This window comes from Ixodes scapularis, unplaced genomic scaffold (genome assembly GCF_016920785.2).
Source record: "Ixodes scapularis isolate PalLabHiFi unplaced genomic scaffold, ASM1692078v2 PGA_scaffold3__209_contigs__length_174095766, whole genome shotgun sequence".
Classification (NCBI taxonomy): Eukaryota; Metazoa; Arthropoda; class Arachnida; order Ixodida; family Ixodidae; genus Ixodes; species Ixodes scapularis.
This window is the reverse complement of record NW_024609868.1, coordinates 30611850-30683548: the sequence shown is the minus strand read 5'-3', so window position 1 is coordinate 30683548 and position 71699 is coordinate 30611850. Positions and strand designations below refer to the sequence as shown.

At 46.6% G+C, this 71699-nt stretch overlaps 3 protein-coding genes across 3 annotated transcripts; 2 read left to right on the top strand and 1 right to left on the bottom strand.

Moving 5' to 3' along the window:
• Nucleotides 1-20222: 20222 nt before the first annotated feature.
• On the top strand, nt 20223-41153 carry LOC115322090. The gene is made up of 5 exons (XM_042292367.1): nt 20223-20479; nt 29917-29985; nt 30570-30648; nt 30726-30802; nt 40996-41153. The coding sequence occupies exons 1-5, from the start codon at nt 20334-20336 to the stop codon at nt 41030-41032; spliced, it is 408 nt and encodes a 135-aa protein (XP_042148301.1). The 5' UTR covers nt 20223-20333; the 3' UTR covers nt 41033-41153.
• A 5356-nt stretch (nt 41154-46509) lies between these two features.
• On the bottom strand, nt 46510-47454 carry LOC8040259 (apical junction component 1 homolog). The gene has a single exon (XM_042292684.1). The coding sequence runs from the start codon at nt 47452-47454 to the stop codon at nt 46510-46512; it is 945 nt and encodes a 314-aa protein (XP_042148618.1).
• Nucleotides 47455-67221: 19767 nt separating this feature from the next.
• LOC8040255 (putative peptidyl-tRNA hydrolase PTRHD1) lies at nt 67222-67782 on the top strand. Its single transcript, XM_002414061.4, has one exon. The coding sequence runs from the start codon at nt 67258-67260 to the stop codon at nt 67633-67635; it is 378 nt and encodes a 125-aa protein (XP_002414106.3). The 5' UTR covers nt 67222-67257; the 3' UTR covers nt 67636-67782.
• Nucleotides 67783-71699: the final 3917 nt, after the last annotated feature.

Sequence of the window (71699 nt, the reverse complement as noted above, 5' to 3'; positions counted from 1 at the left end):
TTGCCGTTGAGGAACACGTGGACATTTTTACGAAAGCACAGTGCCGCAGGAAAAAGTTTCACTAAGTTAGTACGTTCAGTGCGCTCAGGCTCGGTGCAAATTAAAAATTAGTAAAAAAAAATCATTGCAGGGCCCCTTTAAAGGGGTACGGAAACCAAATTCTGGAGCTCATTTCTTTGTTTCAACACGACGCAGGTAGCAGCACAACCACAGAAACATAAATATTGCGCTAGGAAACGCAAGAAAACATATTTTAAAGTGAATTAAACGATAATCAAAAACCACCTGGTAGTTGGTTATGAAGCTTCAATGGAATGTCGTGACGACAACATGCCTCTGAAAGCAGCGCCGCAGCGGTATGTCCGCTCACTGGTATAGATTGCCTAGGCCTGAACGCAATACCGAGGCGTCTTGGTGGAAAGAGCCAAAACGAAGTGAGCCACCTTGGTTTCAGCTCTCGCGCGACGTGCAAACGCGTGCTTCGGTTGTTCTCAGGTTTGGTGCGCGTGCTGGCCCCGCGATATCTACAGCCCTTGGGTACTTCGAAAAAGCGAGATTGTAACGCGTTGACGCCTCCAAGTGGCAAAACTCGTCACTACGGTACGCTTGGTCGTCCGAGGCATGATGACGTCAAGACGTCTGCCGGATCTCCCGAAATGCATCGCGCTCCTCCATGGCTGATTTTGAAGCGCTCGCCAAAATCGCGGCATTTAGAGCATAAAATATAGCCATCTGCTCAAAATACGACCGTGCGATTATTCATTACAGGCTTAGCTGATCATATTGAACTCATTTCTTGATGTTTTCTCTATATTTCAAGTTTCGATTCCGTATCCCTTTAAATATGATTGCAGGGCCCCTTTAAGATTGCTTCGGAATTTTTTGAAATTTGTGATTGTTTTCCCGGTTGCTTGATTGTTGTCTCCCTGATTGCTTGTTTTCTGTTTTTATTGTTTGTTTCCTGGGGGGTCGGCCTGCAGACGCTCTCGCGTACGGGCTATCGCCTATCTGCTTCGCCTCGCACGCCCCCAGGACACAGTTCGCTCTTTGTGCTAATAAAGATTATTATTATTATTGACCCCGTAAGTGATGACGTCACAACATGGCGTCTGGGTCCAAACAAACCGTTGCTAGGGACGTTGCTATGGACAAATGCATGGAGACTCCACATGAGGCTAGATTTTTGCTTACAAGTAAGTAAATAATTTTTTGTAAGCAACCTAACTTCATGATATTTAATTATGAAGATGTTTTTGTCGTCTCGGTGTCGTATTGCAACAATGAAAGCCATTTCTGAAGTATTACACCCCGCTTTTGCTTTGGTAGCAGACGACACGATAGATTTGCTGGCCTTTGTTGCAGCCGGCGTCTTCATTGAATTGCATGGGTAAACAAGCGACAAAAGCAAGTGCATTTCCGTAACCGTAAAGGCCTCCGCAATGTGCGTTTCTTTTTTTTTTTTTTTTTTTGTGAAGAATTCAGCTTAGTTCAGAGGGGATGAAAATGCCGTAAAATCAAACCACGTCATGCAGATCATTTTCGACGACGACCTGAAGTGCGTTACCGGCGCTGTGCAGGCCAGTATGAGAAACAAATCGTACGCCGTCAAGATAATTCGTTTATTATTGTTATTATTATTGAGGGTTATTCAAGAATTCAATGTCCATCGCGATTTTTCAGTAACCATTGCAGCGATGGTTACAATCAGGTGCGACGCATCCTCATATACCGCGAGTCCATAAACAAAATTTGGGGTCTCGACCGATCGCCTAAAGTGCTTTTCTCACGGGTGCACTGAGATCTTTTAGCAGACGATCATCTCTATCGACGCCCGGAATTTCGATAAACCATATTTCGCCTCGCACCCCACTATAAATTCTTATAAGTGTCTGAAACTCGTTATATTTCAAACAAATGCAATATCAGAATACCGCCTTTATTCACGTGATTCAAACGACGGCGACGGCTTGTGACAGACGGCATACTTCTTGCATTCGTCGTCTGCTGCAGGTATCGTGACGACCGGAAGTTGCAATTGTGAATATTTCAGAAACAAGCGATTACCGGCACACTTCTGTCGAAACAGATACGACATTCAAGCTTTCTATATCTGTGATTTTTAGAAGTTTAAATCGTACTCCCGATTTTCGACCGGTCGGGTCGAACAACGGCCCTAGCAACGGTTTGTTTGGATTCATGACGTCACACTTACGGAGTCAATTATTAATATTATTATTATTATTATTATTATTATTATTATTATTAATCCGGCGGCGTTTCAGAGAATGATGACCACGATCCTGGATGGCTGTAAGGGGGTGCTATGTTACATAGACGACGTGATAGTATTCGGCAAGTCCGAAGCAGAGCACAGGCGAAATTTGCAGGAAGTTCTACATCGCATTTCTGCTGCTGGACTTCAGCTTAACCAGAAATGCGAGTTCAACGTGCAAGCGCTCGACTTTCTGGGATACACCGTGAGTGGAGAAGGACTAACCCTTTTCCATTCCAAAGTAGAAGCGGTGGCTAAAGCTCCAGTACCAAAAGATGCAGCTGCTTTGCGGCCGTTCTTGGGACTTGTCGGATACTACGCAAGATTTTTGCCAAATTATGCAGAAGTAGTAGAGCCTCTAAGGAAGCTGTTGCGTCAAGAGGTCCCATTTATATGGGACAAAGAAGCAGAACAGAGTTTCGAGCAAGTCAAGACATCGCTCTCTACATGCGGTAGTTGTCACTGCAGATGCATCCATGCATAGGCTCGGTGCTGTGCTTCAGCAGGGTGTTGGCGATCACTTGAGAACAGTGGCATTTGCTTCCCGAACACTCTTGCCGGCTGAACGGAAGTACTCCGTAGGAGAGAAGGAGGCCCCTGCCTGGGCGTGTGGGCGTGCGAGCACTGGCACGTGTTTCTCTAAGGACGGCGGTTCAAGCTACGCACGGATCATCAAGCGCTAGTAACTCTCCTATCCTGTCAAGGGAATGGCCGAAGGCCACTGAGGATCTCAAGGTGGTCATCTCGCCTTCTTTATTACAACTTCGAAGTTGCATATCACCGAGGAAGCGACAACAAAGTAGCAGACACTCTGTCAAGGTTGCCATTACCTACCGGTCATGAAGAAGAGGAAGAAATTGTATCATTCGTGTCATCTTGCATCACAAAGCATGAACTACAAGAGGCTGTACAGAAGGATGAGACATTACAACTTGTCATGAAGTACATTTCAACCAGGTGTCCAGACAAGAAACGCCTGGCTTCCAAGTTACTTCCATTCTTCCGAGTGAGAGACAAGTTGTCAGTGGTGGACAACTTTCTGCTGCGAGGAAAACGACTGGTCATCCCAGCGTCGCTGATGGCCACCATGATTGAGCTGGCACACGAGACCCATCCTGGCATTGTCAGGACCAAGCAAAGGTTGCGCGAGCGATATTGGTGGCCGGGTCTCGACCAACAGGTGGAGCAAGTCACCAGGAACTGCTGTGAATGCCAGTCTGCAGACATGTCTGCCGAACCCGTCACAGCACCACTTCAGCCAATTCCGCTTCCAGAATGGGCCTGGCAGAAACTGGCTGAGGATATTGTTGGGCCATTCAGCAGAACTGGGAGTGGACACGAGTATGCCATTACCTTGGTAGACATTTTACTCAAAGTGGCCAGAGGTATGCTTCGCATCAGTTGTGGCAACATAGACGGTGATTAAATTTTGATCTGCTACGTTTAGCAGAGAAGGCTACCCAGATGAAATTCTGACAGACCATGGTTCGCAGTTCAAGTCGGCAGCCTTTGAAGACTTCCTGAAAAAACGAGGAATTTGTCACTGCTGCTCGTCGGTTTATTACCCACAGTGCAACGGACAGGTGAAGCGGTTTAACAAGGTCTTCAAGGGGTTCATCCAGGTGGCAGCACTGGTGCACCGGCCTCTTGAAGTGGCCGTCCTGGAGTACCTGGGCGTTTACAGGTGCACACGATCATGCCACAACGGGGGTGCCGCCTGCTCTGCTCCTACATGGTCGAGTTCCTCGGTCGAGGCTGGACATTGTGGGGTTCCCGTCATCAAAGTTGTTTGTGAACCCTAGCTCTGAATTAGCTGACCTCAGAGCGCGAGTACAGCAGCGGCAGGCTTACAGCAAGCGCTACACGGACTCCAAGAGGGGAGCAAGGGCGCCTACATTCAAGCCGGGCAATTTCGTCAGGGTTCGCAAGCCAAACATACCGAAGAAAGGGACATCACACTATACGCGCCCAATGCTTATTACTGGTACACATGGATCAAGTTCTTACATCCTCAGCGACAACCGGACTTGGAATGCGTCGAAGCTTTCCGGTTGTGGAGAAGCGGGGAAGCGCCTGTCGACAGCATTACAGCAAGCGGCGTCAACGCTAGAGCTGGCTGATGCGGCTGTAGCCGAGATCCCAGAGACTGGTCCCGTGGCTTCTTGGGCGACAACCGAGACCGCGGAGATGGAGTCCGTTTTGGCTTCAACGCTACCGACGGTATCCGATCGGACCTCAGTGGCTTGTTCGGGGTCAGAGGTAGCTTCGGCCCAGGTCAATACAAGGACAACGAGAGCACCTCTGCTGAGGAGAAAGCCTGCCTGGCAGAGAGACTTTGTAATGAACTATGTTACTGTTTTTTACTATCAGTTGCACTGTTCCTTTTTTTTTATTAGAGCGCAGCTCTTAGGGGCCCGTTCCCGGCTTGAGCGGCGTCGGCGTCGCCGTCGGCGTCGGCGTAACCAAGGTCACCCCAAGGTCACGCGACCCCCAAGGTCACGTGGCCCCCAAGGTCACGTGACCCCAGAGGTCACGTGACCCCCGAGGTCACGTGACCACCCCCCAGGGTCACGTGCCCCCCCGCCGAGGTCACGTGACCTCCTCGATGACGCCATCGTCACTGATGACGTCACCGGCATCCGCATCGTCATCGTCATCATCACTGATGACGTCATCAGTGACGTCACTGATGACCTCACCGGCATCGTCATCATCACTGATGACGTCATCAGCTACGTCACTGATGACGTCACCGGCATCCGCATCGTCATCGTCATCATCACGGATTACGTCATCAGTGACGTCACTGATGACGTCACCGACATCCGCATCGTCATCGTCATCATCACTGATGACGTCATCGGAGTCCACATCGTCATCGTCACTTATGACGTCATCAGTGACGTCACTGATTACCTCACCGGCATCCGCATCGTCATCGTCATCATCACTGATGACGTAATCAGTAACGTCACTGACGACGTCACCGGCATCCGCATCGTCATCGTCATCACCACGGATGACGTCATCAGTGACGTCACTGATGACATCATCGGCATCGTCACGTGACCCCCCCCAGGTCACTTCACCCCCCCCCCCCCCCCCAGTACCCTTCCCTCCTCCTCCTCAAGAGCTGCGCTCTAATGGACTGTTTCCAAAACCGACGCGCCCCAATGCGGCGAAATACCACGCAGTGCACTCTGGGAACTAGTTGGCCACTCAGTTTCGGTTTCGACTGAGCAGCTTTCATCTCATGCTATCACGCCGCGACCGAACGCGCTGCTTGCGTTTTCGATTATCTGACTTTTTTTCCGAATGTACAATACATTGAATACACTCATTCTCGAGCGATACAAAACGAAGGCTGGGGCACTTTCCTTGGTTCCCGAAACACCGGATATTATGAGTGCGTATGCAAACGTACGTAGTAAGACGTGGCTTAGTCACCTCATCTTTGAGTCCAATTTCAATAATCCTGTCTAGTACCAGTGAACTACAAGTGAAATTCGGTCACCTGGAGCATTACACGTATTTTGTTTGCCAAACGTCCGCTTCTTGTTACTTCATTGGGCGAAAAGCAAGCCGCGTCCTCACAGGAGTATCAAAGTTGAGCCCAGCGTTGACGCATGAACTTTTAAGGAAACGCAATAAATTCGACCTCACTATTGCACCAAAGTTACTATGATGTCGTCCTCGTGTCATCATATATCCCCCAGTCATATTTTATGCTGATAGAAGATTAAGTTTTCGCAAACGCTGAGCCTCGGCTAGCTACGACGGAGGCCTTAACAAGCGTCCCCTACTCCTCGCTAAGCCTTTTTGGACGAGCTTTTACTGACGCCGAAGATCTGTGCCTGAACGGTGTGTCCGACATTATCTCGGCATACTCAGGCAGGAAGAAAGCAAACACATAACACATATTATGGACATTAGCAACCGTCAAATGCACTTTGAATAATTTCGTTTGTTTGGCGCACCGCATAGGGGTTCATGCCCGTCCGGCGTACTTCTGGCGAATAATGCGACATTTTTCACACAAGTGCTCGACTTTTGCTTTCTTAAAACGGTTTGTATGCGCGAATGTGCCTATACGATTGCAGGATAACTTTACGCGCATACGCGATGTTGAATATTAGTAAAATGCAAATGGGTGGGCAAAGCTTCGCTTCGTGCAGTGCTGCGGGTCAGTACAGATAAGAGATAAGAAGTGTGTTATAATTCAATGGCACCTCCGAGTTTTACCACGCGTACACAGGCGTATTAAGAAAATCGATAATTGCAAAAAGTTATATTTCGTCTATGGACGCACGAAACAAACTTCCTGATCAACATCACTAATGTAAAGGCGCGAGCTCTATGTATGCATACTTATTGGTGTCTACAGCTTGTTGATTCGTACACAAGCAAGATTCCCGAGCTCCCACTCCCAGCACTCCCAGCACTGGCTCGTCCACATACCTCGAAATGCTAACAGAATGGCTAAGTACAAAAATACAACAAGCATGTCTTAAGACAAGCTATACGTCTCGGGCTTGTGCTAAAGCTTCGAGGTCTGACCATCTAGGTTAGTTTAGAGACCACCAATGACGCTCTCGGGGCCAGAAAACATGAGACAACGGCCGTTAATAGTCCATGCTCGGTGTGTAATCTCTTGTCGTCGTGTCGATCGAAACCGAAACCATGGCACTCTCCTCCCTGGCCAACTAGTTCCCAGAGTGCAATGCGCGCCGTGTTGCATGCAGGGCTTTATGGAAGTAGTCTATTCGGTGTTACAGGGAGTTGTAAACGGCTTTCACTTTTTTTTGCATTGGGGCACATTCGCATAGGGTCCCTTTCGCACGGAGACCGCTCTGCATAGTTGCAGTACACTGCTCAGCTCTGCCCTGGCTCTGACAGCTCGCAACGTGGGATGCAGTCCACTTTAAGAAAACAAGATAGTTTGGATGGCAGGATATCCACTCCAAGCGCATCCTCCCGGAGGCTCGAGGAAAGGAGGACCTGTGAAACGGCACTTTGACACAAAAAGCTGTTAGGTGTTTTTTATTTCTTTGTGTTTAGTTTCTTGGGTTGTTGTTTTTAGGGAGGGAATATGTTGTGTCGGCAACATTGTCATTTTGATAAAGATCAGATTTTGGATACTGACAGCCATTTGTGAACTATTTTTGAACTGCTAAACCGACATCAATGTGCCCGCCCGGGCGCGTATAAGCAAACCATATCCCGTACAGCACCTGGCCACGCCCCCTTGTCACGTGACATGACGTCACTTCCGCCAAGGCAATTTGTTATGTCACGTGACCTGACGTCACTTCCGCTCCAAACCGAAACCAGTTGTTTTATTGGTTAGCGAATTGTCACGTGACATGACGTCACTCGCGCCGCTGTGGCAAGGTAAACATGGCGCCCGCCGCCGCCTGAAGCACGAATCGTACGCGGTCGATCATCGGTGCAGTCGCGGCTGAAGCCAGAAACGCTTGAGACGGGAAGCCTACGTGATCGACGCAGTCGCGGCTGAGACGCTGTGAACGCGGTGACGCGAGGGACTCAACACTTGGTGACGCAACTACGCGACGCCCGCAGTATGCGACGTCTCGCATCGTGCTTCTGCACAGGAGTGCGTAAAAGGCGCAAGTACTTCTCTTAGCGTTCTCAACTCGTCGCTTGATAAGAGCGAAGCAAGGTTATTACCAACGCCTACCGCTGGTTTCCGAAGTCGAGCCTTCGGTTTCCAACGTTGGGTCTCGATGTCGCCGCTATTCTTGCCGCGCAGGTTCGTCGCCGACGCGGCGGATGTGAACCATGTCATGCATGAACGCTTGCCTTTTTCGATACGAAAATATGCTCTGTCGTCACGAACGCTTACGCCGACCCACAAGCTGAATTTGAAGTATTGTCAGCATTTTTATTTCGCCTGTACGTTGTCATCGCATCACCGTTACTCGCGGCGACGCAGATCTTCGTGCTTGCCTTCTAGCGGTGCCGCGGCTCTCCCGACCCAAAATAAAAAAAGCTGCTCTACGCTCGAACCGCAAATTGGGGAAGTGGTAAAGAAATTAGCTTAGTACCGTCAGAAACACTCGTATGACAATAGGCATGCCCAGTGGAACTATGAAGAGAAAAAACAAGAGTGCATACTTTGAACTCGAAAAGTTTTTATTTCACCACATTAAATATATTGTTGCAATGCAGTGCTGGTTTCAAAGAATGCTATTTCCTCAGTCCCTGGCAAAATGGCAAGTTCACACTGAAAAGCAACAGTTTACGTGTACAAGAAGAAGTTCACAAATGGTAATAATAGTTTCTCTCGAGACCTAAGGTAAAGCAAACGGGCATGTCGCCTCAAACGTATAAGGCACATGAAAGCTGTAACTTTGAAAGCTACTACAGCTTTTTCATGTAAAAGCAGCTTCACACACTTGCAACAGCTTGTGACCTGTGGCTGACCAGTCAGTCACAAGAGGCTAAAATCGGTTTGAAGTCATTCCCTTCGTAAGCAGTTTGCAGGTGAGTGAAACAGCCTTAAAGTGTGACACCTTTCGCTGTAAACACCAATTGTAAACAATGAATAAACCTCTTCTGTTCTTACTTAAGTTGTACCATGTCGGAATTTTACATCACACTTGTGTGCCTGTGAAATTGTGTGTGCATGTGACAAAATGTGAAATTGAGCCCGAAACTGACACGGCTGCAAAATAATCAGTTTTAAGAACTCGTGTCAGATTCAAAATTGCACCCAAAAATCCTGGACACGGAGCAGACGTTTGATTGTATCTGTTCGGATGAGCAGCTGTGTTTTTCCTTTCATTAATCCAGACAGTTCGAATGGATGTAACCTCTGCTTTTGTACATAACATGTGGATATGAGCATAAACAACAGGGGAGGCACCCAGCATTAGCATCAGAAGAATGAAAACAGGTTAGAGAGCAGCTGGACTTAATTCTACTTGTTGGCTGATGAGTTCGTGGACGACATGAAGCGTGGAGTCTTCTGCCGCGCATGTCAACCCTCTGTGTACGCCCCTCTTTCAACGTCTTTTTTTTTTGACTCCGCTTTTGAGGAGACTTGGGGCTAAGGACGTTGGCAACAGGTCACCGGTTCACACTCGACAAGTGCTTCTGGCGAGTCTGTGCCCAACTACATTGCTGTGCTGCGTCGTGTCGCTCAGCACTGCGAGTAGACATAGTTTTCGTACAAGTTTTGTGACCGGTTAGTTTGTTGGGTGTGTGAAGAAGCGATTTAGCGACACCTTCTCGCCACACCAGATCTCGCTTTCGCTAGGGAAATGTGGGGTTTTCCGTTTGTCGCACACTCCGCAGCAATCGCAAGTTGTTGAGCTCAACAACTTGCGATTGCTGCGGAGTGTGCGACAAACGGAAAACCCCACATTTCCGGGCTCCAGAGACGGCAGAGGTTCGCCACATGGACAAACACCACCTACACAAGGCATGAAACGGTTCATCAATGCCAAGCCACAGCCCTGGCGCAGGGAAGACATCTTTGAGTACAGCTAGAAAATGTTGCGCACAATGCAAGTAGCTATAATTTTAAACACGCCATTTCTGTGGTGGAAAGGGACTCATCATACATGCGTGCCGTCAGTAGTTGGCCAAATCCAAGCACCACGCTCCGGTAGTGGAATCCAATCATCATCTGGGATCTTTGAACCAAGGTAGAAATCGTCGAAGTTCAAGTAAATGAAATTTTTATCTGCATAGATGGTGAGGCTTGGTCAACAATTGTTCTAAAGAGATAGTGTCGGCTTGGAACGGCAGCAGAGACTTAAACCTAAACTGCTCTCCGAACGTATCCACAATGTAAGTTGGTGGTTCTGGGAAGTGTCAATTTTTCCACGCGGTTCAAGGGAAAGGAGCGTGAGCCACCATTGCTGACCGTGAAAAGACGTGGAGCAAGCCTGCTTGAAGGAAACCGGTTTGAAGTATTCGATAAGCTACGTGATGCGTGGGCAACAGACCTTTCTGGAAATATGTGATGCCCCCAGCGTCTACTTTATGCACTGCGACGTCCAGATGTATGGTACGAGGAATTGTCCAAGAAGCGAAGACGTGGCAGAGGGAGAGCAAAACAGAGGGTGTGATGACCACTTTTTTTACCACTCACTCAATTTTTAGCATGTTCTGAGCTCCTAATGATAAGAAAGAGAGAATCGTGCTACTACTACGATATACAAAGCATTCGAGCCGGCACGAGCATACATCCGAAGAGCCCCACAATTCCCCCCTTTGCAAGGTCTTTTGCGGAAAGGTCTATTGCGCATTCAGAAGGGGAGAGAGAGAGAGAGAGGGGGGGTCCAAGGAGATGACAAATTGAAACACTCTTTGTCGAGGCTTGAGAAAGGACGGTCTTGCTCTTGTCTACCGCCTAACACAACACAAAGCACTACTATTTAAGGTGTCCTTCAATTAGCCGAGCCACTCCCACAGACTCAAGGACTGCCAAAAGAATTTCCAAGGGTCTTCGAGTAAGGACTTGGCGGACCCACATACTTTCACACTAAATCTAAACTTAAACCCAAGTACCACAAGCATCGACTTGTTCCTTTGGCCCATGAGCCAAAGGTGTAGTACACCATCACGCAACTTGTGCAACAAGGAATTTTGCCCCCGGTGCGGAAATCTACATGGACTACTCCGGTTGTACCCGTGGGGAAGTCACACGGCGTGATATGGCTATGTGCATGTCATAAACGCATCATTAATCCAGTCTTGAAACAGAAGTCGTACCCACTGCCAACAGCACAGCAAATGTTAACTTGTAGCATAGTCCTTTATTACGCTTCTGGTCACAAAACTTCTCCGTAACGCTATAGGAGGGCTTGGTGTGCGACTACGTGTGGCACTGGAATTGACAAGGAGCCTGAAAGCTGTCAATCTAGCCAGCACCACTGGGAACTGGGCATCCAGGACGTGCTGTTGTAGTTCCGAACCCACTCTGAATGAGCCACCTTTAGATCACAGTGATGCATCAATGCTCTGATAGTACCGTCCTTTTAACCAAAATTCATCAATGAAACGCATTTAACCCCAGTTTGCGTTCAATTAACGACGAGGAAGTTTCTGGACCCCTGAGGATGGACGGCTCCGCTCATCACGGATGAATTATAAAGCTTTCTCCTGGTGAAAACTGAAGTTTGTAGTTGGAATGCCTCGAATCCTACTTCAAGGCTAAGAACATCACAAGCTCCGCAAAGATGCAAGCCGTCTTCCTGGCGTTCTGCATGAATAATCCTACGACACCGTACGAGCCCTGCCCGCGCACAAAAAGCTTCGGAGGTCGAGCTTGAGATCATCAAGCGCCTCAATGAGCACCACGACCCCAAGCCAGCGAAAGTGCTCAGTCGGTTCAAATTCCATCAACGGTACGAATCAAACTACGATGGGCTCCGTCTCCGAGGATGTGGTCGCACTGCAAAAAATCACTGCCGACTGCAACTTCGGTACAGTGACGGCCACAACGACCACACCCTCTCTGGCAACGGCCACCACAGCCATGCTTGTGTCAAATGCCAGTTCACCACAAAAGACTCGACAGGTCCCGCAAGCCCCAGCAAGAGAATTCTCCGCTGTGCTACCGCTCGAAGTGATGATGAGGGACCGATTAATTTGTGGCATCAAGGATTCCCACCTTCAACGTTTGCTAGTGGAACGGAACATCACTTTAGACTGCGCCAACACTCTCGCATTGAAAACAGAGTCGGCCGCCAGCCAGCAATTCCAGATGCGGAAACAAGGTAATGTGCCCAGTTCCACTGCAACCACAAGTAAGGGGGCGAGATCATTAAAGAAATCCTGTATCCTTTGCGCAGGTATGCGTTCACCTGATAAATGCAAGCTCGCTAAAGATGCATGCAAATTTTTCCACAAGGGACACTTGGAAGAGCGTGTTTCAAGCAAAGAGTTCAACGAAAAGTCAAAGGAATGCTCGTCAAGTCGTACCCGTCGGTTGACAGTAAAGGCGAGACGCATGGAGACCTCTGCAATGAGCAGCGTCGGTGAAGGGGACCCGTCGTGGATTATTGTCACGCTCCTGGTGGATGGATGACCTTTGGAAATAGATCAGACTTTCTCAACGAACGTCGCAGATCCCAGTTCGCTTCACCGTTCTTTCAAGCGAAACTCATTAATAAAACTCATTTAACCTTAGTATGCGTAAGTGGACAACCCTCTTTCACATGTCTCTGATTTGTCAAAGCTGTATGTTGCGCTAGTTGGTATTGGTCTTGGGTTGCCAAAGGCATGGTAGCGCTTTTTTGGATGAGGACAAAAGAAAGAAAGACAAGACAGACACGAGCGCTGACTGCAACTATTTAATCAACATGGAAATGAGGCATATATACATGCTTCGATCCTATCGATCAACCAACCCCAGGCCTAGCCGCCACTTGCATGAACTGCAGCTCCTTATCGAAAAGGTCGATAGATGCAACGCTGACACACCCCAGCCCTGCCCTTTTTATTTCGTCTGCTTCGATAATCTCCCTAACAGTTCTATTTTTATGTTTAGCGAGTACGGAGCATGAGTCAAACAAAGGTTTGCACTCGCAGTCATGGCAATGCATTGAAAGATGGCCATCCCGATAGTTTTTGATGTTTAGACTATGTTCTCAGAGCCTATCGTTCAGGCATCTCCCAGTCTGACCTACATATTTCTTACCGCATGTTAAGGAAATCTGATATACCACACCCTCAACACAAACGACAAATGGATTTGTCGTTTGTCGTTTGTGTTGAGGGTGTGGTATATCAGATTCCCTTAACATGCGGTAAGAAATATGTAGGTCAGACTGGGAGATGCCTGAACGATAGGCTCCGAGAACATAGTCTAAACATCAAAAACTATCGGGATGGCCACCTTTCAATGCATTGCCATGACTGCGGGTGCAAACCTTTGTTTGACTCATGCTCCATACTCGCTAAACATAAAAATAGAACTGTTAGGGAGATTATCGAAGCAGACAAAATAAAAAGGGCAGGGCTGGGGTGTGTCAGCGTTGCATCTATCGACCTTTTCGATAAGGAGGTGCAGTTCATGCAAGTGGCGGCTAGGCCTGGGGTTGGTTGATCGATAGGATCGAAGCATGTATATATGCCTCATTTCCATGTTGATTAAATAGTTGCAGTCAGCGTTCGTGTCTGTCTCGTCTTTCTTTCTTTTGTCCTCGTCCAAAAAAGCGCTACCATGCCTTTGGCAACCCAAGTCTCTGATTTGAAATGTGTTGGAAGAAGCAGTCAGGTCTTAAGTGAATGCGACTTTATAATAAGTGCATAATGCATGGGAGGCTAGCAGACTCCCGCGTCAGCTAAGAAATCTTAGGGTACAAGTAACATACACCAAAAAGGTTCAACCGGAAAGGCAACCTGAGCCAAGTCGCGACACAAAGAGGGCTTTTCACAGTGGCACACTAGGAAAACCTTACCGTGGAAACCCACACTCTTCTCACAGGTGGCACGTTTCAACGTTTTAGACTAACCAGAGTGAAGCTGTTCATCTCCTTAACAAGGACTGCTTTACGAAGAACGGTTGCCAACACTGATGCAGCTACACTAAGGTCGCTGACATTGGTCGAGCGGTCAGCTCGTGGGACTGGACCGAGGCGCATAACCCTTCGATGGCACTGCTGAGGGGATCGGTGGCCGAGCGTGTTAGTGCACCACAGCTCGGAGCACATGAAGCAGGAAGCTTGGACTGCAGAATCCAGGAATTCGAGGTTCAATCGCCATCCCTCCTTGCTTCAATGTGGATGAACATCATAGTGGCACGCAGTCATGTATCACTACTGCGTGATGCACGTCAAAGGGGTGGTGCAACGATTTTAGTGTTGAAAGAATTGGCAGTTTGTATTTTTTATATTTTTTACCCAAGCTCAAGTGACCAAAAACGTGTCACTTTGCCTCGAAAAACCGCTATTCCGGTGCGTAGTCGCAAAGAAAAGAAAATATCTGCCAATCTGCAGTTGCCGTGGTGGCTAACGGAACTGATGTGTGATATGCGGAAGTGAACAAAACCTGTCCCCCTCCACTGCTACACTCGCCGTCAGCACCGTGGCAAACCGTCTTTTGTGTCGACAGCTCGCCGCGACCTTTGATGATGCTAATCCTTGAAAAGTTGATAATCGCGGAGGAAGTGCGGCCACGTACTCGATAACGGAGCCCGTCGTAGTTTGATTTGTTCCGTTGATGGAATTTGAACCAACTCTGCACTTTCGCTGGCTTGGGGTCGTGGTGTTCATTGAGGCGCTTGATGATCTCAAACTCAACCTCGATCTGAAAGCTTTTTCGGTGCAAGCAGGGCTTGTACGGTGTCATAGGTTTATTCATGCAGAACGCCAGGAAGACGGCTTGCTACTTTGCGGAGCTTGTGATGTTCTTAGCCTCGAAGTAGGATTCGAGGCATTCCAACTACTAACTTCAGTTTTTACCAGGAGAAAGCTTTATAATTCATCCGTGATGAGCCGAGTCGTCCATCCTCGGGGGTCCAGAAACTTCCCCGTCGTTAATTGAACGCATACTGCGATCAAATGCGTTTCATTGATGAATTTTTGTTAAAAGGACGGTGCAATGAACAGGATGCTGTGACATTTGTTGAGAGAGTCTGATCTATGTTCGTGGCTTCCTGGCGCTGACAATACTTGATCCGAGCGAGGGGGACCGTGAGAGCGACGTTACTTGGACTCTGCACGGTGTTCTTATAAGTGTTGCCGCCGAATATAACATTCATAGCCTCGTCCCACTAGAGCGACAAACACCGGTTTTTGTTTGACGACACCACAAAGTTCTGTGTCGCCGACAATCGCCGACAAACGATTGACGACGGACGAGTTCTTGTCTGTCGTTGGACTTGAAGTGCAGCAAGCAGTCCCACTGAGGAACATCTCTCGGAGACAAACCTATCCTCCTCGCCCGTTTATGCCTTTTGTTTTCTCCCTTCCCACCCTTCTACCCTTCCTCCCGGAACGAGAAGCCCTTGGTGGCCACTGCCACTCCTCATTCCCGGCCCCGCAGTTCCGGTCCCTCGGTTGCATGTAGTAGTCACGGGCGAGGCTTGCTGGCTGGTGCCGGGCGGTCGTGTTGCAAAAGCGAATTTGCTCTGGCTGGTTTTGCTCGTGAAAACTTGGTGTGCAAGGTGGTGCTTCAAGACGCCGAAGTCTACGCCCTTGCATCAGGATGGATACACCCATGTGCGAGGACCAACCAAAGTAAGACCGCTTATCACGAAGTAGGACACGACGTTCCGCGGCAAGCCACTCCGGCAGACGAGAGACTTGTCATCACGTTCTGTGATAATCGGGATGCCGTATTGTCCACAAAGGAGCGCTTTCCCTCGATCATTCGAATATAAAGTTATAAACATCCTCAAAATCAGCGTGAAACTCCGTGGCGCTCACCTAGAATGCCTCGAACGGCCCACAAAAGGAACGATTCAGGTATTTCTAGTTTGGAAAAAGTTTGGTGTCGATTGTCAGCACTGTTTACGGAAAGTCGCCAACAGCAAACGATGAGAAGCTGAAGATTTAATCAAGAAATAAAGTAATCGTCGCGCCTTTCACCGTGTTTGTCGGCGCGTTTTATGCCCAAAGAGCAAAACACGAAAACCGCGTCACCAGACTTTGTTTGTCTGTGTATTTTGAAGTGTTTTGTTGACAACTCCAGTCCCACTAGGAAACAAGTTTCCTTGCCCCCGTGTTCTGCGTCGTGTCCGCCCAGGTGGGACGGCGGACTCCGACAAACAGGCTGTCTGTCGGTGTAGTCTGTCGTTCGTTGTCGTGTGTCGCTGTCGTTCGTTGCTGTTTGTCGCTCTAGTGGGACGCGGCTATCACACTGTTTACAAATAGCACCTGCAATCAAGGTTTTAAAGTTTGATCAGTTGACTCAGCGTACAGAGCCAAAGACACTTAGACTTGTCAGAAATGCTCTCAGTGCATTGATGCATCACCGTCATCTAAAGGTGGCTCATTCAGAGTGGGTTCGGAACTACAATAGCCCAGTTCCCAGTGGTGCTGGCTAGATTTGCATCTTTCAGGCTCCTTGTCAACCCCAGTGTCACACGTAGTCGCATACCAAGCCCTTCTATAGCGTTGCAGAGAAGTTTTGTGACCAAAAGCGTAATAAAGGACTATGCTACTAGTTGAGTCAACATTTGCTGTGCTGTTGGCAGTGGTTACGACTTCTGTTTCAAGACTGGATTAATGATGCGTTTATAACATTCACATAGCCATATCACGCCGTTTGACTTCCCCACAGGTACAACTGGCGTAGCCCATGCAGATTTCCGCACCAAGGCAAAATTCCTTGTTGCACGAGTTGCGTGATGGTGTACTACTCCTTTGACTCATGGGCCAAAGGAACAAGTCGAGGCTTGTGGTACTTGGGTTTGAAGTTTAGATTTAGTGTGAATGTATGTGGGTCCGCCAAGTCCTTACTCGAAGACCCTTGGAAATTCTTTTGGCAGTCCTCGAGTCTGTGGGAGTGGCTCGGCTAATTGAAGGACACCTTAAATAGTAGTGCTTTGTGTTGTGTCGACAAAGAGTGTTTTAATTTGTCATCTTCTTGGACCCCTCCCCTCTCTCCCTTTCTGAATGCGCAATAGACCTTTCCGGAAAATCCCAGGAGACCTTGCAACCGGGGGAATTGTGGGGCTCTTCGGATGTACGCTCGTGCCGGCTCTAACACTTTGTATATCGTAGAACTAGCACGATTCAGTCTTTCTTATCATTAGGAGCTCAGAAAATGCTAAAAATTGAGTGAGTGGTAAAAAAAAAGTTATCACACCCTCTGTTTTGCTCTCCCTCTGCCCCCTCCGTGTTCTGAAATCACAAACTGTTAAACAAACATCAACTCCGTCTTCGCTTCTGGGACAATTCCTCGTGCCATACATCTGGACGTCGCAGTGCATAAAGTAGACGCTGGGGGTACCACATGTTTCTGGAAAGGTCTGTTGCTCACGCATCACGTAGCTTATCGAATACTTCAAACCGGTTTCTTTCAAGCAGGCTTGCTCCACGTCTTTTCACGGTCAGCAACAATGGCTCACGCTCCTTTCCCTTGAACCGCATGGAAAAATTGATATTTCCCAGAACCACCAACTTACATTGTGAATACGTCCGGAGAGCTGTTTAGGTTTAAGTCTATGCTGCCGTTCCAAGCCGACACTATCTCTTTAGAACAATTGTTGACCAAGCCTCACCATCTATGCAGATGAAGATTTCATTTACTTGAACTTCGAAGATTTCTGCCTTGGTTCAATGATCCAGATGATGACTGGATTCCACTTCCGGAGCTTGGTGCTGGGATTCGGCCAACTACTGACGGCATGCATGTATGATGTGTCCCTTTCCACCACAGAAATGGCGTGTTCAGAATTATAGCTACTTGCACCGTGCGCAACATTTTCTAGCTGTACTAGGAGATGTCTTCCGTGCGCCAGTCCTGTGGCTTGGCATTGATGAACCGTTTCATGCCTTGTGTAGGTGGTGTTTGTCCATGTGGCGAACCTCTCCCGTCTCTGGAGCCCGGAAATGTGGGGTTTTCCGTTTGTGGCACACTCCACAGCAATCACAAGTTGTTGAGCCCTAGCAAAAGCGAGATCTGGTGTGGCTAGAAGGTGTCGCTAAATGGCTTCCTCACACACCCTACAAACTAACCGGTCACAAAACTTGTACGAAAACTATGTCTACTCGCAGTGCTGAGCGACACGACGCAGCACAGCAATGTAGTTGGGCACAGACTCGCCAGAAGCACTTGTCGAGTGTGAACCGGTGACCTGTTGCCAACGTCCTTAGCCCCAAGTCTCCTCAAAAGCGGAGTCAAAAAAAAAAGACGTTGAAAGAGGGGCGTACACAGAGGGTTGACATGCGCGGCAGAAGACTCCACGCTTCATGTCGTCCACGAACTCATCAGCCAACAAGTAGAATTAAGTCCAGCTTCTCTCTAACCTGTTTTCATTCTTCTGATGCTAATGCTGGGTGCCTCCCCTGTTGTTTATGCTCATATCCACATGTTATGTACAAAAGCAGAGGTTACATCCATTCGAACTGTCTGGATTAATGAAAGGAAAAACACAGCTGCTCATCCGAACAGATACAATCAAACGTCTGCTCCGTGTCCAGGATTTTTGGGTGCAATTTTGAATCTGACACGAGTTCTTAAAACTGATTATTTTGCAGCCGTGTCAGTTTCGGGCTCAATTTCACATTTTGTCACATGCACACACAATTTCACAGGCACACAAGTGTGATGTAAAATTCCGACATGGTACAACTTAAGTAAGAACAGAAGAGGTTTATTCATTGTTTACAATTGGTGTTTACAGCGAAAGGTGTCACACTTTAAGGCTGTTTCACTCACCTGCAAACTGCTTACGAAGGGAATGACTTCAAACCGATTTTAGCCTCTTGTGACTGACTGGTCAGCCACAGGTCACAAGCTGTTGCAAGTGTGTGAAGCTGCTTTTACATGAAAAAGCTGTAGTAGCTTTCAAAGTTACAGCTTTCATGTGCCTTATACGTTTGAGGCGACATGCCCGTTTGCTTTACCTTAGGTCTCGAGAGAAACTATTATTACCATTTGTGAACTTCTTCTTGTACACGTAAACTGTTGCTTTTCAGTGTGAACTTGCCATTTTGCCAGGGACTGAGGAAATAGCATTCTTTGAAACCAGCACTGCATTGCAACAATATATTTAATGTGGTGAAATAAAAACTTTTCGAGTTCAAAGTATGCACTCTTGTTTTTTCTCTTCATAGTTCCACTGGGCATGCCTATTGTCATACGAGTGTTTCTGACGGTACTAAGCTAATTTCTTTACCACTTCCCCAATTTGCGGTTCGAGCGTAGAGCAGCTTTTTTTATTTTGGGTCGGGAGAGCCGCGGCACCGCTAGAAGGCAAGCACGAAGATCTGCGTCGCCGCGAGTAACGGTGATGCGATGACAACGTACAGGCGAAATAAAAATGCTGACAATACTTCAAATTCAGCTTGTGGGTCGGCGTAAGCGTTCGTGATGACAGAGCATATTTTCGTATCGAAAAAGGCAAGCGTTCATGCATGACATGGTTCACATCCGCCGCGTCGGCGACGAACCTGCGCGGCAAGAATAGCGGCGACATCGAGACCCGACGTTGGAAACCGAAGGCTCGACTTCGGAAACCAGCGGTAGGCGTTGGTAGTAACCTTGCTTCGCTCTTTTTAAGCGACGAGTTGAGAACGCTAAGAGAAGTACTTGCGCCTTTTACGCACTCCTGTGCAGAAGCACGATGCGAGACGTCGCATACTGCGGGCGTCGCGTAGTTGCGTCACCAAGTGTTGAGTCCCTCGCGTCACCGCGTTCACAGCGTCTCAGCCGCGACTGCGTCGATCACGTAGGCTTCCCGTCTCAAGCGTTTCTGGCTTCAGCCGCGACTGCACCGATGATCGACCGCGTACGATTCGTGCTTCAGGCGGCGGCGGGCGCCATGTTTACCTTGCCACAGCGGCGCGAGTGACGTCATGTCACGTGACAATTCGCTAACCAATAAAACAACTGGTTTCGGTTTAGAGCGGAAGTGACGTCAGGTCACGTGACATGACAAATTGCCTTGGCGGAAGTGACGTCATGTCACGTGACAAGGGGGCGTGGCCAGGTGCTGTACGGGATATGGTTTGCTTATACGCCGCCCGGGCGCCCGTCTACCACTCACATTGGCTAACATCATTGCTGGGTCGTGTGTCACACAAGCCAACCCTGGCTTCGACAGACCAGTCTGACATAAAAAAAAATAAAATGCTGGAATAAAATTATTATTATTATTTAATTATTATTATTAAGCATTTAAATTATTTTAACGCTTTCAGGTTAAAAGGAACGCGGTCTACTAAAGTGGATAACATTTTCTGCAAAAGCAACCCTGGGGAACTAGTTTCGGATTTTTAAAAGATCGCCGCATCGATCCGAATCCAAATCCGTATTTCGTATTGGTTCGTGCGCCGTGGTTTCGGCGGCGGTGCGTGGTCTCAGCGTTTTGTTTACATCATTTCATAATTTATATCTGATCTAAGCCCAGCAAAGCATGGCAAGAAGGAAGGCGGTGAAAAAGAACGCGAAACATGTTCTGGCCGGGTCGCTGAAATCACCGGTACGCACCTCGAATAAGCCTAAACACCCTCTGGCTGAATCCACCAGTATTGTGCTCAAGGACCTCATCGATAATCATTGGCAAGTGTATAATTTTTTCATCGTTTTATTAATCAGCCCAATAAGATTTCGGGAAATAGGGGAGAAGGCGCCCCCCTCCCCCACTTTTTCTGGATACGTGCCTGCACACACCAATGGTGTAGCTAGGCTGCAGACCGTCTGCTGCTTTGCGCAGAGTGCGTCACGGTTTGCCGCGTCTTCGCACAGCAAGAGTCCTTGCCACTGATCTCTTTTGTAGTCGGTCATGTTGTTAATCATAGCCTGACATCATGCGGCACAGGAGTACGGAAGAAACTCTGAAGGCTTTCCAATTAGAAGGCTTTCCTTGCGAAATAAGTGACCGCTCGGTCAAACCAACGGCACGCTTACGTTCGTCACTGGGGTTTTGACTTTAGCTCAAAAGAAAACTTCCCGTCCACAGCACCCAGTGCAGTCATTTAAAGTGACGGAAATGTGCCCGTCTGTACTTTTCTCGTGGTGGCAACAAGATAATGATCGTGGCCGTGGAAGTACGCATGGTCGAACCTGCCCAGGTTCGAGTTCGACCAAGGTCGAGTCTTCGAACCTCCAGCGTCATGTTCAACTAAAGTTCGATTTAAGTTCGACTTTATTGTGCACTCGCGAAAATTTGCAAACAAGCTGCCGCCACCTGGCAGAGGGGAAGTGCAATATTCGTTGTGGGTATTGCACACTGATCTCTATGACAATTGCTGGATCGCGCTTCCCCGCTTGTTCGCTGCAGCGCAAGTGAAGCCACCGGACTTCACTCGCTTGGGATACGATTTGCCGTTTTTGCTAGCCTTTGCTGCGGTTTTCCAGCGTGCTGTAGACACGTTTTCTACTCGTTCGTCGTCATTCGCCGAAGAAGTTTTTTGAAGACTCTGTGTATTGTTGAGACTTGCCGTTGTGAACACGTGGAAAATTTTACGAAAGTGCAGTGTCGCAGGAAAAAGGCACAACGCGTCGAAAGGAAGGGCTGGCGGCGTGTTCAAAGCTTCCTTGGCACGCCGAAGTGCTGTGTCTCTGTGCCTTCGCACGCTTGGATACCGACCAAGAACCGACGCCGTGTGTATGTGTTTAGCGAGTGCAATGTGCGTGAAGCTGTTCGTGCCTCTGGATCAGCGTCTTTTCCCCTCGCGGTTTAGGAACGAGCTTAATCCAGCGTCCACTAGCGACGGAAGATGGGGGGGAAGGTACGTCTTTCTTTCGTCCTTAGACGATTTACACAATACCGTGCACAACAGCTCCTCATCACTGATCAGTGCTGGCTTATTATCAACCTACTTAATTGCACTTGACGTTTGAGCGCGGCTCGCCTAATTGTAATTGGTCAACAGATTGCACACGACCATATCGGCCACGCTTCAAAGATTTTCATTCTCGCCGTCTTGTACTTTTGCTTTCGAAAACCCCCCTGGCTCCACAACGTTGCCCTATTCGTGCTCCCACGGAATCTATTAGAGTAGATTTGGGACATAGCGATGGTTAATATAGTACATAAGAACACTTACAGATCTCCCCCTTTTATTGATAGCAACTCACCGGAACAGCTGGACGATCCAGAACTCCGTGGCCGATATATATAAATGATCTAAAGGCATCTACGCGCGACACACGTTCAGAACTTTGGCGCGGCGTCAGTTCTTGACCGGTATCCAAACGTGCGAAGGCACAAAGATGCATCACTCGGCGTGCCAAGGAAGCTTTGATCACGCCGCGACACCGGCGACACGTTTTCGACGAGTTGTACCTTTTGATACGGCTTCACGCACATTGCACTCGCTAAACACATTCACACGGCGTCGGTTCTTGGTCGGTATCCAAGCGCGCGAAGGCACAGAGACACGGCACTTCGGCGTGCCAAGGAAGCTTTGAACATGCCGCCAGCCCTTCTTTTCGACGTGTTGTGCCTTTTTCCTGCGACACTGCACCACTGCACTTTCGTAAAATTTTCCACGTGTTCACAATGGCAAGTCTCAACAATACACAGTGTCTTCAAAAAACTTCCTCGGCGAATGACGACGAACGAGTAGAAAACGTGTCTGCAGCCCGCTGGAAAACCGCAGCAAAAGGCTAGCAAAACGGGAAATCGTATCCCAGTGGGGTTGCGTCCGGTGGCTTCACTTGCGGGAGCGGCAAGCGCGATCCAGCAATTGTCATTGAGATCAGTGGTATTGCATCAATGGTTCACATGAATAACCACTGACCTCTGTGACAATTGCTGGATTACGCTTCCCGCTCCCGCGAGTGAAGCCATCGGGCGGCCATCTTGCTTTTAGACAAATTGCGGTTTTGCTAGCGTTGCAGAGGGTGTCAGCAGCATGTTGACACATTTTCTACTTGTTTGTCGTCATTCGCTTAAGAAGTTTTTTAATACCCTGTGTAAGCGTTGAAACTTGCCGTTGAGAACATGTGGAAATTTTTATGAAAACGTAGTGCTGCAGGAAAAAGGCACAACTCGGAACCAGTTTCGCCAGTCTCACGGCATGATTAAAGCTTCCTTGGCACACCAAAGTGCTGTGTCTTTGTACCTTCGCATGCTTTGGTACTGATCAAGAAACGGCACCGCGGCAAAGCTTTGACGGTGTGTCGTGCATAGATATGTCTTTGCATCATATATCGGCCATGGAGTTCTGGATTGTCCAGCTGTTCCGGCGATTTGCTATCAATAAAGGGGGAAAAATTTCTGTACGGTTGCTCTTATGCACTATTACCCATGGCTATGTTCCAATTCTGTTCTAGTGGTTTGCATGGCAGCACATACAGAGCAATGCTGTGGAGCAAGGCTGGTGTTCAGAGGCAAAAACACAAGATGGCACAATTGAAAATCTTTGAAGCGCAGCCCATAGGGTCGTGTGCACTCTGTTGACCAATCACAACTGGGCGAGCTGCTCTCAAGCTTGATGTCACCTTTGATATGAGCCGGGCCCCTGATCAGTGATAAGGAGCTGTTGCTTGGTATTCTGTAGACCGTCTAACGACAAAAAAAAAAGACTTACCTTCCCCCCCGTCCCCCTTCCGTCGCCACTGGACACTGGATCAGGCTCATTTCTGGACTGTGAGTGCCTGCCGCCAGTTACAAATACAGTTGTCAGAGTAAAGTAAAACGCTGCTTCAGAAGCACATAGGGCTTCATACACATTGCACTCGCAGAATACATTCACACGGCATCGAACCTTAATTGTTGATTGATATCCAAGCGCGCGAAGGTGCAGAGACGGAGCATTTTGGCGTGCCAAGGAGGCTTTATCATGCCGTGAGTCCGACGAAACTTGCTTTTGACGAGTTGTGCCTTTTTCCTGTGGCAATGCGCTTTCATAAAAATTTCCACGTTGTCTCAAGGGCAAGTCTCATTGTTTACACAGGGTCCTAAAAAGCTTATTCGGCGAATGACGACGAACGAGTAGAAAACATGTCTTCAGCACGCTGCCACCAGTCTCTGCAATACTAGCAAAACTGCAATTTGTCTACAAGCAAGATGGCCGTGAGGTGGCTTTACTTGCGCTGCAGCAACCAAGCAGGGAAGCACGGTCCAGCAATTGTCATAGAGATCAGTGTTACTAACAAAAGAAATAAAAAGTATCTATTTTTGCTTTGATATTGTGTAAACATCGGTGGCCGATTTATAAGGTATAATATAAACGGCACATTGATACTTTAGACCCATGTTGCTGTAAAAAAAACTATCTTTAAACCCGGGTCTAAAAACATGTTTTTCGTGGAAGGCTTGTTCAATAATTTAAGCGCTGGAGAAAACCAGCCTTCTGCGTTAAGGTCTCATTTCAAACCCTTTTTATTCGCGTTCCGCCCATTGAAAAATATGCAGAAAGGGCCCCAGCACGCACCTCGTATCACTGCGCCGCAGTGTTCTTCCGCAGTATAAAGGCCGTATGCTTTCGTTGCCGCCACCGTGGCAACAAACGCTGATTTTCGGGACGCAGTCTGCTAGCTAAAGTTTAATAGTTTTGCAATGGGCAGCCGCAGAGTGCCGTCGCGAAGCGGCAGGAACGCGGGCGGGGGGGAGTGGGTTAACACGCTCCCCAGTGATGCAAGCGCTGTCCGAAAAGGTCATTTGGTGTTTGTTGCCATGGTGACGGCGATGAAAGCAGATAGCCCTTTTACTGCGGGAAGAACACTGCGGTGCAGCGATACTAGGTGCGTGCTGAGGCACTTCCCGCATGTTTTTCAGTGGACAAAAAGAAAGCAAAGAAATGTGTTTGAAAAAAAACAAAAACCTAAAAAGAAAAAATATATATTTTTAACCGCCTAGTTGGGACATGCATGTCAAAAAATAAATTTTATGCGTAAAAAAAATTTTTAGAGGAATATCGACGGCGAGAGATTTATTTGAAATTCTGCCCGCAAAGTCCATGTCGTAACGGGTCATTCGGTCGTCAGGGCGAAGCCGATTCACCTCTCCTCCATGTGCCCGAAATTCCGAGAGAGAATGCAAGTGGAAAGGAGGTGACTGCCGACTAAATGGCGTCTCACACAGTCAATATTGCTCTACAAATTTTTTTGTGTGTAAAATTAATCTTTTTACATGTGCTTCCCACCCAGACTGTTAAAATGTTTTTTTTTTCTTTTCAAGGGCTTTTTAGCACAGAGGCTGGTTTTCTCCAGCGCCTCATAATTTGACGAGCCTTACACGAAAAGTGTGGGTTTTTTTGGCCATCCTGCGCCCTGTTTTTTTATCCGTAACGTGGGTCTAAGGCAGTGGTTCTCTAACGGGGGTCCGCGGACGGACCCTTTGGGTCCGCAAAGGCATTCTAGGGGTCCGCGAAGCCCTGCCTCATCAGTCAAGCCCGGAAGTAAAAGTTACCTTTTTTCCAGGTCGAGAAGAAATCTTTCAGTTTTCAGGCGAGTTTTCTCGTGTGAATGTCAGTAAGGGAGGTCTACCTCACTCTAGCCCTTAATTATATCTATTTATCAAATCAATATTACATTTAAAGGGACACTGACAGGGTATTTATGCTGGCCGAAGCTTTTAGTTTTACATGACATATGAGAGCCCAACTACCCAGAACACAATTTGCGACTCAAAATTCGGTTTCTTTCTGCTTGAAAACCGCAGTTCAAGAACTGGCCGGTTCGCGTCTCGCTCACTCTCTCTTCTGTGGTCACGGGCCGTTTTCTAAGGTATCGAAGCGACCACCAAGTTTATTCAAAGTCGTTGGTCACTGAAGGCACACACTCAGTATTAAAAATAGAAAAAAATATGAAACATTTTTTGTGGTTTATAAAAAGCTGCAAATATGCTGATTGCAAAAAAAAAGTTCCACAAAGAACTGGAAGCATTCTGTGCGTGCGTCGTTTCGCGTATTGTGGGACTCGCGGGCTGGACGGCGATGGCATCGGACGACGGGCGTGGGACCTCTACTTCAAAACTGTCGTTCGCGGTACCGGCGAATTCTGTCTGCCTTTGAAAGAGGAATGTGGGACTGATCAAAAGAATTGGTAGTCATCCCGTACGACACGCCCGACCACCAAGCCGATTTGCACGAAGACGTCGCCGAGCCGTCTTCTCCTGGCTGAAGACATCGCTCGCGCAAACGTCAAGCACCACACGAAGTGTTTACTTCGAGTTGAATATGCACGCGTACAATTTTCTTACTAGGTGCGAATGTCGCCAATGCGTCGTGCTTCCTGAATTTGCCCCAGAGTGCTTTTGCTGGAAAGAAATCGGCAGCAAGCTTTGCAACTTACAGTTTACTGGCTGAATTATTACTAAGGAAGGAGATCTCCCAACAAAGAGGTGCTCCAGTAGCTCAGTGGGAAAGACGTCCCCTTCACACGCGGTAGGATCGGGTTCAATCCCTAGTGAAGCTTTTTTTTTTTATTTTTTCAAACATTTTCCGATGTCTACATTTCTAAATAAACAACGAAAAAATAACAAAGAAATGTTGTGGGCGACACGTCACTGAATTAAATGGTACGGGATTTCCTTTTTGACACCTGCGAATTCAATGTAATCACTTTTCACAAAATGCAAGGAGCATATAAATCAGGTAGCGTCCGCTTTCCGAGGTGCCCGTAAATGTTATACAGGAATTGCAGCCAGCCACTGGTCCCGATCCCGTTGATCTTTCGGAAACTCTGTCGCACAATGCCACTTTTTTTCGGACGCAGGACATGTGAGCAAGCTCTTCACGCAACATCTTGGGTGTATTCTTTTCGGAGCCGATCATGGAAATTCACCACGGGCACTCACTACTCATCTCCCAACTCCTCAGTGTACAAAACAACTCATCTTGAAGTACAGAAGAGCGAGCTTAACTAACATAACTGCAAAAGAATCGCACGGCAAACAACAGTTCCCTCTTCACCGCATGTCGTCTGCTATGCAGAAAAGAAAACAAAAAAACGCACGGTTGGGTGTAGCCACGTGACTTCCGCCACTCACACTCTTCTCTCCACTTCTCCGACCTCCGTGCGCGGGTTTCAGTTTTGTTTTGAGCAGTTGCGTCTTTTGGCTTTATTAAAAGAATATGCTACTCTGTTGCAAAATATTAATTGGGTAGTCCTCCGACCAACCATAATGAAGCGCCTGGCAAAAAATTAAAGAATTTTTTTGCGGGGTGTCAGTGTTCCTTTAACCTATAGATTTCACCTCCCCTCATCACGAACGGGATTCTCCACCATCTCCGCCGATCCACGAGGGGTCCGCGAAACATTGATAGTTGAGAACCACTGGTCTAAGATATCAAACTGCCAAGTAAACTACTTTCTAAGTCATTTGTTTCCCAAAATTCGAAATCTTTGTTTAGAAGCCGGGCATCACCATCCATAAGTTGAACTTCGTCGAACTTGCAAAAAGTATAAAGGGGTTCGACGGTGAAATTTGGGTTCGACAAAAGTTTGCGATGCCCATACTCATGGTCAAAAGAAGTACAAACAACGAAGCGGTGACCGAACGACACCTGGAGTGCCATATAGCGGCGGATGAGGGCAGTGTATAAAGAGAATGTGCGAAACTACTCCAAAATACATGATGAGGAAAATAATTGCACCAACCTGACATAACCGGTTATCTTTCTTCATTAATCGCAACAAATTTTATCTTTGTGATTGATGCCAACAACGTGCTGCCTTAAAGGGACACTGACAGGGTATTTGTGCTCACCAAGGTTTTTATTTGTACATGCCATATGAGAACCCAACTACCCAGAACACAATTTGCGGCTCGAAATTTGTTTTCTTTCCACCTGAAAACCGCTGACCTAGAACTGGTCTGTTTGAGCCATGCTCACTCTCTTCTCCATGGTCACGTGCCGTTTTCTATGGTTTAGACGCCACCTTCAAAGATGTTCAATGTCGTGGGTCATCGAAGGCACACACTGAATACTAGAAATGGGCAAAAAATATGATACCCATTTTTTGTGGCTTCTAAAAACCTGCAAATACGTTTATTGAAGAAAAAAAAAAGTTGTACAGCCACGTGATTTTTGGTATCTTTCTCCTCCTCTATATTTCTTCTTCCTCCCAGTCCAGTTTCGGTTTCGAGCAGTTGCATTTTTTTACTTTATTAAAAATATATGTGTCACTCTGGCAAAATAACAAAAAATTAATCTTTTTATTTTGGGGGGGTGTCAGTGTTTCTTTAAACTTGCACAGTGCTTTTCAGTGGTCGTCTTGGTGAAAGGTGCCGCTCCTTCATAGGAATTTGTGGCACCGTAGCAACTGATTGTACAGTTGCAGGAGCTGCATATTTTCTTGACAGATTCCGCTTAGTCATTCGACTGAAGCTCATCCAATTTTGTTTAGAAGGAGTGTCATTCTCCAATAATTCACTGGCACCGTGGGCTTGTGCACCATCAATACAGTCATTACGTTGCAATAAAAGACGACTTTCGTTGCCTGAAACAGAAAACAACCAGTGAGATCATTCTGCACTGGAGATGACAATGCTCAATTTTGTGTGCTCCCGTTTCCGCACGACCACTGACGGGCTCTTCGATTATGATGAGTAGCAATTCAAGATATTGCCTACCATCAAAACAATGAGTGCCAACCCACGGCCATCAGTGAAGATAATGCCATGGCAGGAAACGGTGATAAAAATCTCGCCAGAGAAGTACCAGCAAGTCCTGCTAGAAGGTTCTGCATGCTCAGAAAGGCACATGCTCTGTTGTTTGTATTTCTTTTGGCCATCACTGTACAATCAATCCTTTGCCACAGAACACAGCAAATGTTACTTTTGTACATGGCACAGATCACTGGCACACATACAACTTTCTGGTGCAAGATCTCTAGTCAGTAATCTATAAAAACAAAGATTGTCATTTAGTGCATGTTCAAATAAACTCGGCTGTCATTTAGTGTTTAATGGTAGCAACAGTTTCCCAGGAGTGGACGTAGGCCACATAACAAAGATAGCGCAGCCGACTCGACAACCCTTATCTCATTAAACTGCACTCCAGTTTGTTTGTTTTTTTCCAACAGGGGTCACAGCTGTCTACCATTGACCACGAAAAATATTTTGATTTATAAAAGTTCAAAAACATACTTGTTGAAACTCAAAATGTTTGGCACAATCCCGACAGAAAAGCCATAAGGGTTTCATTGTCGAGAAACACCCAACAAATCAGGAAAGTTGTATTTTCTCATGGTTTGTCATATAGTGAGTGTCAAGCAATGGCTGTTGGTAGTGACGCACGACCACAGCAATACACGCCTTAGTCCGCGATTCGGCCTACTATAGTGTGTTTTCACTGACCTAATTTCATCCACCATTTTGTCTTTGTGAGCTTTCTGGAGTGTGCCAAAGGCGAGCATTCCAGGGGTTTATGTGAACTATCAAAAACATAGTGCACAGAAGCTTATGAGTCTTACTGCACTGACATCTCAACAAGTTGCGATGTAATCCTTCAAATCAATAAATTTGTTTGAGAAAAACAAACTGACAACAAAATGGCAGATTGACGTCATGTGAAAACACCTTATACTGGCGATCGGTGACACTTGTGAGGCCGTCCCTTGTCACTTAGTTCACAATCTTAGCTTTGAAGTAAAGTCATCATCATACTTCTTTTCGCTCGTGCCATGCCCCTGTTTGTCTGGGTGAGCACGTGCAGTTGCCAGCTTGCCAGAGTCATTTTCATGTGCACACTTCACAAGCTTGCACACAAGTACCACCATCTAGGTTGCCATGCTTGCAGTCGTACACTGCGTGACAAAGCACGAGTATGAGATCGCCACTCTATCGGATTTTTACCAAACATTTCATGACAAGCACTAAAGTTTACATTTGAGGTTGGCATGCTGGATAGTCACATTCCACTGCTTTGTCAAATTTAATCAAGATAATTCCACTGTGCAAAAAAAGAAAAAAAAAAAAAAACCTGGCAATTGCATTTTTTTTTTTTGTGCTAACTGTTTCGTGCTTTGTACATGTAGGCAACTTTCTATATAAGCTCGCCTGGGCTATTATCTTATTGTTATTATTATTTATCTGCTAGGGCAACCATCTCATCATCCCCTGACTTGGACGAAGCATCCAGAGAGGCTCTGGACGAAGGCCGAGATGCGTAAGAGTTTTGTGCATGCTTTTTAAGATGATACTTTTGTTGTTCTCTTTCTTCACCTACATAGCCATCTTGGTCATAGCTCGTCCGCAGCCAAACTTCTGGCACCAATTCAATCGCAAGACAAAATCATGTTCCTGCCATTGTCCCAGTTAACTGTGTGCATGTTAGCTGCAAATGTTTACTGAAATTCATTCGATGATGCACAACACTGCTGAGGCTCCGTTTATAGACATATTGGGACTCTTATATTGTATACTGGTTGTTGATTTTTGTTTTCCTCAAAAAAGGGTACTTCCAGTATTTAGGCTGCATTTCAAGGTCTGAAGAGCAAACATCAAAAACACCCTCAAGCTTGTGTTTCTTTAATTATTTGTGCACTCCTCGACAGATTTTCAGTACATGGTGAATGACCCCTTCGTTGACACTGAACCACATGATTGTGCCAGACGAGTGACCGAGTAACTCCTTCATGATTTCTGTGGTGTTTGATGGAGTAGAGTGGAAATGTTTTAGCCTAAATATTATATTTAGACGGAACAGGAAGCAGGTTATGCTGAGGCACCTTTTTTGTTTCTGTTCAATAGTTTTGTTGCAGGTATTGATCGTGCCTTTGCATATCTCGCACCCAGTGGCCTTGACATCAGTACCTACACGCAGAAAGAGGTGAGCAACTTGCATGGATCGGAAAGTGCTGCCTTTCAGTCACAGTTGCTGATTATGTGGTTCACCCTTGTGTCCAGGCATCTGCAAGGAGCACCCTTGCACACTTAAGGAAAATGGCCAAGGAAAGGGAAGAAAGCAACTGGCAAATGATGCAGTTGAGTATTGATTGTTTGTTGCTCTGTCTTAGCCTCACATTGTGTAGACTTAGGGCATTTACCAGCTGGGGTAGCAACATATTTCTTGGTGACCAGTGAGGCCGGCAGTCATGGCCTACCATGGTTGTGGATGCTTTGGTTTGTTAGCTGCATAAGTCAGTTGTTTCTGAAAATGTAATAGATCATTCTGCAAAACAGTGCACTCCCTCTCATAGCATGTGTGAGGCAGCCTGGGAATTGAAAGCTAGCTGCACAGCTCCGTTGTACGAAGAACAAACAAAAAAACATTGACGGGAGGTTGAAGAAACTGTCAGCAAAGCTGACCAAAATGTAAGGGCGCAAACGAGCTGGTGTACATTGCACATGGTTGAAAAAACCCCGAGACTGCGGGTAAACGACACGACACTAAGAAGCCTCTATAACCTAAATGTGACTTTTAGTGTTGTGTCGTTCCACTCTACTCCATCAAACACCATAGAGACTTTTTAGTGTGGTGTCATTTACCCGCAGCCTCGTGGTTTTCCCAACCATAAGCTGACCTTATGCTTTCATTACCATCTTTACCCCAAGTTAATGGAACAGTAGCAGTTCAAAAAAAGTATACGGGGGAAACTAGGCACCTGTAGAAGACAAGACATGCTTAGTGAGAAAGAAGCGCGCTGTATCAGTTGGTGCTGGTCATGGGAATGACCATCTCTTGCTTTGAGGGACCATGAGCTTGTCAAAGCGTGGCGACAGTCACTGCTTGCCATGTTGTCGGGTCGGCTGATGCTGCTCGGTTGATTTTTAATAAAATAGTAGACTTCTTAGCTTGTTTGTATATAAAAAATTTGGCAGTGGTCTTTATCTCGAAAGCCTATTGTCGGGACGAGGCTGGCGAAAATAAGGCGTTTAATTTGGGTTAAGGTAAGATACATGGCTGCGAGCCCGCACGTCAGTCGGCGTGCATCCCTTGCGTTGGTGTGTTTCGAGCACGAGACCCTCACATTCAGTCCTCTTGCTGGCTTCTTTGTCATCTGCCTTGTGGTGCCCTCTTCGTACTGTGGCTCTGACGACACCCCCCTTTCTTTGAAGACTCCCAGCACCTACAGGTTGAGGCGGCTTGGAGGTCGTAATTTTCGTCCGCCTCTCGTGACGGGTATCCCGTTTAGCAAGCAGTGCCTTGTGGATGTCCGGCGATCTCTTAAGCAGCTGCTTCGCTGTCTGTACGGTCTTTTCCACTGCCCCATTGCTCTGTGCATAATATGGGCTACTTGTTACATGGCGTGATCCCCACTCCTTCGCAAACTTTTTGAATTTGGCGGAAGCGAATTGGGGCCCATTGTCGGACCGTATGATGGCGGGTGCTCTGAAACGGACAAACATCTGGCTGAGTTTTTGTGTGATGTCTTGGGTTGTCCTTTTTAATTTCTTAGGTTCAGAGAACCTACAGAAATAGTCTACCACCACGAGGTAGTACTCGCCATTTTCGTAAGAGAGGTCTGCACATACCACTTCCCATGGATGATTCAAGAGTGGAGTGTGTAGCAGGGGCTTTGTGCCAGGCTTTTGGTATGTCTGGCAGCCTGGACATCTTGAGATGTAGTCTTGGAACACTTCTGCTAATGCCGGGCCACCAAACTGGTTGACTGGCTCAAGCTCTGCGACGACCTACGCCCTGATGACCTGTGTGCAGGCTTTCCAGCACCTCGTCCTGCATGCTTGGCAGGATGACGATGCAACTTCCCTTAAGGAGAACTCCTTCAACAACCGTGAGCTCTTGAGACACATTGGCATATTTCTGTACTGCAAGTGGCAGTGACACGCCCCTGGGCCACGTTATAGAACAATAGTTCCTGACTGTCACAATAGTTGGATCTCACTTGTTCTTTGATTCTCTCCGCATATTGGTAGAGGCCGGTAAAAGTTCTGTGCTGAGTAGGTCGTATCCTGTCAAAGCTACTTTAAGACTTTTTGGACTGCTGCTGTCCGATATTGCTTGAGGCTTCCGTGAGAGTATGTCAGCTGTGTGGATCTCCTTTCCGGGAATGTGGGAGATCATGTAGTCAAATTCCAACAGTCTCATTTGCAGACGCTGCAATTGTGGACTTAACTTATCTATGCGTTTGATGACAACAGAGGCATGAGCGGCTTATGGTTGATTTTTATGGGGAATTGCAAACCAAGTAAATACTGGCGGAAATGCTCGCATGCCCATGTGATTTCCAGTGCCTCGTTTTCAATCTGTGTGTAGCTTTGTTCGGTTTCTAAGAGTGACCAAGATGCATAGGCGACAGGGAGTCATCTTCCGGGCGTCTCCTGAAGGAGGACAGCCCCAAGGCCGTATGAGGATGCATCCGCTGAGACTGTGAGATGACTTTGAGGATCTTAGTGTACCAGTGCCGGTGTGGTCATCGGTGCTTTTTTGACGGAAGTCGAAGCTTTTTTTGTTGAGGCTCTCCCCAGCACCAATCAGCATCATGTTGAAGCAAATCACGAAGCGGTTTCGTGAGTTGAGAGAGTCCAGGGAGAAATTTGGCCAGGAGGTTTGCCATACCCAGGAACGACCTGACGTCCGATACATCTCCTGGCGGCGTCAGTTGAGTGGGAGCCTTGATCTTTACTGGATCCACACTGACCCCGTTGGCCGAGACGACATGTCCGAGGAATTTTACAGACTGTTTGCGAAAAACGCATCTGTCCTTGTTGGGAGTTATGCCCGCATCTTGCAGGTGCTTGAGTACTCGATGCAAGTTTGAGTCATGTTCTTCTCATCGTCTTGGAGGCGAGCTTGGCCCCCGAGACCTTCGAGCACTCTAAGCATCTCACGCTGGAAGAACTCAGGTGCAGTGGAGATACTAAATGGTAGTCGGAGGAACTGAAATCTACCGCATGGCGTCAAGAAGGTTGTGTATTCTCGCGATATGGCTGCCAGTGGGACTCGCCAGTAGGCCGCTCTGGCGTCGAGCTTACTGAACCAGGGTGCTCCTGCCAGTTCTCTAAGGCATTCGTCGACAGTTGGTATTAAGACTCGCTCCCTCAGAATGCAGCTGTTCAGGCCACTGTAATCGACACAGATGCATAGTTCTCTGTTTTTCTTTCTGGCCACAATCAGTCCACACCGCTCAGTTGCATGGTCAGTCTTTGCGGTGACTCCGACGCTCACCATCCGCTCCAGCTCCCGCTTGACACTTGGAAGCATTGGAAGAGGCACACGCCTCGGATACGTTGCCACATACGGTGTGGCATTAGGAAGCAGAGCTACCTTGTAGCCAGTGTTCAGTAGTCCGAGACCCGCGGTCAGCTTGTGGTAGTCTCTGAAAATGTGGGCTGTGTTGTTATCCCTTCCTCGGATTCCTCGACAACCGACGACTACACAGGACTCGTAGAGACTTGATCGCCGGACGGTCCAGAAGCACGCCGTGAAGCTTGTCCACTACGAACACCTGCTCCTGGCACAATCGTCCATTCCACCTCAGGGTCGCCTCAAATTGTCCCACAATAGGAATCTTGGCTCGGCCAGGCCCCAGGAGTTCCTTCGTAGGCCTGCCGAGTGGTCCCATGACCGACTTGTTGTAGACCCTGGACATGATGGCCGTGACGTTAACTCCCTTGTCCACCTTGAACTCTACAGGGGAGCCGTTGACACAAGCTGTGATCCTCCTTGGTTCTGATCCGAGTTGATCTGTTACTTCACCCAAGAAAACCTCTTCGAGTGCGGCGTGGTGCTGACTCTGGCTGTATTGGGTTTTGTTCTTCGTGGAAAGGCATATTGGCACGAAGTGTCTTTTTTTTCCACACCTATTGCATGTCATGTCGACAGCGGGGAACTTGCCGCAGGAGTGTGGGCGCGTGGAACCATGCCATCTGCAAGCTTGGTTCTGTTGGTTGTTGCGGACTAGTATAGCTGCTTCTTGTTTTTGGCTCGCTGCACAGAGGAGTGGAGCTTTTCTGCTATCGCATTCGGCTGTGCCTGTGGTCACAGTTCCTTGAGCTGCTGTTTCACCGTCTTCGAATTGTGAGCCTTGGAGATCGCCGTCTCCAACTATAGTTCAGGGTTGAGCTGAAGCTGCTCACTCAGCTAATGTCGACAAATCCCACGACGAGTCAGTCTCTAATTAGCTCTTCTTTTAGGTCGCCGTATGCACATACCTTTGCCAGCTTGTAGAGATCTGTCAGAAAGGCGTTGACTGTTTCGCGCACTTCTTGCCTGTTGAATTTTGCACGTTCATAAATGACATTAGTCCAAGGGACAAAGTGTCTGCTGAAGTCATGTTTCTGGGCATCCGTCAGTTTCAGCGACGTCAGGACGTCTTCTGCCTCGTGGTCCATAGCGTAAACTAACATGTTCACTTGGGTTACCTTGTCTTGTTTTCTTAACCCAGAAATGACCCGGTACCGTATCTCTGCCATGAGGTGAACCAACGCTTCCAGTCTTCAAGATGTCGGAAATCCAATTTTTTTCGGCAACTCAACAACAAAAGGATTTAGCGGCGTTGGTTGTTGCGCAGCTTGTTGCCCAGTGGCCATCGCTTACCGGTCGACATGGTCGTTGCAGACATACCTTAATGTGGCAATGCAAAGTTTCGGATTCTGAGTGTTCCCGTACCTTTGGGAGGACACCTACAGCCGCCTCCCCGGAGCGGTTGCTGTTGTGGCTAGTTGACTTCTCCTCGCAACCGTGTTGCACAGCATCCCACCGCTGCCACCATGTCGGGACGAGACTGGCTAAAATAAGGCGTTTAATTGGGGTTAAAGATAAGATACATAGCAGGTGAGCCCGCACATCAATCGGCAATCCGAGCACAAGACCCCTCACACTCAGCCCTCTTGCTGACTTCTTTGTCATCTGCCTTCTGGCACCCTCTTCATACTGGCTCTCATGACACCTATAATGCGTGAAGTGCAGTATTTAGAGCCGTGCGCAAATAACAGTTTGATCATCCGCATCGAATCCACGCCCACTTACTTCGCATCTGCATCCGAACCACATCCGCAATGTTCTTAGGTGATTGTATGTATCTGCATCCAATCTGCATCCGCAGACTTTGTATCCACATCCCAACCGTATCCAACGCATTCATTTTACATTATAAAATCAAGCATCAATAAAGATTAAAAAAAAAAAAAGAAGCATCTGGATTGTATTCTGTAAGCTGTCTGCTTACCTTCATAGACAAACTCCTTATGTTAGAAAATGGTGAAAGTCATTTTATTGTATTGCTTCATTATATTTGTAAAATATCTTCATCATCTTCACATTGCTGGAAAGATTATCGCAATTATAAGATTGTCTTGGAAGGTGTGACACTGACACTCTGCCCAGAAGATGTGCTTAAAAGGAAGCAAATTTTAATATTTATTTTCCTTTTTGCTTTGTAAAACCCACTTCAAGCAGACACTTATTTTATAAGCATGTAAACTAAGAAACGACGGACTAATAACATTGTGTCATTTTATTTAGGCCAAACAATAAAAAAGTGGGAGAGGAAAGGCGCTCACTCCCCGCAGCAAAGTACTTGTGTGTATGTGGTGATGCATGAGTAGACCACTGGGAAAATATCAATATTCAATAACGGCAACACCCCTTATCGGTTTCAGTTTTAAACACGTACCCTCAACTGCATGCTCGGAACCACATACTTAAAAACAACTCGGTGCCAACTGTCGAAAAAAGAAAATGCACACATACGCAACGTATCACTTCTCGAGGTTGCGGTTAGACGAAACAGAATATCATCAACATGGACGGATTCAGACTGGTTCGCCTCTCAAATTAATACCCGCTAATGGAAAGTCTCTCTCTCCATTGATGCACTTGTTGCTGGGGGGCATGGCCGAACTGCGCTACAAGAGTGAGGTGCGGAAGCTCGTGCTGGCGCCAGTTCCACCACTCCAGAGGATCAAATTCAGTCCTCAATCTAATCGTAGGCGAAGAAACCACTTGCAGGCTTCTGCTTTTATATGACTTGTACTTTTTGGGTTTTATTTGCCCAAAGAATGTTTTCAGCTCTTTCCCTGCTGAACAAGAACATGCCTTCCCGGGACAACTGATGCTCCTGCATTATTTACTTTTTCTAGGGACAGCACTTTTGCCAAGATAGACTGTTCTAAAGCGATCTTCGGCGAGAATCAAATCTTTCTTGACATAAAGAACAATTTTCTCTCTAACTGGCACCTTTTATTTAAGGGAGTAGCTTGCTCCCGCAATGCATTCGATGATGCACTTCGTAGTATTACCCACTTGTTCACTCTACACGGTGCGGTCACACACATTTATGGGCCGCCTCGACAAAAATGTAGATTCGGACCCGTGGATATCCGCATCCAATCCGCAATTCGCCAAATTTGATTCATTTTTATCCGCATCTGCCAGTTTATTGCGGATATGCACGGCTCTAGCAGTATTCAATGAGTGGTCGTTTAAACTTGTTTAGAAAATGTTAAACAGTTGTAGCGGGAAAACTGGATTGTTGTACAGGCCCCGCAACATCAATTTTTCCGCCAAATTTAGCAGGGAAACTTCATTGCTGTATAGGTCACATAACATCAATTTCCTCACCAAACTTAGCAGGGAAACTGAATTGGTGTATACATGTTTGCGAGTCCGGTCTCAGGGCTCCGCCATCTTGCTCAGTGGGGTGCGCTTGGGTGTGGCCATAATCTGGTTACGATGCCTTAGCAAGGCTTCGTAGTGGATTATGACGCTTCCAAGCAAGATGGCGGCGCCCTGAAGCCGGACTTGCAAACGTGTATAGGTCACATGACCTAAATTTTTCCGCCAAATTTAGCAGGGAAACCTAATTGGTGTATATGTCACGGGACATCAATTGCCTCGCTAAACCTAGCGGAGAAACTGAATTGGTATATAGGTCATGTGACATCAATTTTCTCGCTAAAATTAGCAGGGAATGTTAATTGGTTATAAGGAGTATTCACTGGACGCCATATATGAGGGCGATGTTTAGAGCGCATGCTCGGAACGAGCTCACGTTAATAGGCTGCTAAGACCAGCAATCTTGGTGGTGCAGAATGCACGTGGCGAAAGAACTGTGGAAGCACGTCATCAGCACTCGCTCAGCAGTCGCGCACACAGCTATGGCTGCCAGTGAATACTCCCTATAGGTCTCATGACGTCAGGTCACATGACATAAATTTTTCCGCCAAATTTAGCAGGGAAACCTTATTGGTGTATAGGTCACATGACATCAGTTTCCTCACCATGCTTAGCAAAGAAACTGAATGGTGTATAGATCTGGTGACATCAATTTTCCCGCTAAATTTAGCGCGGAACGTTTGCTCTATAGGTCTCGTGACGTCGTGTCACATGACATCAATTTCCTTTCCAAATTTAGAAGGGCAACTCAATTGGTGTAGAGGTCACATGACATCAATTTCTTTGCCAAACTTAGCAGGGAATCTTAGTTGGTATATAGGTCACGCGACATCAGGTTTTGCGTAATTTAGTGAGAAACTGAATTGGAATAGCGGCCACGTGACGTAATTTTCACTCACATGATTTTTTCTGCTAAATTTAGCGGAGAAACTAAATTGGTGCCTGGGTCACGTGACGTCAATTTCCCCGCTAAATGTAGCGGCAAATGGACGTAACAACAGACAGAGAAGATTTTAGAATCGGGAGGGTTCCGTTAAAAAGCATTTAATGCTTTAGAACTAACTGAAGCTTTTCTTATAAAGCATGTATATGCTGTCACAAGCAGCTTTCATAAGGTGCATTGTTTAGTAAGCAAGCAAAACCTGCATTCTTTCAGTCTCCCTGTACTTTCGAGTCAAGTTGGAAAGCAGCTTCAAGATTTCCATAAACTCCCTGCTGCACTCACTGGGGGTGCTGGCATTTCCAAAATCGTCCATTGCCAGAGCAAGCAGTGTTAAATAGCCAGGAACGTAGAAAGTGTTCAGGAGATGGGGGAGCGACAATGGGGAGGGGGGATTTTTGCTCTCCTTCCCAAAATTCTTTACTATACTCCTTGTCACTAGTTGTGCGCAATACAGGCGAAGGCAACGCCAGGCAAGGTGAGAAAGGGCAAGCAGTAGGAAAACTGTGGAGGAGGAGAGAACCCCCCTCTCCTCTCCAACATTCCTGGTGCTCTTCCTTCCTTCCCTCACCCTTCCTGCCCTCCTCTCCCGTTTCGCCTTCTTAGGGCTCGTCCTTTCTCTCTTCACCTGGCGTTGCCTTTGCCTACACTGCACGGAACTAGTGACACGGAGTATAGAAGTGCACAAAATCTTTGGGGTCAGACAGCTTGTGAGCAGACCACAAGTGTTTGCATTGGAAGATGTTTGAAACCCATTTAATCATTACATTAATTCATCGAAAATTATCTTCCAAGTATGGCAAGAGATAAAAATAAGCGTTACTTCACTTGAGAAATTCAGAAACATGCTTGGATGGAACAGCGCGGATGAACAGTCACACATTCATCCGCGCTGTTACATTTAAGCAGGGATGGGCAGTATTTCAAATACAGGTATTTGAAATATGTATTTTAAATACTTTGTGTATTTTGCATTTGTATTTAATTACGAAGTGGGTAATGTATTTGACGTGTGTATTTAAATACTAAAATGTGGGTATTTCAAATACAATTGTAATTAAATACAATTTTGTGGGCAAAAACACATCCCTCAAATTTATTGTCACGACTCATTTTGCTCATCCTAAGATGTGTCCAGAGCAGGAAGAAAACTATGTTCTGCACCAAATGCAGTGTCTCTCAATCAAGCACAAGCGCTTAGTGACTTTGTGATTACGGTGCTAGTCCAGGGCAAGAATAGTGACGAAATCGACGTTCGCAGGCAGACTGGCTAAATAAGTGCCTGTGACAACTTGTGATGCTTTCCAGCCTGATTTCTATCCATATTTTTGCCTGGAACATACTAAATGCGCGGGTCATCCAGATTTTCGTGACTGGTGCGAGTTGCAACAATAATAAATTCTCTAGCTAGTGCTGCGCGTCTTGATCATCTCGGTTCTTTGTTGGTCTATACCAGGGGTGGCCAAGCTGCGGCTCGCGGGCTGCATGCGGCTCTTTGCGTGTTAAGTTGAGGCTCGCAGCTCCCTCCCAACCCCCCCCCCCCCCCCCACACGCACACACACACACAAACACACACTCTCCCGCCTCCCTCCCGGTCCAACACCACACGAGCACTTCCAAAGACAGCTTGGGGTTTGGTTTGATAGTCTTGTGCTACTGCTACCTTACGCACAGTTGGACTGCTTTTGACTCAGATAGTTTGAAAGTAGTGAGAGTTTCGTTTATTGCTCTGGACAAAAGAGTGCCCCCCCCCGTCCGCGGCTCTTGGAAGTTTCGTGGTTTTGTTTGCGGCTCTTAGGATGGGTCAGTCTGGCCACCCCATACCAAAATGTAATCGACAAAAAAAGCTGCTTGAAGCTTTGTACTTTTTTCATCCATTACGTCCAAGCTGATTACATTTTTTTGTGATTATAATTCTTTTACGTTACTAGAGCCTCGCACACTAACTCCCGAGTGTGTGATGCAAAATTAAAATGAGATACCCAGAAACCCGTTGCAGGTGCCCTGAAGTCGCTGACGCAAATTTTGAGGAATGTATTTGGAATAGTATTTGGGAGGAGACCGAATACATTTGGTTGTATTTGTATCTTGTACTTAAATGCTTTTCTGGAAATGTAATTAGATTTGTAATTAAATACTTTTTTTGACGAAGTATTTTGTATTTGCATTTCGATACATATTCGCATGTATTTTGCCCATCCCTGCATCCAAGCATGAATTACCAACTTGCCCAAGCATCCACATTATCAAGCTTTAGAAACATAAGTACAACAAGACTGAATAAGGACACTGAATGGCCGGACGTCCATAAATTTGTGTCCATTCTCTCTTCATGTGCATTAACCAACTAACCTTTCAGAATCATTGCTCTTGTATATTCCATCTCAAATGCACAGTGATGTGGGGGGGAGGGGTCACACAGGCATGTGGTCTTAAGAGCACCATCATTGCACAGAGAAAAAGCATATTGCAGGGGTGCCCTCTTTTGCCTGCATACCTTGGATAGCTCTGCGCACAACTTGTGAGGTGGAATACAGCCAATCCGAGGTAGAATGGTGTGCCTTGCGAGACTTCACGGGCCTTGCGATAGGCACGTGGAGATTTTTTGTAGTCTAAGGGATTGCAGCTTTCAGGACATTTCTTTCTTCTCCCCAAAGGTTCTTCAGACAGCTGAAATCTGGAAAAAAACAGTAGGTGACGGCAAGCGATGCTACCGAAGAGCGAGATCTGCCCGGCCTAAATGAATTGTTGCTTGGTGCTAGAGCTTTCGAGGACACCCTTCGTTTCTAATAAACTCATGTGTAGCCACGTCTGATTCTTCGTCGCATCTTCTGCATAAATTATGTGCTCTGTTGGTCTAGCCAAGCCTAGTTGTGCTCTTCCTATATACATTAGTCTGTTCCTCGCATTAGTCAGGAGTCTCCAAACACCCAGCATCATCGCCGGCAGTAATGCATTGCCACTGCCCTTCATACAATGGCTTCTTCTGGGACAGTGTGCATAGGGACTCCAGTGGGCATATTCTGTGCTTGATGGTGCTTTATTTACGGCTGGCACAGTTAGAACCAGTCCTCACATTTCTGAAGCTTCATCAAGGACACTCTTGTCAGATATAGGCCTGTTTCTCCTGGCCAGGGGCCACTGTAGTATCTGCAAGACACAACAACAAAGGAGGGGCTGTGGCGTCCGCAAGACACTACCATTTAATGCTGACATAAGCAGCATCCTAGTGTCCCGTCAAGCATGATACACGGGCGTATGCAAGTGTCTGTCAGCATCTGTCTACATCTGTCCACATGTGCTAACAAAGCTGAAAGAACTCGAGAATCTTTGAAATAGACGAGAGAACAGCGCGTCTCACGCCTTCATCGTCCTATTCAAACATGTTTTTTTGTTTTTTTCAATGTTTTTGTTTTTGTTGTTTTGTTTGACACATTTATATCAACATAGGCGAGTGTCGTTGCGCACGACTGAAACACAATTTGAAAATATAAGATTTTGCTCGTCAGGGGCACTTCCCAAGAGCTACAGGCCTATGGGACAATCGTAGAAGCTACCCAGGCATTGCAAGTTTGATTCTGTATGCGATGCATTCAAGCAACTCAAAGCTGCACCAAAACACGGGCGGGTTGGCGGCAGCACAGCATTGCGGCAGATGTTCGATTCCTTTGCTTTACCCTCCGCATTAAGTACCTACCTGCTTTCAATTAGTCTTTGCTTTCTCTAGGATTAGTCGACAAAACAAACTGTTCACCACAGTTGTACCCATGAAATGCAAACACAGGTATTTATTCAAAGGTCAATACAAAAGGACTGGTTGGGACAAAAAGGTGTACGCCATAGAACATTTCACAGGCTGGCAGTAGCGCTGCCTGGCTCTGAGCAACTCGTAGGAGAAGAACCGCTTTAAAGGAACGGGCATAGACTCTCGGCCTAATGTTTGTGCGGAAGGCGCGATACTGCCGCCTATTGCCACCTCGTTGCACTACCTCTATATTCCTTTTTTCGATACAGTATTACTGCACAATACTGGAAATCAACATGTCTATTGACGTTGCAATTCTCAGGCTATGTAACGGGCCTTTCCAAGGGTGTATGGTTTTGACAGAACACATTGAGTCGTAGGTAGCTGAAAGATGCAGACATCAAACGAAAAATATCATCCCCACATCCTGTGAAGAGCATGTTGACATCTCCAAAAATCTGGTCTCAAAATACCTAGTATGTAATTGTCAAAAAGTCAATGTTTGAATCTCTCATGCTCCAAACTGGAACATCACAATGCAGAGAGTGGAATAATGATGTACCATAAACTCTGGTCAAAGGGAAAAGGTTGCTTATACGGGTATTCTTTTCTGAGGAGCGTGCGTGACATCTTTCCTTGCAAGATGCTACTGGGGAAAGTCAAGAAACAGATACAGTAGAACCTTGTTGCCACGTTCCTGGTTTTCATATTTTCCCGGCTTTTACGTTCAAAACTGTCGGTCCCGCCGAGCTCCCAGCTGCCCAGGGGCCTTTTCATTTTTTTACATTTTTGCGGATCTCGCATTTTTTTCCCGCTGTCCCCTGAGACACATATCGAGGTTCTACTGTATTTGTTTTGTCAGCAATAGTATAGACAAAAGCGAAAAAAGTTTAGCCTGTTTCAATCATTGCCCTTGCAAAAGTTTCCACAATATGGCTGATGTTAGTTGCACTTTTTGTCATCTTGTCATTTGTCAGAGCAGTTTGCTTTCATCAAGTCATGGCAATCTTCGTCTAATATTTGGAAACTGCTGGCATAGTCTCTAAACTTGATAAAGAAAAAGATATTGTAATTATCCCCAAAAAGATTTTAGTATTAGACTGAATGCTTTATGCACTTTCAAAGGATGCTTTTTGAGCCCATACAATATAATACAGTCAGGTTTTGAAGGCAGGCAATTTACAAACTGAATGTAACATGAACATACAAACGTGCATCACAGATATTCAAGCCTAGTAGTGCAATAGACTAAAGGCAGCCCCATTATAGCATGCTATTGTTATCACAAACAACTTCTCACATGCAGTCATGTGTGGCTCAAGGTTGCCAAGTAAAGATGTGTTTTTTTTACAACAAGGTACCAATAGAACACCAAGTTCTAAAAAAAAGAAGAGACGAAGGTGCCTCTTGACATGTGGTTTCCTTACCTACTACACAAACTGGATGTTGCAGATGAAGAAAGAAAGTGCATCAGCAATGACATAGTTTGCTTTTTGTCATTAGGAAAATTAATACGCTGCAAAGGCGTGATGTAACGGACCTCAAAAGCAAGCTGTCGGTCTCTTCGAAACCTCCAGCATGCAGGTACTTCGTTTGTTTGATTCAGTCCATTTTAACCAGAGTCTGACGACTATAGGTGATATGTTATTGAGGAACTTAAATTGTCAAGAAACTTATTGCATCTGTGAAAAGGCTGCTTAACAACATGTTTTTGTTCTTCGCAGCATACTGTTATCAGTAATTGTAGATCTTTCCTTCCGCTTCCATTTATTGTTGAACCACCTGCTGCCTTACTCTCAATCACTTAAGTTTGATCATGTGGCTCAGAGCCAGTCTTATCATTATGTTCAAAAACCTTCCAGCACATCTGACCATGTGACCGTTCTCCGTAAAAGAAAAGTGGGCATGCAGGGCATGAGAGTGCAAGCACGTCAGCATTTAGGCTTTAGCTTTGGGGAATTAAATCGCTATGGCATTTAGTGGGACGCAGTTTCACCTGTCCACAGACATAACCTGCCTTGGGTGTGGAAGGACGACGCTAAACTATGATGTGCCTTGACAAACAGTGACCCTCTCCAAAACTTGGAAAACAAGACGCATAGGGCGCCAGAGTTTCAGTCTCTTGACTCAAGAACTCCCACTGACGCTCCTATTGCTCTGTCTGTCGCTGCCCGCTATGCCACGGGCACTATTCGGACAACTGACACTTTCTTCGTGAAAGTCTGACCCAACACCATTCACAACCTTAACTTTGCGATTCAGTACTACATTTTTTAATTGTGGGCATCTCGAATATCATAGAGTAATCTCGCATTTGAACTTATTTGCTTCGTAGGCAGAAAGTAGAGCGAATGACAGCCAACTCTAGTATGGTGCAAAGAGCAAGGGGCTTGTTAAGGCGAGGACTCGGTGTCTCAAAGTCCAGAAGTGGCTCAAAAACAAATGCCATGTCGATATTCACTGTCATCAACGTTCATGAAGATACACTTGCAGGCACCTTCTTTAAGTTGTTAAAATGCAATGTTACCTTGATATTGCGTTGCGGTAGGCATCTCAGTTCCTCTGGAATGCATGGAATCCATCCAAGCTCATTTTCGGCAAACTCTGCTAGACTGTTTGGTGTGCAGTCTAGCTTACTGTTGACTGGTTTCGCACTCAAACACATAACCTTAATTAAACATGGGCACATCTTTAGTGATAACAAAAACTGGTGCTCAACAGGGAACATGGAAACATGCAAGGCGACTGCAGGGAAATACGGCTAACGTTGAATCACATCAACAACCTTCCAATTTCACGGCGGCTGCCTTCTCAAACGTACAGTGGGCACGCCAGTAACAACAGAATCAGATCTCTTGGTGGAACTTTTCAACGAGATCTTCCAGTTTTATGTCGAGAGTGCAGTTTGACGGCGCCTTAGTCATGTATTCAAGTGCCATCCAATAGTGTGCCATCAACACATTTATGACCATATTATTGGTGCATCAGCTATGTGCACCATGTAATATCATTACCCAAGTATGCCATCCAGACAAAAAAAAAAAAGAATTGGCGTCTTCACACTTGCACTAGCCGTACTACTGCTACCTTTATCGGTACAGAGAGCAGAGGTGTAAGTGACTGGACTATGCACAAGACTTCCAAACGAGCAATCGACAGATTTCTTCAAGTTCTATATCCCTCAGTCTGCGTGAGAGGTGGAAACAATAGCTGCCTTGGGTTAATGTTTCAGTAAATCCTTTTTACATGGGACTCAATGTGGGGCAGTTTGTGTTTGTACTGTTCAGTTCTGCTTCACCATTGGGTTATATTTTGTGCAGTCGACTAGAGTTTGTTTGATCTTGTATTTTTGGGGTGCACCATCAAGAACCAGTCTGCGTGAGAGGTGGGAACAATAGCTGCCTTGGGTTAATTTCAGTAAATCCTTTTTACATGGGACTCAATGTGGGGCAGTTTGTGTTTGTACTGTTCAGTTCTGCTTCACCATTAGGTTATATTTTGTGCAGTCGACTAGAGTTTGTTTGATCTTGTATTTTTGGGGTGCACCATCAAGAACCAGCAAATGGGACCACGGTTATGCATTGTAGTCGAACACTGCTCGACAGCAGTTGGATGGCACTTGAAGGAGTTCTTAATACACTGTCAAATGGCACCCTACTGACACTGCATTGCATTCAACGTAGGGTGGCCAGACGTCCTGTTTTGGACGGGACACTCCCGTTTTAGAGATTCATTTCTACCGTCCCGTCACTTTGTCTGAATAATGCCAAATGTCTCGTTTTTGTCAAAACTCTCTTGCGAAATCAGTCCCAAGCGAGTGAAAGGGAAAACAATTATTACTCGTGACAGTGTATTAGAATAAACATTGCATAAAAATGTTAATTCCAGTAAAGTATGATTTTTAGCTTTTTCAGCGACTCAACTTGCAAATAACTTTTGTTCGCACAGATGTGTGTACGGGGCACTTTTCTGTATTACAATATTTGGCATGCTTAGGTTTTTTAGAACGGGGAAGAAAGGTGCTTGTGTACTCAAATAGTAAAAGAAAAGCACCGGAAAAGTGTGCATTTTCACTGTGGACTGTATAGTAGCAGAGCTATTTTTTTGTCTCGCTTTCCCCCCCCCCCCCTTTTTTCCCCCTTCCCCTCTTTTAATGTCTCGTCCCTTCCCCTCTTTTAATGTCTCCTTTTCTACACTGAAGAGTATGGCCACCCTAGTTAAACGAGACCTTAACACATACCTAGTTTGATTACATTCTTATGAGGTTTGATGCTCTCAGTGTGAAGAGCCGCGCCTCAAAACGACTAGTACATTTTTAGAAGATCTAGCCGAGTTATTCTATGCGCTCTGTGCGCACTTGTCCCGACGCGACCGGGTCCTTTGAGAACCCGGCCTTTCTTTGGCACTTGTAGAGCAGAGCAGTCCTTCAAAAGGCCCAGCGCTTCTTGTTCCTCACCGACGCCGCACTGCGAGTGCCCGCCATTCTGTCCAAAAGCTCCTGGTCCGCCCACGGAAGTACAATGCACATAAACACCTGTCCCGTGCGCACGTCCACAGGAAAGGTGCACACGGGCGCAAAAAGCTCGCCGCTGTCGACGAAGGCGCGTATCTTGGCGTACAGCTCAGGGTAACTTCCCGCGAGGTCGATGCCCCTGGCCTCGAGTTGCCGCTCCACGTGGTGCAGCCCTTGGAGCCGGTGCCGGTGTTGCGGCAGGAGCCCATTGGACGTCGAGCCCGCCGCGGGCGGAGGCACGGCGGACGACGACACGACGGGCAGGATGAGCGTCTGCACGTCTTCTTCGGGCAGCGGGCCGCTCAGGCGCAGCTTCATGGCCTTGACGACCATCTCGCGAGAGATGGCACCGAGCCCCGCGGGCGTGACGACTTCCTGCGTGACGCAGACGGCCACCAGGAGGACAAACTTACGGCCGGGGTCATAGTCGTCACAGAGGGCGCGCACGCGGGCGTACACGCGGGGCCCCATGTCATGGGGCAGGAGGTCGTCGCGGGCCACGTAGAACATCTGCCCGCGTACGACCTCTCCCCAGCCGGCCTCGAGGAACTGGGCGGCCCGCTGGGGCCCCTGAAAGACCAGGCGGATGACGCCGCGGCCACGCGAGAGTAGGCCGCGCTGGGCGCACAGGGACAGCTGGTGGCGGGAGGTGGGGTCGTGGCGTATGCGGTGCAGGACCTCCTGGCACAGATTGGAGACGCGGGTGAAGGGGCAGCGCTTGGCGTCGCGGTGCCTGCCACGGCAGGCGCGGCTGCAGAAGTAGCCGTAGCAGGTCGGGCAGGTGTGCACCTTGACCTTGCCGTTGGGGCCCTTGGGGACGGCCTTGTTGCAGTCGCCCCAGTGGCAGCGCACCGTCATCGGTTCCGCGGCGGCAGATGGTGGCTGGGGGTCGGCGGAGGCCGAGTCTTGGTCGGAGGTGTCCGCGTTGTAGTTACTGGGGCTCAGGTAGAGGCCCGGTGCTTCCGAGTCTGAGTCTGGGGGCGAGGGTAGCTCCTCCTCGGGCTGCGTTTCTTCGTCCGCGAATTTGATGTCTTGTCTGCTTTCTAGAAGTGGGGGGGGGGGGGGGGGGAATTATTTAGTCAGGGTTACGGGGCTTCTGACAGAGAAGCGGTGTATAGTAGAACCTCTCAGTAAAGACGTATATTGAAGCAGATAAAGCTATTTCGGGCACTCGAGATATCAATGTTGTCCAGGTTTTTACTCCAGAAATATTGACCTTATTATGGAGAGGCTTTATTGTATGTGCTCCCGAAATAATTTTGTTTTCATTGTTCTGACTATGATGTCATCAGAATTGTGTGTAGATTTGCTTTCTCTCTGCGTATGTTGGAGATAAACCAACTTTTTTTCATCACCTGAATTTCTGATTCGATCAGAACTTCCAAGAAAGTAAAAACTTCTAATATCTATCCCCATTTATGAGATCTTAATAAAGTTTGTGTAGACACGCCACTGCTACTGTACACTCCCTATAAAGGTATACATTCTGAACAGTAACAACTCGTAAGCCTGCGAGATGTTGTTTAAGATTGAGTTACCGATTCCAGCTTTTCCACATGAAATGACCCCGTGAAAGTTACGGAAAAGTTGAAACACTACCGACAACAGGAAATATCAACACTTCAGTTCGGTATCCCGTAGCACTTGCGGGCTCTGCCCAAACACAGCTGCAGCGCAAGCCACGCAGTGTCCCCAGCCAGGCTGAGCAAAGCATCTGAGCACCCCAATTCTAGGAAAAAATGTAATTTCCATTGCAGCCACGCAGAAGCAAAGCGTTATGTAGGCGTTGCAGGCTGGCTAGTGTGTGATATATTTGCCGATAGTTTGCGTTCAACACTTCTTTCAAAGCCATGTATGCTCTTAGAGGTCACAGTCTGCAGTTTGACCAGAACCATGCAATCGACTGTTTATGCCAACGTAAGAAATAGCCCCCTCAAAGACGGATTACTTGCACTATGGCGTCGTCAGTACTTAAACAGTTATTTACACTACATTTACGGGTAGACCTTGGACACAGTTAATGTAGTCTTGCGGCATGCGGAGATGAGGGGACATATGGGCGGGCGACCGAAGTGACCGCTGCAAGAAGCTGGGTGAAGAGAGGCAACATTACTGTGCTTTCAAGCAACACGAAGTGCATCACAACAGAACGATTTGTTACGACGAGGAAAAGGTTGGGGAGGCCATCCCTCGCCATCGGGAGTGCAGACAAGGGGACGAGAAGGTGGGACAGGGGGGGCGCTGCCAGACACAAACGAATGAGAACTTACTCCGGAACAAACCATCATCGGAACGGGGACTTCAGCATGTGCAATGCGAAGTCACTGAGTCTGGTCAGTCTCGCTAATGGCCAGAAAAGAGAGACTGTGAATTAGAACTGTAGGGAGGTTCAGATGCCCTGCCACAGCTTGCTAGCTCTTGGGTCAACTCCATTGCCATGAGGGCCAGTGGGAGGGAAAATGTTCTAAATACTTTGCTGTCACATATTTCATCTCTGCTCTTCAATTTGCGCCAGTGCAATCACGCTTCGTCTTTTCAATACGACATGGATTAAAAGCGGCAGTGGAGTTGCAACCTGCTTATACTTAATTGCCCCACCCACTTCTTTCTTGTAACCACATTTTCGGGAGACTTGCCACCGCACCTTTCTCGTTTCTGCAAGAACCATGTTGATGCTCCAAATATCTTCGACACAGCTGCCTCGTGACGTGGATCAGGGTGAATCATGAGATGGTGCAGTCAAATATGGACAGAGGTGTATTATGCTTTTACAATAACAGAATTTGTGAGGAAATCAACTTATAGCTTTGAGACATTTTTAGAAATGCATATATTCTTTTAAATGTGCAGTCTCAGTGCAGCTATAAGTCTGTTGCAGGTTTAGAAAAGCGAGACAAGCTCTTTCCCACAAAGCTCTCTGCTTGCCATGATTATTGACCTCTTCTCTCTACTCAGCTGCTCTCCAGCATTCGCTCAGCTGAAGTGGAAAGAGTAAAGGGCTTTGGGGAAGGCGCTTGTCCTGCTTTTCGTAACCTGCAAACAAACTAACATTTTCTACTCTGCCATCTTTAACAGGTACCTGAACAAGTTTCCCCATTGATCAGGCCTCCACTCTTTTGTTCTGACAATGGCATATAGAAACCTCGTCGGGAATCCAGGTAGCAATAATGGTTGAGCTTGGGTGTAGGGTATGTCTTACTTCCACAAACTATGTGCCTTGTCGTGCCCACGAGTGTGGACAACGGCGCCGATAGGTTTCACTAGATTAGATAACATTAAAACGATATACGCTGATGGCCCAGTTAGGTAAACACCAAGAAAACAGCGCAAAAGACTTCAAGGACAAGGAGAAGACCACACAGGACAGCCCTTGTCCTGTCCCCTCTTTTACTTGCCCTTTGTCTTTTGCGCCAATCGTTTAGTGTGAAGAACATGAATTTACGGCAAGGTATTCCTTTGCGGCCCCACCTTCTTTGGCACTTGCTGTCCGTTCGGGCGAGTGGTCCAGGGAGGAAGAGCCGCTGGACACCGACGGCACCGTCAGCTTGATGTCCCCCGTGGATGCCCAGCTCGTCTGCTGCAACAGCGGCGCGTCCTGAGTGGGCGACGTCTCCCACCGGTGGTCCTCGTGCTTCAGGATCGAGATGGGCGTCGGAGGTCTTGCCGCGCCCTCGCTGCACCGGCGCCCAGACTGCTGGCCTTCGGGGAAGAGCCCCTTGGGCGGAGGCGGAGCAAACGCTGGGTGGCAGAAGACAGCACACAGTTCAGCAGATGATAAAAACACTGTGCTCGTGGCATAGTACCAGTGGCATCAGAATAGAGGGGTAGGGGGAGGGCAATCACCCTCAACTTGCAGGATTCGGAACTTCGCGAAATACTGCCTGGGGAGGCTAGTGTTATATTTGGTTTCACATACACTTGCTTGGGGCACCCCTTCTCCCTTTTTTCCCCAGACATTTTTTTCATAATGGCAATCCACCCCCATACAATTCACCCCTCCCTCACCCCATCGCCCTGCAGCCACCCCACATAGACCCATGAACTCCCAAACACTTTCCATGCCACTATATACCAGCAAAGTGTACTTCACTGAAAGTCTACCGTAGAAAAGGTTTAGAAACTAGATCTCTGGGATGTATGAAGCCTTGACTGTTCATGTGAAGAGTTCTACATTTATTCAACTCGAAGGCGACCTTCTAAACAGAAAACATACATTTTTCGATAGAAAAAATAAGTCTGGCTGTACTCTAGCCGTTCTGAGTTGCTAGTAAGTATACACACTGGTTGCACCGCAGCACCACCAATCAGCTTTTTCCGCAGCGCAGTGCGGTCGTGTGGCGAAGCGATCACTGCGGGTGATTTTTACTGCTTTATCGTAGGTTTGATCACAAAACTTGATGTACTGAGCATACTAAGAGCGGTGGCAATCAATTTGTCGAACGACGTTTCATGGACAAATTGTTTCGTCGACACTGTGATGTTTCATCGACAGATCGTTTCGTGGAAACGAGCACTCGCTCGTTTCATCGACAGATGTTGCGACGTTTCGTCGACAGCTCGCTCTGCCAGCTCCTGGCGTCCTGGCTCCGCCAGCTGCGCCTCCTCGCGACCTCTGCGCCTGTGCGGCGCGCAGCCTTGTGTTGGATGGATGGAGTGATTAAAATGGCCGACTGGGCCAAGTATGGCGAACCAGCGCGCAGCCATCTTGCCACACCAACCTAAACTATCGCAATTTTTTTTTTTGCTTATTCTTTTTTTTTGGGGGGGGGGGGGGGTTCGGCCGATCGCACTGATTTCGGAACTTACGATTTGAATGGTTTCGCTCGTGTCTTTGCCCGAACCTTTGGGGAAGCGTTGTCAAAGCCGGGAAGTTTTGTTATCGACCCAGTGTCCTTTCTCAAATTAGATTTTTAAAATATTCAACAATATGTATTTATTTTATTAGTACCCTGAAGGCCCTAAAACAGGGCATTATACAAGGGATGGCAGCTCATATTTGTGGGATAATAAGAAAAGCATATAAGCATATACACCCATGAACAACAAAACAAAAAGAATCAACAAAATATTCAAACAAAACATGACAAAAAGTTCACATACACTTATGTTTAAAAAGTGCTAGTTCATTGTGGATTCTAAAAATTCGCCTAGCACTTTTTTAAATACATCTATATTGCGAGCTGTGACTATGCTGTTAGGCAAAGCGTTCCATTCATTAATTGTAAAAGGTATGAAAGAGTTAGCGTAAGGAGTCGTGGATGCATATATGGGTTGTATTTTACAGCTGTTATCTAATCTCGGAAAAAAAGAAGTGGGAGGAGGAAATAGTTTATTTCTAATTGTTGGGTTGTGGTGGTAAATCTTGTAAAACAGTGTGAAACGAAATATTTTCCGCCTTAAAGTGAGTTCAGGGAAGTTTGCTCGTTTACGTAGTTCAGACACACTGGTGTGAAAATAATAATCAGAATAAATAAATCGTAATGCTCTTCTTTGGACGCGTTCTAGTTCGTCTTTCAGATAAGTTTGCCTCGGAGACCATATGGATGCAACATATTCTAGTTTTGGGCGTACTAATGTTAGATATGCAATTTGTTTTACTTTAGGGGGTGCGAGTTTTATGTTCCGTCGGAGAAAACCGAGTGTGCTGTTTGCCTTAGCAACAATGTGATTGACGTGGGTGGTCCATGTTAGATCGCTGGTTATATGAAGACCAAGATATTTGTAAGATGAGGATGAACCGAGCGTAATATCGTTAATGCTGTAGTTATAAGAAGACGGTGACAAAAGACGAGGAAAGGTGAGTACTTTGCATTTATCTAGGTTTAGTGACATCTGCCAATTATCACACCATTTTGCAATGGATGACAAGTCAGTTTGCAGGGATGAGTGGTCGCTGGTGCTCGAGATAGTACGGTAGATTACGCAGTCGTCTGCTCTTGAGGGCTACGCTTTCGGCAGCATACGTGATCGAGGTGTATGTACGTCATCGAATGCAACCCTTCGCGGGCTGGCCGCCGGCACTCCGACTGTTTTGAAAAAGTGGCTGGGTCATTTCCAGAGCAAGCGTATCTTTCTGCGCGTCGCGTGTTTTGGCAGAATCCCCAAGAGCCACCTGAACATAGCATAGATAGTCCACACGTCAAAACACTGAAGCTCTTAAAGAAAATTTGAAAGAATAAACGAGGCCTGTTTGCGGTGCACACAGCCTTCCTACCGTGGAAAATGGCATAAAATCGGTTTTCAAGCTAATTGGCATCTGGTCGTAGCCGCTAGCAATAAACTTTGAAGGAAACTGAGCATTTTCCTACGCGTGGTTTACTTTTACGGTGATAAAACACGGTGGCTTTCTCCTTCAAACACCGGGTATTCAACGTACTGTACTTACCAGACCGCATACGATATTTAGTCTTTAGCATATTTAGCTTCTGGATAATAAATAACACAATAGTTCTGCATATGTTATGCCTGTACTGAAATTTTGCATGCAGATAAACCAATATGTGACCAAAGAACATTAGATTTGAAAGCCGCTCTTTTATGAAAATAGCTACGAACTTGCCCCAGGCATCTGTCTGCTGGCATCGATAAAAGAACAATTTAATATCGCGTATGAGGACCAGTCGGTTGCTGCCGACAGATTTCGTGTAGTGGTACTACCGCCTCCAAGGCCTTGCATGTGGCGGCTGCTCATGAGAAGCTATATAATGCATTAAGATGCACATTCGATATCAACTATGGTTTACTTTGTGTAATACGACTAAACTTAGTGTACTGTTTTATTTATTTGTTACCAATTCTCGTGTTTATTTATTTATTTATTTATTTTTTTGCATTGCAATGCAGTTTCTCTTCTTTAGGTTTACTCGCGTGCAGCGTGCTCCCGGTAGTGCGAGTGTTATTGGTTTTCGTGCTTTTGTTATTTATTTTTATTTGACATTGTTTACATCCCCCTTATTGTGTGATGTCCTTTTTAATCGGCCCTTAAAGATAAACGACGATGAAACGAGTGTGACTAAACAGTTTTTTCGCGTATAAGTCGCAGTAGCCAGTAAAAACTTTTCCTTTTGAATAATTGAGGGTAATGAACATGCTTAATTTTAATTGAAATATTAGGGTTGTAATTGTCAATAAAAAGGCTGCAAGCTGTATTTTTGTTTAAAAATAACCAATATGAAAAAAAAAAAAAAGTGTTTACGCCCTTTTCCGCAATCCACCATTGGATCGAAGTTTTGCTTTGTGCCTACGCATATTTTTCTCCCACCGCTTTTCTTCTTCCAGTAACTTTCGGTTCTATAAACGGGCATCGGAACTTGGAAATATCCGAATAGGCCGCGCGCGAAGTCCTGCGCGCTCTTGCTTTTCCATCTGACACGGATAAGAGCGAGAGGATAGTGCAGTTGCTTACCTTGGACAGCAACTGCGTCTTTTTCATCTGTTACAAGCGCATGTACCTTAAGTTTCCGGCATTCCTTTCGGAACCGCAAAACAAAAAAAAAAAGTTTGTCGACGAAACGTTTTATAGTGGTACTGTCGACGAAACGTCACACTGTCGACGAAACGTGTGTCCATGAAATGTGTGTCCACGAAAAGTTGTCCACGAAACGAGTTTCGACGAAATGATAGGGACCCTACTAAGAGCAATCAATAACGAAGATACTTTCACTTTCGGTCCATATGTCCCACGGGCTGCATTTCTTTTTCCTTTTGGCTTATAAGCAAGTTTGAGTTGCGTTACCGATTACCCTGCCGGCAATACTCACAGACGTGTCTGATGTCGGGGGAGACGGGACTTGCGGGCGGTTTGCACGGCGTCGCGAGCCGCGAGTGCGACGGCGAGGAGTCCGCCAGCGCCAGTAGGGAGGAGAGGACGTCTTCCAGGGTCACGTCGCCCTCGGTCGTGGACTGTTTCCCTGGGGGAAGTAATAAGATCGATGGGATCGAGTATTGGATTAGTATAATACTGGCGTGGTAATATATACCATTTCTCGCGGCATGCCGTGGAGAAAGGAAATATGACTGAGTAATTCGCCACTCTCAATATAACTGGCGCCGCCTGCCGGAAAACTGGGTTCAAGGATTCGCAGAATGAAACGCGATCCAAACCAACGCGTTTTTGTGCGCGCGCAGGCCGTGTGGCTCCCGGAAATTGCGTATTTCGTGACGTCTCGCTGATTCCTTGCGACTTCCAGGGCGCACATAATTGAAAGTTGGATGATTTCAACTTTTCTTCTGAAGGTGCACGAAAAAAGGGCGCTCCTGCTCCGCTTTTCTTCGGCGTCTGACGGAGATGCTCTCCGCTCACCCGAAGCCGCATTGTCCTAACCTATGGTCCTAACTAAATTCCTATATCCAGTGACTTTAGTCCTAACCAACGCGCATGGTTGTGACTCGGAAAGCGCCCCAAAAACAGCGAATACGTCGCGGAATACGCAATTTCCGGGAAGCGTACGGCCTACGCGCGCATAAAAACGCGTTGGTTTTGGATCGCGCATTAGGAAAAAGAAGGGAGAAGCATCTTTGAAAGAACTACAACGAACGTTGGGTGCTTCACACTCCAGTTTTGATATTTAGCGCTAGCATCCATGGACGAGGGAGTATTCGCGCTCGCTTGAACACGTGCTCGAGCGTTTTGATACCAGAACCTCTTGAACCGAAAATGTTTGAAAAGGGTCCATTGTTGAAAGTGAAGATGGAATGGAAGTTAGCGGCAGTGTTGTACACGTTCCTAAAAAAAAAAAAAAAGGAACGAAAGCTCGTTCCTCGTTCCTTCTGGTATTTGGAACGCGTTCCCTTCACAAGTTTCATATCTAAAAAAGGAACTCGTTCCCGTTACAGTTAAAAAAATGGAACGTATCGTTACGTATACGTTACATTTGTATTTTAATTGATTATCATATTAAATTGAATCAAGCCAAGTTTTTTTTTTTTTTTTTGTCTATCCCTTTAGATGCCAACATAAGAATTTGAATGCCATGATGGAAGGGCACCTGGAAAAGAAAACAGGCGGAAGCAGAGATTGATTTCATGATAAATTCACCATTAAAAATCTCAGCTTTTAGCCATATTCATGTTTGTGGTGGGCTATGCAGGCGAGCCAATGTACTGTTGCATTGCACGACCGTTTTACAACAACTTCGCACGTTTCAATCTAACAAAGTCCCGCATTCGAATTTAATAACAGTTGCTTCTCGATGTGGCTGTCTGCATGACGAGCTAACGAAGAGGGTAGGCCTTTTGGGGGGTCCATATCACAAGAGCGAATGACATTTTAGCGAACGGCGACATTTGAGCGAATGGTCGTTTTAGCGAATAACGGGGGCGCGCGTTAAACCATCCGTCGCGCTGCGCTTTACGCCGCTTCGCGGCGACAGTCTACGGCAACTCATTACAAAAATAGGGACTCACTTGGCCCACCCGAAAACGCCGCTTCGCGGCGTCCGACTATTCGCTAAAGTGTCGTTCGATGAAACGTGGGCGTTCGCTAAAACGTCATTCGATCAAGTGAGTGCCTCCCGCCTTTTGGGAGGTCAGTCTTGAAAACTACAAGTCGTTCGTGAAAGTTGGATTCGTTGTTTAGTTTGAAGGTGGGGGACAAAGGGAGTAGGAATAACGGTAAATTTTTGTGCATCTTTTTTTTTACGTGGCCAATGTTCGGGATGGAAGAGTGCGTTTGATGTCTGGTAACCTGTTCTTTTGTTGTTACTGTGTGTCTTTTTGTGCAAGTTCAGTGGCGGCTGTAGTCGGCCTTAGATTTCTGCGTGTATGAAGATTCGCGGAAGCAAAGCAAGTAGCTCAGTTTGGCACGTTCCTCTTTTTGTGCCTTCTCCTTGACTAAAGGTTTTGCTTTTTGGATTGCAGCCTCGGGAACTAAAAAAAGATTCAATGTCCACCAGCTCTCATGTACCCAACTGTTACCAAGCGAGGACCACACAAAATAAACCCTAATATAAGTAACCAAAACGTTAACGAGATTCTGCTCTTCGTAAAGACATTGTTTTTATACTTTCTAAAATTTCCCTTTTAGAAATAATATAAAAATTACCCCAGTGGGCGAAAAAAAGGAACGCCGTTCTTTTTTCCGTTCCAGTAAAAAAGGAAGGAGTTCCCGTCCCAGTTCCAGCGATGCAAAATGGAACGGCGGCGTTCCTTCGTTCCTCCTAAAAGGAACGCGTTCCAGGAACGCCGTTCCTTGGAACGCCGTTCCGTACAACACTGGCTAGCGGTCGTTTCTGCAGTTGGGGGAAGCATTGCAGCATATTTGAAAGAAGAAAACTGGCATGTAGGTAAGAATGGATTGTCAACTCGTTCTAAATACTATAGCAAAAAAAAAAAAAAGTTTGGAAAAGATTGACGTGCCATTTCGGTTTTCTGCAGGAAATCTTAATTCTTAGCGCCCTCCTATTAAATTGCGAGGGGATATTCATGTTAGGGCAAGTTGAAAAGTGAAGACTATAGAGAAAGGAGGGAGCGAGGAAACATGGAGTGTGGGTAGTGCATTGTTTTAGGAGGATGCCGAGCGAAAAAGTCCACTTCATCAAAAATTGCAAATAAAGAGAAAAACTCTCCTTTCTTTAAAAAAAAAGGTTTATTTTTTTTAAGAAAGTAAGTGGGAGCAAAGTCAGGGTAATTTTCTTTCCTCCCTTCTAAATGATTTCGAAAAAGGTGCAAACTTTTTTTTTTTTTTTTTTTTTTTACTAAATATTTTTATTGCACAAATGTAACACCTTATCCATGCCCTGTGGGCTGTGGTAAATTGAGATCCGGACATTTCGGTGTAGTGTAGGACTTTCCAGTGCTCTTTACGGTACACGGACGTTTCGGTGCACTGAAATTTCGGTGTAAATACGATCTTACGATCTGTGTTTGGAAATGAATAGTTGAACTGGGTTGAACCTCCAGGCATTGCAGACCTTTGTAAACTTCAATATCTTTATGCATGAAAGGTACAATATGTATTTATAGGGATCGACTGCATATTTGTCTTAATTAAGCTGCGTTTTTGTCCATTATGAAAAGTATAGGAAATGTACACTTCAACGACAAAAATTATTTGCGTCTCCAATCCAGCAATAAAGTTATTTTATTGAGCGGAAAGATATGGTGAATACAGTTGTGAAGGCAGTCATTATGAGAAATTAAACAATCGATACATTTTAGAAAAATGCAACGTGTTTTCTTGGGGACCGGCATTCGTGCAATTTAAAAGTGTAATAAGGATCAGTTTAGCTTTAGCCTTTAGGTTAGGCAAGGCAAAATGATGGCATAAAGAAGTCACTACATGTATACTGGAGACACTGGCGAGTGGGAACAAGTAAACCGAAGATGTCTTTTTAGTCATTCGATTAATAAACATAGCAAATATAGGAAAACTGTCATTTGTATAGGCAATTATGAAAGTCTCGTGACAAGAGACCATAAATAGTGTGTGAAGATGTAAAAACGTACGTTCAAAAACACAGAAAAAAAAATAATCAGGATTTTAAATGATCTCCACCAAAAAGTTTGTACACCGAAAAGTCTACGCGCCGAAAAGTCCGTACACCGACATGTCCGTACACCGAAATGTCCGTGCACCGAAAAGTTGTACACCGAAAGGTCCAACCCCGAAATGTGCGAACGTGGTAAATTATGGCAGTGGTCTAGGGTAGAAAACTAGGAGTGTGCGAATATTCGAGTTTTGGAATCGAATATGGATCGCCCGAATAATTCGGTTCGGCTTTCAAATTTCTAGTATAAAGTTTTTGAATAATTCGATACAATCGAATAAGTACTGCTGAGTAAGATTCAGGTTTAGTCAGGAACAATGTTCATATGATGAAATAATCCTCCCATGCCTGTGTTAGGTTCTAAATGAAGCCTGCATTCAGAAGTCTTGACTAACAAACCATTTCGACAGAAAATAGTTTGTTTCTTGCGTTTGCCTAACAAATTCATACTTCCAGCATCTTGGATGCGCTCGACGAAAATCCGTAAATCACGCACGTCGCCATTTTGAATCCAAAGATCTTGCATCACCTGGAGTCAACTCTGTGCGCTATGAACCTATTATTTGATTGTTACATCCATACTACGACAAACTATTACACGAATTCTAATATCAGCAATATTTCAACAGCCCTCATCCGCTGACACGTCGCTTCCAACAGCGTCGAACGAAGTGCCAGAGCTACGTGGCGCAAGACGTCGCACGACTCGAACGTTTCAGCCGAATCCGCCCCCACCCTCTTATTACAATGCATTTCCCCAGCGCGTTGCAGATCAACATGTGGGATGGGTGGACGTATCCATCAGATCTGTCTTACGCTTGTCACGTAAGCGTGTTCATTAACACCGGTTATACTAATGCTAGCCTCTCTTCGTTCGCGTGTCATGAAAAAAAAATAATTAATAATAAACACGCTGGGCTTTTTTTGCCTTTTTTAGTTTTGTGAACATTGCGAATAAAACTTTTGTATGCGCCAAGAAAGTGAGGGGGAGGAGGAGACGAGAGTGTGTGAGGACGTCAGAATGCCGAGCTCCGGTTGGTACGATTAGAGGGTAGACCTAAAGCTAGCTGGGTGGTTGGCAATGGTTGCATTTGATATCGAACACGCTTGTCGGGGTAAGTCTTTCGATCTTTTTTTTTTTCCTTTTTAATATATTTAATTGCCCCATGTCTGTAAAGAACAAAACCGCTTTTCAAAATTTTTCTTTGTAATTCGCTTCACAAAAAAAAAAAAAAACTTTTTAAGTAAAGCAGGGTCAAAATCTGTCTTTTTACTCCGTGATTTTTCTACCCTGTTCTGTACGCCGGTATGAATACGGAAAGCCTACAAAATTGACAGTAATTTTTTGTGAGCTTGTATACCATGTCGACTTTTTATTTTTTATTCAAAGAGAAATACTTTTTTTTAGGTAAAAAATGTCAAACGTCGTCTCTTTAGCAATCCCGTGGCATGCTCAGAACCTTGCACTCGTGAGTTATTTTATTTGTCGCTTACCAAATACTATGCGGGTGTAGTCCTATACATGGGCTATCGACGGGCATAAACTTAATTTATTTTATTTTCACCGGAATATTTTATATAAAATTACAAATATCGTTGAAAATGAGATTTGCGGATATGTTTCGCTTTCTCAAAAAAACTTATTTGCTAATTAATTCAATTAATTTTTTTATTTTTTATTTTTTGCTGCTGCTGATTATATTAACTTTTAATTGGCTTGATGCAATTTCCCCCTTTTTCTTTTTTTTTTTCGTATCTTTTTTAGAAATGATCGAAATCGCACCCACGCTTTCGCGGCTAAGCGCAGTTTCCGCAGGCCGACTTCGCTGCAAAGAATATACCGCTTATTTTTTCAGTTAAAATGCAACGGGCAAATTTATTTCAGTTGAGAACACTCGTGCTTGGCTACATATTGTATTTTCTTAAATTTGTAATGATGGCAACTGACATTCCTTATGTACACGTAGCAAAGCGCGCATGAAGGCTACCTGGGGTGCTATGTTGCGCTTTTTGCACTCCCAGGAGACTAGGGAGAAGGAAGTGACGTCAACAACGCAGCAAATGCAGATTGGATGTTGATTTTGTTTTCTTCTGTCAACATCCATACATGCGTTTGCTGTATCGTTGACGTCACTTCCTTCTCCCTAGTCTCCTGGGAGTCCAAAAAGCGCAACATAGCACCCCTGTTCACACGGAAAAGAATAAAAACACAGAAAATATACGAGGGACAGACACACACAGTTCTTTCAACGAGGAACTACATTTAAATGATGCCCATTACACTATGATGAACCACTTTGGTCACAGAGAAAATTAAGTGAAGACGAAAATACTAGAAGATACTAGAAAAAGGATAAAAGTAAAGATAGCTGAATTTAACTTCCTGAAAAAGAAGAAGAAACTGGAGGAGATGTTTTCTATGACAACTCCGGCGCCCATCTCTGATGTCGATAACGACGTCGAGGGTTTGGAAACATTGTCTGTGGCAGTTTTGATCCCAAATGCTTCGATTATCTCTCGGCCATACTTGTCCTCGTGTGAGCCTAACACGGTAGTGTTTTCATAGCTAGGAGAGCAATCTTGGCGGGTGCGGGCATGGAAAACAATCGGATGGTTGGAGTCGGATGACGCCTTGTTGACTTCGAGAAAGTGTTCCCTAAGGCGAACGTTCAGGCATCGTCCCGTCTGACCGATGTATTGGCTGCCACAACTGAGCGGAATAGAATAAATTGGCTTCTCTTGGCATTTGACGTATTTGTTGAAGTGTTTGATGGTGCATTCTGGTGGACGACTTTCGTTATTTACCTTTGGCACATTTGTTTTAGCTTCATCCGACATGTGAATACCACCTTCGTGCCGAAGCGGGCAGCGAGACTCTTCAGGCGATGAGCAGTATTATGCACATATGGAATACAAGCCGGGCGTGTGTGGCTGTGTCCTTTGTTGTTAGATGATCGACGGTTGGGGCCTGTAATGAAATGCTGAAGGGTAGTACGGAGGAGGTCTGCTGGATACCTGGCTTGGAGAAGGCGGTCATGCTGACGTTGGGCGCTTGCTGATGAGAGGTGGGGACATGATTTTGAACGAGAAGAGGTAACAGGGTTCGAATAATTCCAAGCTTTACCGATTTAGAGTGGTTGCTGCAGAAAGGGAGGACCGGTTTTTTTGGATCCTTCAGTCAACTCTCGTTGAATACAACGGCAAAATATTAACACAAGAAGGGTGTTTGTATAGGCTCCTGCCTAGCCCCAATACTTAGTGAAGTGTTTCTCATGTACGTAGACCGAACAGTTAAGTCACGACTGGATATTTTCGCCCCCGAATGCCGCGTGTATCGATACGTAGATGACTATCTTGTTATTCATCCGACCTCTATCTCCTCACGGGCCATTTGTGAGGCATTCAATTCCTGCTCGTCGGGTCTTGGGTTTACGGGTGAAGAACCAACAGAAGAGGGACTTCAGTATCTGGGTTTAAGGCTTCATCTTCATCCTCAAGACATATGCTGGAGTTTCCAGCAACGATCCAAAAAACCGGTCCTCCCTTTCTGCAGCAACCACTCTAAATCGGTAAAGCTTGGAATTATTCGAACACTGTTTGCCTCTTCTCGTGCAAAATCATGTCCCCATCTCTCATCAGCAAGCGTCCAACGTCAGCATGACCGCGCCTTCTCCAAGCCGGGCATCCAGCAGCAGACCTCCTCCGCACTACCCTTCAGCATCTCATTACAGGCCCCAACCGTCGATCATCTAACAACAAAGGACGCAGCCACACACGCCCGGCTTGTATTCCATGTGTGCATAATACTGCCCATCGCCTGAAGAGTCTCGCTGCCCGCTTCGACACGAAGGTGGTATTCATATGTCGGATGAAGCTAAAACAAATCTGCCAAAGGGTAAATAACGAAAGTTGTCCACCAGAATGCACCATCAAACAGTTCAACAAATACGTCAAAGGCCAAGAGAAGCCAATTTATTCTATGCGGAGGGCAAGTTCGTCTGCTTCTTGCGCAGGGGGTAGCGGTGACGTCAGAACGCCGAGCCCTGATTGGCTGATCGCGACCCCCTATCTGAGCGTCGTCTGCGTCTGTCTTACCTTTCCTGCAACTTTCGGAAGTGCAGAGGCCAGATTCACGAAACAATCTTACGCCAAAAATGTGCGTAAGACAAAACGTAAGAGCAAATTTGTATTCACGAAACGAAATTATCATAAGTTTTGCGCAGGTTACGACGGAATCCTGCGGCAGCTCCGAAGCTGTCTTACGCACTTCTTACGATCAAATCAGCATGGCCGACAGCGTCGCGGTCGCGACGACCCATGGACGTTTATTTTTCTACGTGCGCTTCTCACGCGTCCCGACTTCAAGCAGCAAAAAAAGTAAAAAGTACTTGAAACAGACCACGACGAACAAGAACGCTGGATCCACAAACACTCGGGAAAAGCTCCAACGGCCACGATTTCAGCGAACGCGACCAAGCGAGCACGGCAGTTAGGCCTAGCAGGTACAGGGTGTCACAAAAGAAAATTTACAGGGTCTTTTTTACCGCAAAAATAAACTAGGCATCGCCGAACGCTCATTCTCCGCCCAAAGGTAAAGCTAGAGGTCACAACCAGATGCCAAAGTTTCAGCCCGATCCGATAACTTAATCAAAAGTTATAAGTGATTTTCTGAAAATTTCAATGGGAAAATGGAGCCCATTTTTGCCCGTTTTCGGTTTCTGGTGCCATAGACCCCCATGTGTTTGAAAACTCCGTCGGCCGCCATTTCCCCATTGAAATTTTCAGAAAATCACTTATAACTTTTGATTAAGTTATCGGATCGGGCTGAAACTTTGGCATCTGGTTGTGACCTATAGCGCTACCTTTGGGCGGAGAACGAGCGTTCGGCGCTGCCTAGTTTATTTTAGCGGTAAAAAAGACCGTGTAAATTTTCTTTTGTGACACCCTGTACTCTGCGACTCGGCGACCGTCTGCCCACGACCGGCTGGCTGCTGAATGGAATATGCCCGCGCGACCCTTGTGAACCCTTTCCGTAATATACTTTGATCGCTGACCTCAATTTTAGATTAAGAGGTCAATTTCTTCCTCTTGTTATCTCCTTGTTTCCCGAGGCAACGGTGACTCTCGCCAGTGAAAGAGCGGTGAATCTCCGACAGACGCAGGAAAGGTAAAGCTGCCATCGCTTTGACTAGCAGACGTAAAGCAGACGACGTTAACTGCGCCAACCCGCCGAGGCCGCTAAGGAATGAGGGGTCTCGCCGCACACGAAAGGAGGGAAAAAGTATTTGGGAGGGAACTTGCGGACACGCTCACCTCTCGGTTCTTAGCAAACAAACCTCGGCGCCTAGGTACACCTCGCCAGTGAGTCCTTTAACTTCCCTCCTTGATGCGCGTCTGCTAGTGGTTAGACAAAAACAACTCACCGCTCGAGTTATTTCGTCTGCCCTCTCTGAAAGGCGAAGTCGAGCTCGCTCGTAAAGACCTGCACTTCCGAAAGTCGCAGGAAAGGTGAGACAGACGCAGACGACGTTGCGAGCAGACGACATTGCAAAGGAGCAGACGACGCTGAGATAGGGGGTCGCGATCAGCCAATCAGGGCTCGGCGTTCTGACGTCACCGCTACTTCCTTTCTAATGCGCAGAAGACAAAAATGAGCCCACTTGCGAGGCGTATTCCGCTCAGTTGTGGCAGCCAATAGACCTTTTCCACAAGGGCGTCGCCATCTTGAATTGACGTCACTTCCAGTATGGGCGAAAACGTAACTTTGCCGTTGCCACGCCAATAGAAGACATTTAGGATATAAGCCTAACCGTCACACATTCTCGTTTTGGCTCGCCTCTATTTTTTTACTAGTTACAGGTTGAAACGTTTTACTTTTTTTTCGTCGCCCATACTGGAAGTGACGACAATTCAAGATGGCGGCGCCCTTGTGGAAAAGGTCTATACATCGGCCAGACGGGACGATGCCTGAACGCTCGCCTTAGGGAACACTTTCTAAAAGTCAACAAGGCGTCATTCGACTCCTACCATCCGATTGTTGTCCGTGCCCGCACCTGCCAAGATTGCTCTCCTAGCTATGAAAACACTACCGTGTTAGGCTGACACAAGGACAAGTATGGCCGAGAGATAATCGAAGCATTTAAGATCAAAACTGCCAGAGGCAATGTTTCCGATCCCTCGATGTCGTTATTGACATCAAAGATGGATTTCCTAGCGCCGGAGTCGTCATAGAAAACATCTCCTCCAGTTTCTTCTTCTTCTTCCTTTTCGGGAAGTTAAGTTCAGCCATCTTTACTTTTACCTTTTTCTAGTATCTTCTAGTATTTTTGTCTTCACTTAATTTTCTCTGTGACCAAAGTGGTTCATCATTTAAATGTAGTTGCTCGTTGAAAGAACTGTGTGTTTCTGTCTCTCGTATATTTTCTGTGTTTTTATTCTTTTCGTGTGAACTGACATTCCTTAGTTCGGGCGTCAGCGGTGCAGCGGATGTTCCATTATCCGGCGCGTAAAGCCAGGGCACAAAGGACTGAGAAAACCGAACGAGCCCTTGTATACAAGCACACAAAAAGTTACTGTCAGCTATGTATGCTTTCCGTGTTCATACCAGCATACAGAACTGGGTAGAAAAATCACGCAAGTAAAAAACAAATTTTCACAATGCTCCACTTATTTATTTATTTTTTTTTTTTGTGAAGCGAAACTTTTTTTAAAAAAATTTTTCACAAGCTTTTTTTCTTTCTTTTTTTCGCTACAAACATGAAACAATAGCATTTTTTTTAATCCAAAGGTTTACTTTGACAAGCGTATTCGATTTCAAATGAAACCGCTCAGCTGCCTTTGTCCCCACCGTACTCGTCGAGCGTGTTCGAACGCTAGACAAAGGCTGCTAGTTTAGACCTACCCCCCAATCGTTCCAATCAGAGCCCGGCGTTCTGAAGACCCCGTGCGCTCTCCGTCTCTTCCTCTCCATCACTTTCTCGGCGCATTCGTATTCGATTCAACATTCGACTTTGTGGCCACTACTCGGCACTATTCCATTCGAGTTCTCAAACTCATTTGAGTGTGGTGGACAGATTGCCCACCCGAGAAAGGTCGAGGGCTAACGTAAGCCGGGATGGAGGAGGGGGAGAGAGATCGGGAATCGAACGTCTAAAAGAAAAAAAAAATCTGTTTATTTGTATATGACAGTTCTTGCTTTCCAGGCGATATTTGCACCAGCGGTCTGAGGAAAATATTTCTATTTCAATGGTGACATTTTCTGAACGCGAGATTCGAGCTTTATCTTTGACAGTTGTTTCTGCTGAAAGAGAGAGAGTTCGTGCAGCCGAGGTGCGTCCTTGAGCAAACAGCTCGCACTTGCAGCCTAGCAGCGGAATATACCTTTTAATGCCCAAGCATCAAAAAAAAAAAAAAATGCTGGGAATGTAAGTACACGCGCTGAACGCCGTTCGCCTGATCCGTATTAAATATTCGAAGTAAACAACCAAACTAAGACGTTGATGAGCGCGCTTGCGAGGTGCCATTTGTATTGAGTTTTTACTTTAGAACAGTTACTGCTGCACACTGCAGTACGCGCAGTGCCTGCGACTACACGCGCGCACTCTCCTTGGATTGGGGCAATTTAGCAAAAAAAAGTATGCGGACCGCAAGTTCGTGTGCACGGGAGTTGCGATGACGTCAAAGCGCCAAACTGATTCTAGCATTGAGGTAGACCCACTATCCTTTCAATCAAAGCCAATCAAAGCTCAGCGTCGTTCTGACATCACCGCAAAACCTGCGCAAAGAAGCAGACGACAGAGTAATATAAAGTTAAACTATGGTGCCTGGAACGCGTTTCCCACTGGTGTGTTTACCTCGTCACCAAAAAAGTGGTCCCTCGATTTCCTGATGACGTCATAGAAGTGTTCGCGACCCTGGCGGTGTCCCAGCAGCTGTGGTGGATGTAGCGGACGCCTGTTCTGCTGCAGGTCGCTCTTCATTTTGACAATCCTCGGAAGCTAGAGCAGCCGGAAGTTGGGACGCCTGGGACGCTATGACGACAGCGACACTCGCGTTTGCTTGTGCTTTTCGCCGGCATTTCTACAACCGCCAGGATCGCGACATGCAACAGCATGACACTCCGGCTTCTGTGACGTCATTTATTGCCACTTCGGGACCACTTTTGATGTATGGGCGGCATAGGACGCTAAACACACCAGTCGGAGACGCGCTCCAGGCACCGTAGTTAAACTATGCGATTACGTTATTAAAGCATAGCTATGTTTCGAGCGGAAATTAATCGGCGACATGAGATCATGCCACTTCAAGCGCTCGAGCCTCGAAACATGGGAACGGGCCCAAGTTCAAAGCCGGTTGCCTGCGGGCCGTGTGTTGGACACCTTTAGAGTAAGCGATCGGTTTAAAAAGTGGGTTATGTGTGTTTCGGATCATGCTGTACAATTCATGACATCAACCGAACGAATTAACGCATCGTAACGTAACTATAACACGTTTTCCATCAGATATTTTGGGCATGACCCGCTGCGCCTTTGTAGCCTAGTAAATCGGTGGATGGCAGTGATTGGTATGCGTGCAATAATCGTGTCTGAAAATAAAAATAATAGACTAATAATTTAATGGCAGGAAACATGTCTTTGAAGCACATGGCGCACGCGCTGCCTCTTCGCTAAACGGATTCCTCCCATAGTATCTCCGAGGGGGCCGAAGACATCCAACGGACAGGTCACGACTTCGCTGGTGCCGGACCACCCTGTCAGCCACGCCAAGTCGTGACGCATATTCAACCACACTTTCTCCTTGGGAATGAGCGGATGGATGAGATATGGTGGGACCACGTACGCACTGTGTCTGCCGCGCGCATAGTCACCCAGGCACGCGGGGAATATGAATATCGGTTTATTTTCTCTCTCTCTCTCTCTCTCTCTCTCTCACTCTTGATTGATGAGCGTGGAGGGGTGGAGGAGACTGGCCTCTTTGATCCGTCCGAACTAAGGCCTTAATCCGAACCGCGCGCGTCCGCGCCGCCGCTTGGTGCGGGTTGAATAAAACGTCACGAGATGGCGCCACCAGTGCCGTTCGCTCCAGTTATCCGTTTTTCTCTATTCGGTTCTTGCCGTTCTTGCGCGCGTGCGCGCGCTAATGCGGAGATCCATCCATCCAACAAGCGAGATACAAGATGGCGGCGCCCAGCGGTACGAGTCGAGTTCTAGTCCAATACGTGGTAGTTCGCAGCGATTTATTGACCGAGCTCAAGTGGCCCACCGGAGCGGTGATCGCGCAAGCTTGCCACGCGTCTACGGCCGTCCTTCACCTGTTTCGAGAGGACCCAGACACGCGAGAGTACACGGAAAAGCTGGAGAGCATGCACAAAGTCGTGCTGGAGGCAACGTGCGAGGCCAAGTTGACACAGCTCTCACAAAAGCTCACCGATGCCGGCGTGGACCATAAACTGTGGACGGAACAACCCGAGAACATCCCTACGTGCCTGGCGACGAAACCGTACTCGAAGACGGAGGTGCAGGCTCACTTTAAGAACTTCAAACTGTTCAAGTGAAAGTGACACGTATCCTGCTAGTTCGCGGCCTTCACCAGTGCGATTCTTCGAGGCATCGTTCCGTGCCGACAGGCTCGCTTGTTTTGCTGCCGGAGTGAACGGCTTATTGACGTCTATAAATAAACTGAACGGCCGTGCTTGCCGTTACGTCTGTGGCACGACAGGATTCATTGAACTGATACGGGGTTTCGTCGTTTCGCCTCGGACCGGAAATAGAGCGTGAGCCGGAAGAGGCATTGGAGCTATCAGCTGTCTGCTGCTGAACGCTGCGTGGACGGTGCAATATACAAAGCAAAATGTCCGTTAACTGGATTTACAGCGAGAGAGGTCTCTCTGTCTTTGAGATATAGTTACACTGGTTTACACATCAGATGATTAATTTAGGCGGTGCAGTGCGACTACTTAGCTGGCATTTTGGACTTACAGTGAGCTTATCCAGATCGAAGCCTTGCTGATAAGACGTCATCGATGATGATAATCAGGTGCACAGAGAGAGAAAAAAAAATCAGGATTGGATAGAATTTACGCACTAGTTAAGCCGGTTTTGTGCACAAAACCGGCTTAACTAGTGCATACGTTTTATTCAATCCTGATCGTTTTCTCTCTCCCTCTCTTTCCATTAGAGTATTTATAAAGAGGTGTTCTGAAACATCTAACCTGTATAGTTTGTGACAGGTTAACACCCACATCTTTTCACCTTAGCAGAGCAAACATTGGAGAGGACTTTACCTCCTCTCCAGCGTTCACTCTGCTAAAGTGAAAAGAGAACACTCGAACAGCTGCAAAGCCAGTAATGTCTTTTTGTAAGATCTCATAATTCTGGTTTCACCAATGCTGGTGAGGGGTTGGGGGCAGTGGCGCCACGAGGGTAACCGGCACCCGGGGCAATAGCCCGCCGCGACCCGGGGCAGTCCGCCCCGGGTGCGCTCAGTCTTTCTGAAGATTACTGCTTTAGTGGTTCTCGATGACGCTGAGCAAGTTTCTAATTGGAACCATATGTCTGTTTTCAGTAATTAAAACGTTCATTAAATAATTTTAATTAATTAGCCGACTTATCGCAAAGATTGGCCACCCCCATAATGTCTCCTTGGCCGTATAACTAGCCTCCACAAGCCGCATAAGTGTAACTTTAACGGCTTCTTTTAAACAAATATGTTTAGTTAAAAAAAAAAAACTGTATATATGTATGTCTTTGTAAGTGTACAAATTAAAAAAAGAAAACAACTTTAAGGCTACATTTATGCAGTTCGCGCAGGTGACCTATACGAAGAAGGACATAGCATAGGAGGCTAATCGTAACGAGCAGTCGGCTAATTAATTAAGATTCGTTAATTAACTTTGTAATTAGTGAAATTAGTGAAATGATTCCTCCGAGAAACTTGCTGAGTGTCATCGAAAACCATTAAATCAACTCTATTTAGAAAGATATAACGCCGGGGCAGCATTTTACGGCGTTCCGTAAAACTCTCAATTTGGACGCGTTTCTAATTTTCGGTTTCTTATCGAAGCGTATCTCTGCGCCCGCGATCCTCTTTCCCAGTGGCCGATACGTGCGGTGCTGCGCTTTCGTAGAATTTCCACACGTTCTCCAATGCAATTCTCACCGTTTACACGCAAACTTCTTCGGCATATGAGGACGAACGAGCAGAAAACGTGTCTTCATCACGCTGCCTCCCAGCCTCAGCAACGCTCCAAAAGGTCGAGTATTCGAGTCCCAAGATGGCCGTCCGGTGGCCGCACTTGTGCTGCATCGACCAAACGGGGATGCGCGATCCAGCATATTGTCATAGAGATAAGTGGACTCGGCGCACAATGTATGGAATGAGCGCCATGTTTGCACTCATCTTGATGCGGATGTGTTTCGAAGATGTTTTTGACAAATTGACGCAGGACGGGCGCCTATGGGGCCACTGCTACGCTTCAAGGTAACGACACTTTTAAACAGTCTGGTTGGGACACGCGTGTCGAAAAATAACTTTTACGCGAAAAAAATTTTTGGAGCATATTGACGGCGAGAGATTTATTTGGAATTCCTCGCGCAAAGTCCATGACGTCACGGGTCATTCCGGAATGACCATCTCGGTCGTGTGCTCTTTCCACCTCAACGTGAAGGCGAAGCCGATCAGCCGATCCACCTTTCCTCCACGCGCCCGAAATGCCGAGAGAGAAAACAAGTGGAAAGGAGGTGACTACCGACTAAGTCGCGTCTCGCGCCGTAAATATCGCTCTAACTTTTTTTATTTTTTTTCGCATATTTTTTTTTTTTTTGAGACGCGTGTCTTAATTAATTTGTTAAGAAAAAAAAAATTCAGGGGTCTTTTAAATTTAATTTAAAGTCGAGGAAACTTTTTTTTTTTTTTTTCGTTCTTAAAATGTTAAAGCGGTCCGCGACCGGGCGAAACGTTATTACAATCGCAGTTTCCTGAGACCGCGTCTAAAGCTGAGGAAGTCGCATTTTCCAATCGTAACGATGCACTGGGCACCAAAATGGAGGTGCCCACACGAAAATAAGGGGGTGGGTGCCGTTGCTCCAGACCAGCACACTCAGTGGCTCGGGCGCAGCTTTGAACGACGACCGGTCAGCACCTCGGCCAATCCCCCGATCGAATCGGAAAACAGAACGCGTCGAAAACGTTGGGCTCGCCGTGCGATCGATCGGCCGTCGTCAGCATCTCTCGAGAAGCCCCATCGCGCAACTATGCGGGTGTTGCCGACGGCCGGCGCCTCTTTCGTCAGCGTCGACGGTTCGCCCACGCAAAGCGATGTTTCATCCATTCACTCGTCGTAGTTCAGCGATAGCCACCTCGTCGGAGGACAGTGGTTGATTTCGAAACATCTGTTATGCGTCCAGTATACTTTGCGTCTCGTTTTGATGTGGACAGATTGGAAACCAACGAAAAGGAGCCTCTGGCAGTCAGTTAAGCATTTTATTGTCTTCCATCATGCTACCTTGCGAAAAGTCACCGGGTGAGGTACGATACAAAGGAAACATTTTTCACATTCACCTTAGAATGGCGAGAAAAACAAAATACATAAAAAAATGCAGGTGAGAAAATGTAGCGCAGCCGTCGGCTAGCTTCCGTGGGGTACACCGTTGTCGTAAGGGTCAGCCTGCCTAGTATGATGCAGGCTGTCGCTGTCCTTCGTTTGCTTCGCGTGAATTTACGGGTTAGTCTTTGTTTAGGGCATTACATCATACGCCCACTGCTTTTTTTTTTTTTATATACATGTAAAATGTGAACGGCCTGGGCTCTCGGATAAAATGCAAACGAAGTAACCTGTGCAAAGCGTGCAAAGGAAAGAGAAAAAATATTTTGGTATTTCCTTTTACACATCGTAGAGGGGGTTGGTCGATTTTACTAGTCCTTTTTAAGCTATAACGAATACTTAAGTACTACGTACCGAACTTCACTTATAGTCGAATTTAGTTTCACTGAGTCGAAGACCCTCCAAGAAGCGAGGCGCTACTCAGCTTGGTCTTGGAGAGCGCTTCTGTGTTCTCGTATGCGCACTCTGTTGTGGCGGTTCAGCTGGCTCAGCGACATAATCCGACCCATTTCCCTCGACTACACATCGGCATATTTAGTAACAAAGTGACCAAAAAACGCGTGCTTATGTTTCTGTTGTCGCGGGGTTCTTATTTCATGCTCCGCCGTCCGACGCCTGCCCGCGCTCCTTGAAGTCAACCTCGTCGACGCTTAAATCTCCGAGACGCGGAGGGTACTGTCAAAAGCCACTCTGGCTGGCAAGCAATTGCTTCCTTCGCCGACGCATCGTCTATGAGTCTCCCGTCGGAAATAGACCGACATATGTTGTTGCGTTATGTGGGTGAGGGTTCCCTCGTGCGTGTGCCTGTTTTTCTTTCCTCGACCCAATCGCCCCTGAATGCATATTGCGAGCGTTCCCCGTCGTGCCCAATATAATGCGCTCGTGCGCTCGATGTAGACGGGATCGCCGACTTTCCCGGCCCCCGAGACAGAGCCGCCGGAAATGGGCCGCTGTTGAACGTACCGTCGTTCGACTGGCGGAGGAAGAGAAATTTATGTAGTGCGGGTTTCTCGTGA

Coding starts and splice junctions, on each gene's coding strand:
- LOC115322090 (XM_042292367.1), top strand. CDS start 20,334: ATGGCAAGAAGGAAGGCGGTGAAAAAGAACGCGAAACATGTTCTGGCC. Junction 20,480..29,916: donor GACCTCATCGATAATCATTG/GCAAGTGTATAA, acceptor TTTATCTGCTAG/GGCAACCATCTCATCATCCC. Junction 30,649..30,725: donor GTACCTACACGCAGAAAGAG/GTGAGCAACTTG, acceptor CCTTGTGTCCAG/GCATCTGCAAGGAGCACCCT.
- LOC8040259 (XM_042292684.1), bottom strand. CDS start 47,454: ATGACGGTGCGCTGCCACTGGGGCGACTGCAACAAGGCCGTCCCCAAG.
- LOC8040255 (XM_002414061.4), top strand. CDS start 67,258: ATGGCGGCGCCCAGCGGTACGAGTCGAGTTCTAGTCCAATACGTGGTA.